At 39.2% G+C, this 72,089-nt stretch overlaps 1 protein-coding gene across 3 annotated transcripts; it reads right to left on the bottom strand.

Annotated features, from left to right (window-relative positions):
• Positions 1–14,431: 14,431 nt before the first annotated feature.
• LOC147634860 (E3 ubiquitin-protein ligase RGLG3-like) lies at positions 14,432–26,865 on the bottom strand. Of its 3 annotated transcripts, XM_086804056.1 has the most exons (12): positions 26,714–26,851; positions 26,277–26,498; positions 26,028–26,112; positions 25,752–25,895; positions 25,554–25,667; positions 25,350–25,447; positions 24,877–24,956; positions 24,147–24,252; positions 23,928–24,055; positions 23,635–23,818; positions 15,058–15,114; positions 14,432–14,730 (listed from the first exon to the last, which is right to left on the bottom strand). In XM_086804056.1, exons 2-12 carry the CDS (start codon positions 26,415–26,417, stop codon positions 14,650–14,652), a joined length of 1,218 nt encoding a protein of 405 aa, XP_086660182.1. In that variant the 5' UTR covers positions 26,418–26,498; positions 26,714–26,851; the 3' UTR covers positions 14,432–14,649. The 3 variants fall into 3 exon arrangements, with proteins under 3 accessions (XP_086660182.1, XP_086660181.1, XP_086660180.1); XM_086804055.1 differs by having other exon boundaries at positions 26,277–26,865; XM_086804054.1 differs by having other exon boundaries at positions 25,554–25,895; positions 26,277–26,783.
• Between the last annotated feature and the right edge of the window lie 45,224 nt (positions 26,866–72,089).

Genomic DNA, 72,089 nt, shown 5'->3' with positions numbered 1-72,089 from the left:
GAAGTTTAATTCCATGAGATGGAATTTCGTGAAGGACAATTCTGTGAAATAGAATTCCGTGAAATGTAATTCCGTGAGATTTCTGTGAAATGGAATTCCATAAAGGGCAATTCCGTGAAATGCAACTCCGTGAGATGGAATTCTGTGAAATGTAATTCCATGGAATTCCATGAAATTGAGGTTTTGACCCCTTGAAGTTGTAGGTTTTAACCTCGATGGTTTTTTATTTTGATTGATTTGATGGGTCAACTAGGGCATGACTTGCAAGCAATAGGTTCTTGGGCACTTATTCTTTACATCCAAAGGGGTGACAAGAGCATTGTTATTCTATCCTTGATGCGCTCATAAGTCTCCATTGCCAGACGTGGGTATTGATTCTTGAATTTTTTGCTCAAATGTTGTCGAGGCAATAGATAAGACTGTTGGTTGTTTGCTTGAACACACAAGCTCTTACGTTGTTGCTAAATGCACGAGAGTGGTTGAGTGATTTGCTTGTTGTTTCTTGGGCCTCCATTCTTATTGAACTTTAGGTGAAGCTATTGGGGTTGAAGTCGGTGGTGAGGCTTTCTTCACATTGTTCGATTTTGGCAACCATATGATGGGATTACTATCATAGTATCCTTGTTGTTGAGGCACATGCACATGCACCCATCTTTGATGAACATTATAAATAGGTGGTGGATATGCTTGGTGCTGAGGCTTCCTTCTTTGTGCAACCTTAGAGGACTTTGTGATGCGCTTGGGGATCCAAGCTTTGGTATTTTGGTAGTACCCTTGTGCTTGTAGTAATATTTTTGGTACCCGTACTTGTTGACTTGGTGGATTTCTTTGAGGAACTCGCATAGGCTTTTGTGGACGGTGTTGTGGAGTTATTTTCTTTTTCTTTAGCCTCTGAGTACTGCGTTGAGAAAGAGGCTTTGACTGTCAAGGCACCCAAATTTGATTAGCATTTTCGTAGTAGCCTTGGGCTACAAGTAGTTGCTTTTCCACCTACATTTTGATACCATTAAGATACCTTGATCTTGGTTGTCTTGGTGGAGTTTTCTTTTGGGTTGATGTGGAAGGTTTGGGGCCCTCCTGGACTTTGGTTGGCGCTGAGGCTGCAGGTTTGAGACTCATGGGCATTGTTGATGATGATGAGGCTAGAGTCTCTTGTGGAGTGGCTATCGATGATGAGGCCTTTGAGCATGTAGTTGTCTCCTTTGGTGAGGTTTGTCAATGAAGATGCATAGACTCTGGGGCTTTTCCTTTGAATTCCTTGTTAGAGATAGATGGTTGAGCGTTGGGAACTTCTTCATGAATAGCTATTAATTGCAAGGTTTTGGCATCGAACTTCATAGATGAGGATGGGGTTGAAGGAGTAGATACTCTAACAGAGTCGGTTGTTAACGTAGATGGCAAGTCATTGTGTAGAGGGGCTTCTATGGAAGAGGCTTGTAACTTTTTGCGTTCAGCATCATAGAAATCCATTAAAGTTGGATCCTCTTCCTTGCAGTACGGTATTGTCAACTTTTTGTCATTAACCATCATGATGACTCTATCGCTAGCAAAGCACAGTGGTGCTTGGGCAGCAATAGTCCATTTATGCCCCAAGATCAAATCTACTTCCAACACATACTTAACCACCAAAAACTTGCAAATTAAGGGGGTTAGTTTTAGTATACATTGTATGTTCAAATTACCCCAAACATGGCATGTTTAAATCTTGTGTAAAGGAAATTCTCTCAGGATGTGTCGTGAGTGTTGGTTGACCTAACAAATCCCATAGCTCGAGGGTTATGAGATTGTGTTCTTGTGTTGAATAAATCTATGCTTGAGCTGTGGTGATTTTATTTGAAATTTTCAATCCAACCAGAATCTTAGGGATCTTTTCAGTAAGATATGTTGGGAATTCCAGCTCCTCTATGGTCTCATTCTCTCGTAAAAGTAATTGTACAATGTCTGCAGAGTATTTAAGGTGACTGTTTGCATGGATTCATCTATTGAATACAACAATTCACCTATCCAAGTTCCACCAAGGACTACATCATACTCAGGGGAATCTAGGGTAACATGGAATGTAAATTCCATATCGCCACACCGATTGTTTGAGTAGTGTAGCTAAAGTAAATTGGAACTTCAATGTTTTGTCCATTGGCTCCTCTTGCAAGACTATTGTCTATAGGGATGATTTTAGGTTGTCCCAATGACACCCAAGTGTCTATTGTCATGATGTTATGACTAGCGCGAGGGTTAATTAATGCACGTTTGCACTTAATATCATTGCATGTAGGGAAATCCAACCATACAATGATAGAATCTTCCAAAGGAACCGTGGATGTTTCAGTTTTTGTTTCAGCCTTCAAATCTTGTTTCTATTTCATATTCCCATTCACTTTCGTCCTCTGTTTGGCTCTCAGCTTTTTCAAGAGTAGCCAATGAGTACACTGGCACACTTGGCCCTCTGACAATTCTTAAATGAGATCTGTTTGGAAACTTGTGAATCCTCACAGTCCTATTTTATGAAGTTCTTTAGGTCTTGGTATAACTCATGTTGAGCCTTTAAAGGTGCAAGTGTTGATGTTAAGCTGGCTTCATCTGAGAGAAGAGCATTCCTACACGAGGTTTTGAGAGACTGTTTTTATCAAATTCCTATCGTGCTTTTTGAAGCATATAGTTCATGCAATCTGTCTCAAATGACTCTTCTATAGAGAGTATGTCTTCCTCTTAAAAGGGAAAGCAGTACTCCTTTGGGCGTTGTATTTTGGTTACTTTTTTAGGATTGGCATTATGAGGCTCAATCACAACCAATGACCCTGTAAGACACTCAACCAAGCTAAGCATACTCTCCTAACGTTGCTTTTTGCACTCCGTCATGTGATCATTATTATCCATTTGGGGTGGTTGGGTGGTTTCTAGTTTCTTGATTGGTCTATGTGGTGCACTGAGTGAAGAGCCAGAACTTGTTTCATCCTCACTGACGTACTAGAACTTGTTTCATTTTTTGACTTCCTTTGGATCGTCGGTTTTTCATTATGTTTTCCCATGCGATGAGATCGAATTTTCTTTTCAGCTTTTGTACCATGTGTCGCACATATGGGTTTTGAGGTTTGTGTGGTGGTCTTTGAGGTGGATGCTTCTACATCATGTATCGCTTTTGGCTCTCTTGGGTTTATGTCCTCTACATGCTCCTTTTCCCTGTCTTTTAATTCAACCTTGGTTTCGATAGTTTGTAGTCCCTTGTCTTTCTTGGGTTTAGAAGGTTTCATTTTCTATTTTGGGTTCTGCTTTGAAGCATGTTCTTCCACCTATGTTGAGGTATTGTCTTTTGCATTAAAGCAGAACATGCTTTAAAGCATGTTCTTCCACCTATGTTGAGGTATTGTCTTTTGCATTCTTTTTTACTATTTCTCGTGCCTTGGCTTGTAAGCGTGTAAGAACATTCAAGGTTACTGTGGACAATTGCCCATTTTGTACACTTAAGATGTTAAGAGTTGTATTTTGTGAGACAAGTTGCATTGAAGCAACTCGTCTTGGGCAATCTTGGAACATGTGATCAATGCCACATCGTACACACATGGGTCACAAGGTGTCAGTTGACTATGGACATGGAAGTATTCCAAATTGTACAGTCTACCACCTTGTGAGGTGCACACAACAATAGAAACACTGAAGTGTTCGATTAACTGATTCTTGAGCAGTTTCTACCCTTTGGACTGTTTCCATTTGGTGCACGAGATATGGAGGTTTTGAGTCAATTGTGGATGAAGTGGGACACTTTTTAGTATCATGGTCAAAGGTTTCATAATATATGTAGTATATAAAAACAGGTGCCTTGTATGCATAATGGGGATTGGGATGGTCGTAGTGATTGCACTCAACACACAGGCATTTTGTTCCTCACTTTTAGAGACATTTTGTTCCTCACTTGTAGAGACATTAAGAATGTCTAGTTTTGAAGGAGTTCATCCTCTCTTAGAGATGTCGATTGGAAGGTTTTAAGCAAGGCTGCATAGAATTCAAGGAATATCAATTCCGAGATCAACCTTTCTTTTGCCATTACTTCACTTGGTTTAGATGAGGAACACCTCGTAGCATGATCATCTTCTAGCATGTTGTCATCTAAACGTATTGCTTCTTTGCAACATTGATCGAATGTTTCTAGATTGGATACAATGATCAAGTTGTGTAAGCTATTATTTTTCAATCCCATCTCATGAAACATATCTTCAATTGAATATCATTTAAGCTAGATTGGATACAATGATCAAGTTGTGTAAGCTATTATTTTTCAATCCCATCTCATGAAACATATCTTCAATTGAATATCATTTAATTTTTCCCATGACTCACATCGTGAGTCCAAGAGTTTTATCCGAAGGATAAAGCCTCTAATGCATTCATTTGGTTGACACTTAATTGAATAGAGTTTTGTTGCTACACTCCACCGATCACCTTGTCTAGAAAAGCCGTGTATAAGGGCTGATTTCAAGGTTTTGAAGTTGGTCTTAATTGTAGGCATCAATGTGATGAACCATCGACTAGCTTTTTCCTCTAAGCATAGGTTAAACGCATGTACCTTGGTAAGACAGTGGGGGTTTCCAAAAGCTTCACATCTCTGTTCAAATAGTTGTATGAATTGAACAGGATCTGTTGTTTCGTTGTATTTACCCATAATTTTGGAAATTTGTACGGTCGTATTTCTATATGTCATTGAGGCCGTATGTGAGTGCTCTCGTTGGGAGAGACTCACTGAGTCCTTGGGCTACCCCCCTTCCTAGACTAGTCAGTATGTCCAAGGTGTGGGCATCCAAGAAAGGGTTGGTACCTATAGGATTTGTGAGAATGTTAGGTAAGGGACCAAACCCCGGTGGATCGAAGTGATAGGGGGTGTAAAACCCGATGACACGCTTGTTATAGGCATGGCCAATGGTATTGGGAGGTGCATTTGCAGCATAGATCTAAATGGCTCGAAGATGGCAGCCATTGGGTTTAGTCCTTGTGTGATCCCTCGCGATCCCTCTATCATTGGGTTTAGTCCTTGTGCGATCCCTCTATCATTGCCATGTCTGATTGTGTAAATGCTCCTTATTAATGAGAAACCACAGTTTTTTTTTCTTTTGCTTTTTATATTCTCTCACAGTCCATTACAACCTCAAGAGGCCTGGCGTTCTCTTTGCTAGGTCAAACGGGTGTCTGTTCACCCTAATTAGCTTAGGCGCTATACGCACGCGAATGATCTGAGATAATTTTCTGGAAAAAGTGTATGCTCATAACTTCCCGGATGGAAGAGGGGGTCCTAAAACCTATTTTCCATCACTGTATAAAGAAGAAAATTTTTTTGAGAATTTTTTTCCTATTTTGCAACACGTTTTTTAGGGTGTTTCAAAAGGAAATTTGAAAAACTCTGTATGAGAGCTTTGTAGTATTTTTGGAGTACTACAACTTTGTCTCCCTGAGTCGTCCCCATGATTTTATTGTTTAGACCCTCAAAAGTAGCCCGAATATGGCTCATCATCGTTTTCGCACTGTTTTTTGTGATTTTTTATGGTTTTGGGCCTTTTTTTGCCTCGATTTTCGGGTTGAATTTTGCGGCTGTTGGTCGGAGGCCAAAATGATCGATTTTGACTTCGAACGGCCATGTCCAAAGTCGAAGAGCTCAATGTCATCTTTTTGATGAGCCCTAGAGAATCTTCATGGGATATACGGATTAAGAGATATGGGCCTCCAAATAGGAGTGTTTTTTCTACCGACAAACCCCCTTTCATGTCGTGAACTAGCCGGGTGCAGTTCACGCCGTGAAGCGGACTTCATGGATTTTATAAATTTTGATTTTTTTTGGGTCGTGTAAACGAAGGGTCTCACGCCATGAACCGGACTTCACGGAAAACTTAAATTCGTTTTTTTTGGGTCGCGTGAATGAAGGGTCTCATGTCGTGGTTCACGTTGTGAACGGACTTCACAAAAAAGTTAAATTCGATTTTTTTTTTGTCCCATGAATGAAGGGTCTCACACTGCGAACCAGACTTCACGAAAAAATTAAATTCAATTTTTTTTTTCGACGTGGGCTCCTAGGGCGTGAACCCTTAAGCCGTGAATTTGCAAAAATGGTTCACGGCATGAATCATTTTTTGATTTTTTTTTTTAAGTGGGCTCCTAGGACGTGAACTCTTAAGCCATGAAGTTGGAGAAATGGTTCACAGTATCAACCATTTTTTTAATTTTTTTATATTCTTTTTTAGAGTCTAGTGGGAAATACAAAGTTTTCTTTTTTGGAGGGGATATTTTTTGAATTTAAAATTAAAAGAGATATGGACATTTTTCCAAAAAGGTAAGTGGAAATAAAAAAAGTCAACCTTTTTATGACACCCCTTACCCTTACACCCTTCATAAATGACTCCCAAAATGGACAATTTGACAACTCATGAGTATCTACTCACTGAATGCTCATTAGCCGTAATGAGTTATATAAAATAGTGATTAAAATTAATCTAAGATTAATTCTTTCACTAATCTTTTCCTATTTTACACTAATCAAGGACTCTAATTTATCACTAATCCTTAATTAATTCACACAATTGAGCACATCATTGGATAGGGAATGCTAATCTTTGTGCAATCAACAAATGTGTAAATTAATCTAAAATAGGAGATTAATTAGACTTATTAATCTAAAATAGGAGATTAATTAGACTCTTAATTGTGGTGTCCTCTTTTAAGAAAAAATTAAGCAAAGAGAGTCAAATTTCTCCAATTAATGAAAAAATTGATGTAGTATTTTGATGCATCTAGTGCTCTCAAAACACTCAAAAACACCAATTTTGACTACTCATATAATCAATTTAGATCCCAATTAACACATTTTCTAAAATTTTTACCTCTTAATAAACAAGATTAATCACCCTTAATGACAAAAACCAATCCATTAAGAGAAATTTTTTACCTCTTAAATAAGATTAATCACCCTTAATGACAAAAACTAATCTATTAAGAGAAATTAGTCAAATTCAAGGATTTTTTTATGGTGTTAAGAAAGTTTTTAAAATATTAAGCTACTCCTAATGCTTACTAACACTCTAATACAAAAAAATTCAACAATAAACACACAGTTAAGCTAAAATTAATTATTTTAGTGCTATGTTTAACACTAAAGAGAGCTAACATTCACTAAAACATTGCATTCTATTGCATTGTTTGATGCAATGGATGCAAACTAAGCCTAATACAAACTATGTGCAATTCCTAAGAACATGAAAAACCATAATAACAACAACAAAAACAACAATTTAATCTAAAAATTAAGCAAAAGGCAATCTTGTTAAAAACAAAAAAGAGAGCTATTTTACACCAAATTACACACAACACCACATCAAATCCACATATTTTTCATGGGAAACCATTAATCAATAAACTGGGCAATGGGCAATGCGTAGATTAGAGGAAAAATGATGGAAAAAGCCAAGGGATGGCTCCCCGGCATCGGCGTCAAAAATGTTAAGGCTCACCCTAACCCTCCTTGAAACACATTCAAAAAGAGATTACCTGGTGAACCGCAATTGTCGTGAGGATCTTTCCAATGGCCAAGCTCATAACCCTTGAGGTCTCTAAGCTCTACAACTCCTTGAGAAGCAATTCCACCATGCCTTCCCTGCGAGCGTTGTCACACCGCCATGTTGCACTACGAGTACTCATCCCTCCTCTCACCTCACTTCACTCACACACACTTACTAGTATGTATTAGGAGAGAGAGATTAGCAAGAGCAAGACTCAAGTGCACAATGGGAGAGTATGTTGTATTATGAGACAAATTCACTTATATACATGGCCATAAGTATTCACACTCACTTAAACTGTGGGGTTGGCTGAGCACTTTAAGATCATAAGAGGCCTAATGCTATTACAATGACTACTCTCATAATATATCCATGAATTACATCACTTAAGACTTCATCCTAACTTGCTACCACATGCTCTTGAAGCGGGAATCACCATAAATACTCCGTCGCACCATTACGAGCGCCCATCCAAGTTATAGCTTTGGACACTATTGTTTCATATCTTAAATGTATGACCCTTTGGTGTATCTATCGTGAATTCTTGATGTAAGATAATGGCAGTAGATCTTGTTAACCCTACAATTAGGTTAATAGGAAGATCTAAAATTTCAAGTTGAAGAAGAGGAGGCTGTTGGAAAGAGTGAATTTTTAAAAGTGATAGAACGTCTTGAGGCAACTATTGCCAGATGTCATGAGACGAGAGGGAGTCTATAAAGATAGATATTTTGAATTTGCAAAAAGCTCTTTTGGCGGCACCTCTTACTCTTACACGAAAGCGGTTACTCCGTCATTTACACCAAAAGTGTATACTGAGGTGAGCATCCCCTATCAACATAAAACCGTGCTCTATCATCCTGAGCACTCATGATAGAATCTTGAGCTTGGGTCAGCATTTCTTGCATATCTCGCAAGAAATCCCTCGATGCATCAAGCTCAATGTCCTTAAGACCGACATCAATAGGTGCCTCGGGTTGATACATATACATAAGCATGAATGGACTATAACTAGTAGCCGAATGCTTATAACTATTATAGGAAAATTCCATCATTGGAAGATATTTTCCCAAATCGATGGTTTTCCAGAGATATGCACGAAGCATGTCCTCAAAAATCTGATTCACACGCTCTGTTTGCCCATCAGCGGGGGTGATCAGAGGAACTCATACTCAAAGTAGTTTCCAATTTCTTGAAAACTTTTTGCCAAAAATGAGCCATGAACTTAGAGTCCCAATCGCTCACAATATCAGAAGGTAGACCATACAGTCTAAAAAGTTGCTTGATAAATTGGTAAGCCAATTAGCTATTGTCTTTGTGGTGGGTAAAAATCTAGCCATCTTTTTCAATCTATCCACGACTACCCAAATAGCATCGTGACCCCTGCTGGTACGTGGAAGTCCCGTAATGAAACCCAGGGAAATACTTTCCCACTTTTGAGAGAGAGACGGAATATCCAAAGGATGTAATAACCCAACAGATTTAAGGTGCTCTGCCTTATTAATCTGACATTGATGACATTTGACCACATAATTCTGAACAAAATCCTTTATTTTTTGCCAATAAAAAGTCCTTCTATTCAAAGCCAAGGTACGTTGTATCCCCAGATGTCCTGCCGATGGTGAATCATGACACTCAAATAGGATCCTCAATTTAATTTTCGGCACATCCGGTATGAAAACCTTATCATTTCGGAATAAAAGACCATTCCAAATGAAAAATTGGTTGTCTTTTCCTTGATTCACTAGGTTTTGATCTACCTCAGAGTTGGACCCTAATTTTGCCAAATTCTAATATTTTCCAAAGAAAATATATGTACTACATTTTTCCTTGAGTGCATCGTACAAGTTAGAAGTAATTTCTGTGAAGCTAATTTCATTAACTGCACCAATTCGACCCAATGCATCAGCAATGTTATTCAAGCTACCTTTTCTATATTTAATCATGAAACCAAAGTACTACATCAATTCAGCCCATCAAATGAACTCTAAAGATCGATGATTTGTCAAGACCATAAATTAAGACCCATGGAGATACTGTCTCCATGCCTTTAAAGTATAAATAATTGCATACAACTCTTTCTCCTAAACTAGGTATCTATTCTGTGCATCATTGAGTTTCTTACTCTCAAAGGCCACAGAATTCTCATCCTGGAACAAAGTTGCACCTATCACAAAATCACTAGCATCAGTCTCTACAATGTAAGGCCTACTAGGATCAGTCTCTACAATGTAAGGCCTACTAGGATCTGCTAAGGCTAACACAGGAGAATCTCAAACTTTATATTTCAAAGTATCAAAAGTTTCCTATAACTTCTCATTTCACTCAATCAGAGAATTAGACTTCTTATTTTACCCTTAAGAAGGTTGGTACAAGGCACTATCAACTTCGAATAATCCTTGATAGATTTTTGAAGAAATACCATGAAACCTAAGAAAGATCTTAACTGCTTGACCATACGCGCGGAACTGGCCATTCTAAAACCTTTTGGATGCGATCCAAATCTATACTTAAGCCATCTCGAGATATCTTATGACCCAAGTATAACAATTCCTTTTTAAATAAATCACACTTAGATAATTTACAATACAGTTTCTCCTTCTTGAGCCTTCCTAGAACCTCTTTAAGATGATTCTCATGCTCAGCTAAAGTTTTTTTGTATATCAAAATATCATCTAAGAAAGCCACCACACATTTTCCTAACAGATCCCAAAATATATCATTCATCATCTGTTGGAAAGTTGCTGGCGCATTAGTGAGACCAAAGGGTAACACTAAAAATTCATAATGGCCATAACGTTTCCTAAAAGCAGTTCTAGGAACACTTCCTCTGCAATACGGATTTGATGATAACCGGTTCACAAATCAAGCTTTGTGAAATACTTAGCTCCTTGCAACCTATCAATAAGATCATCTGATCTAGGTAATGGGTATTTGTTTTTAATTGTAACTTTGTTAAGACGTTTGTAAATTAATACACATCTACCAGGTACCTTGATCTTTTTTCTTAATTAGGAGAACTAGAACATCTTCAATAGGAATACTCAAAACCAAGCTTGGACCCATTAGACAAGAGCTTTGATGCTATTATCTCCAATGTTATGGGGAACCACTTGAGGGCTACTACATATCCCATACACCATTGCAGGCCCATATAGCTACAGAAGTGAAAGAATCCAAGCTCCATCGGACATTGTTGGTCTCTCTACCTTTCTCGCATCTCATGTCCAAATCCCCTTTAGCTCCTTTCTTCAAGGTAGCCAAAGCTTATAGAAAGACTTCAAGCATTTGATGGATGAAAGACTATGTGTGGGCATCGAAGAGAAACCACCTCAAGACTCCTTAGATGAGTCCAAGGATGAAGAACCTTTTGGGGAGGTAAGAAAATCCTACACCCACCCCAAAGTGTCAGTAGATAAACTTGGTCACTAATTTGAAAGTGACGACATGAATGCAACATTGCCCAATGAAGTATAAGAGCTCACAAGTCATAGAAATCTTGGATGGATGCACTAGGGTCAGCATGCTCACCAAGCAATGCTAGACCAAACTAGTCTAATGGTGAAGCTAGTTTTAATGGAGCCAGCACAATGGGCCTTTTCCGATGTTAAAATGAAAACTTTTGCTTGAGCTTCCTTCACTCATTTGTGGTATTGAAAAACTTTTAGGGACATTAAATTCTCATGATTGGGACAGTGACCTACATTTGAAATAGGGACTAAATTCTTAAATTCAATCTACACACATGGAAAATCCATCCCATGAGAAAAGGCCCTTCCACCGATAACTCACTCATCACTACAAGAACCATAGAATTGAACATGTGCCTCACATGTCACATGATGTTGGATAAAGAATGTTAGAGCTTGGAGCTTGCTCCACTTCTAGAGCCTAAGGACTTTGAGAATTGGATGCATATCCTCGCAACCATGGACATTATTCCTACAGGGACATACATGTGTTATTGCACTTCAATTGGTACATGATCAGTGCAACAACATGAACCCGAGTTCAAAGGGAGCACTTAGGATCAAGATGTGGCACCATGGGAATAGAAACACAATTTAATATGATGACTCGTATCTCTTCATCAAGAGAAGGAAAAAGGAACATTGGCTTCATTACATTGAAGCTATTGATTCCCATATAGATTTCTATCATCAATGGCAAAGAGAGCTCAACAGTAGCCACATTCTGATCAAATTAGTGGCCACTAAAGGGAAGAGAGCTCAACCTTACCCACATTCCAGTTAAATTAGTAAGCACTGAAAGACACAAGTAGAAAGACAAGCCAAGCATGTTATGATAGAAAGTATAAAGATAGAAGATTGATAGGTACCAAAGAAAACATAATGAAGCTCAATAAGAAGACAAAAGTAGAAAGAGAAGCCAAGTGATTGTGGTAAAACGTATAAAGATAAAAGATATTTGATAGATACCATAGCATTTCAAAGCGTATGATGTGGGACCACCATGTGCACTTTGAAAAAGCTAAAAGAACCCTTAAGATGGTGAGGTAGAACATCTGTTATGATGGGTCATCATCGGTAAAGGTTAAACTCATTGGGCTGGGTTAAGATCCTACGCATGTATACATAGGTATTTGTATACATAGGGAAGGACTTCACTCTGGAGGAAGAGAAATATCTTATCAACCATTGCCAACATGAAAGGTGTGGTGATCAAGCACAGTATTCCCATCATAAGCATGTATACCTAAGCATATATATATATATATAGGGATTTTATACATAGGAAACGACTTGACTCCAGAGGAAGAGACCATTGCCAAACATGACAAGCATGCCTCCCGAAGTGGTCAAGCACGCTATCCCCATTGTAGAAGACTAAGCCTTCAAGACACAATTCTTACCAAAGGAATCCTAAGTACTCCCGGATGATCAAGGAGAAAATCGACGAGCTCATTGATGTCAGCAAATTCATTTACAAGATCAAACGTAAGAATGGGACATCGCCTCCATATAGTGCCCAAGAAAAATGGGAAGATCAGACTTTATGGTAACCTCAAAAAGGTTAATGTGGCCACTGCCAAGAATTGCTATTCCTTACCATTCACAAAGGATGTCCTTCAAATGGGTTCTCAAGCCATAACCAAGTGGAAATAGACCCTAAGGACTACCACAAAATAGCCTTTACAATTGAATGGGACACTTACGCATATAGAGTTATGCAAACCTACAACATAGATATAGAAATTAAGTATGAAGAAATAAGGTTTCTTATGAAATATTAGACTATTCTAATTACCCCAACTACAAATGAGGAGAGACTCCACGAACCCTTGATTTGGAACCCCCTGTTCAAGCTGCCTAGTGGCGACCCCCTAGGCGCTCAATCTCACATTGATGGGTCTAGCTTTGGGAGAGTGGGCTAGCATAAGGAGGCTCCCTAGCAGAGGCACACAACAAATGCCTCACGAAGATCACCAAGTTACCCTCGACTTCAATTCATCCATCCCCCTAGGATTGGCACAGCTCCCTTCAGAATCTTACCCCGCTCTATGGCTTGGAGCCTTCACTCACCATGATACCCCCCTAGCAATCCTTTGTTCATATGGGGGTCAACGCTTATCTTTTCAATTGGTCCTCCTCGCAAAGAATTTCAATTGTGGCTCATTTCAACAGGTGAGGATTCTTGGTTTTCACACTCATCAATAGCACATCGACCCGGATCTAGCCAAGGTGGACTGCGGCGACTTTGGCCTTGGGAAAGTCAACCATTGACACGTGTTCAATGGGACCCAAGTGGGTAGGAGTGGCAAGATCCTTTCAACCCAAAGAAGCTGACCACCCCTTTCTTCTATTACACAACAAGGATAGGGTATAGGATCCAGATGCAAGGAGATTGACAACACCTCAACAACAACAAACCATTGGGCATCCCAAGGCATTTCATCCTGCTTCCTACAAGATTTTTGGAAGCAAATGTGGCATAACTTTTGGCCAAGGAAGATCACACTCTTTCTCTCTTGCAATTAGCCCACTGCAGCCTCGTTGTCAACATATGGTTAGCTATTGATGGTAGGCCAGCACATTGTGTGCAACCACCACCCCCTAGGGTCACTTGCGGCACTGCCTTTGGGATTGCCTCAAAGCACAAGTATGGTAACAGGATTATTTGCCTCTACTATACGACTAGGATATCCTTCACTGAGTATCATTACATGGGGAGTTGTTGCCTAGGTGACTGTGACAAGTCCCGCCCTCCACCATGAGCAGGCAATAGGCAAGGAAGCTCTCCAACTTTCGCACTGTAAGACTGACACAATTCCCACTCCCGACATATCATCTAAGGCTTGGTCACAAGTGGCAGCAACATTGCTACATAGCATATATGGCAGGCCCAATGCAACAAGGCCATCCAAGGCATCTTTACCCCCCATCCAAGTCCATCGACACTATATAGATTGATATCATTCACACCCTCCGCAGTCAATGGGGAAGCTCCAAGGAGGTTCGAATCACATGTGCAAGCGGTGAGAGGCTTTCTTCCACACATGGCACCAGTGACTTTCTTAGGAGTTTGTGTAGCAAAGATGCAGCTCTTGGATTCTCACATACAGAGAGCAAAATGGGGGTTTTTTGACATGGGAGATGGGTGAAATCCTCTTCAAATGAAGAGAGTAAATGCATAAACGCTTAGGTTTTGTTAAATATGATGTTCGCAACTACAAAGGGACTACAGTTTGGCCAGCACTGTTATAATGTGCATAAGAAGGCTCTACCATTTGGTTCTTAGACTTCACAATTTGGTTTGCCAGATGGTTTTCTTTTTCCCCAACTAGCGTTTGCATTCTTTTTTACACCAAAATGTTCAAAGTTTGTCTGAATGAATGTGTGCGCTAAAAGACTTAATGGGCATCATACAATCAATCAACATGATTCAACCAAACAACATACTAAATGATCTCCTGTTTACATGCTTGCCAGTGCAAAGTTGTTTTATAACAGTCAAAATCAAGTACGTGAAAGATTGGGTTGATTACCCTCAAACTAAACACCTCTGTACATAGTGTACAAATATGAATGAAGCATCGATGGAGACTATCCATTATTAATACAGCCTTAACCTTGATTTTATCGATGGAGCCCATCCATTATTAATATAGCCTTAACCTTGATTTTATCTCCACCCGACAGATCGGACAAGTCGATAAATCATCCCCACAAATTTCACAAGTCTGCACACATCATTTTGAAAAGTTTTAGTATCATCTCTCAGTGTGCACATGTAATGCATGCCCCTACGATGGTGTGTGTTGTGCGTGTGCCTCAATCAGTTAAGTTGTGTGTGTGTGTGTGTGTGTGTGTGTGTTGGAGGTGTATGCAGGTATGTGAGCACATGCCGATATGATTCTGTGTACTGCATGCATGTGTGTGTGTGTGTGTGTGTGTCTCAGATTGACTCTCTCTCTCTCTCTCTCTCTCTGTGCACTGTGTAAGCAAGCAAGCATGCATGTTGGATGCATGCCTCGGTCAAAAGTGTGCTAAGAGTCTCAGTATCAAACCTGATGACCGCAATTGAAAGCCATATTCTTTGGATTCACCCAGCAAACAGGGCACATCTGTGGGACATGTTATGTAAGTAGATGCAGACTATAACACAGACTCTCTCTCTCTCTCTCTCTCTCTCTCTCTCTGTCTCTCTCTCTCTGCTTACTCAACCATCGGGACACATTCCTCCCAGCTTCTCTAGGGGTGCGCAGCTTCTCCCAATCAGGAAACAGATCATTCATGTAGCAGGAATCTATATCCCTCGTTCCAAAGTCTTGATTATTCTAATTACTATCATATGTACAAGCTTATGTGTTTTTGTGTGAACCACCTCTTGAAGGGGGTATAAATAATATCTAGATATGTGTGTGTTATGACAAACATGTTGGAATTAGGGTTGCAGGAATGCACACACAACTTCAAGAAGATGAGGAAGCTTGAGCACAACACTGTAGTGTATTATGAGTGCCAAAAATGAAAGATAACCCACCCTAAAAGATAATGGGCGTATATACAATGCACGGGGGAAAAAACCTCCTAGTGAGGGAAAAAGTGCCCCGGCGGTCCTAAGTGTGTTCACACACATCACTACTATAATATGGTAACAAATCCCCCCTGGAGTGATGCGGTGAACAAGAGCTAGCACTCATGTATAGGGAAGTGTCTAGCTATGTGGACGAATCCACAAAAGGGAGTAAGCCCAAAGCTTTGCGAAAAGCTTCGAACTTTTCACGAGGCAGAGCCTTTGTGAAAAGGTCTGCAAGGTTATCCTGTGTTGGCACATAAGCCAAACTGATCTCTCCTGCAGAGAGTCTCTCCCTGACATAATGGTAGTGCACCTCAATGTGCTTCGTACGAGCATGGAACACTGGGTTCCGCGCAACTGCCAATGCGCTCTGACTGTCAGTGAAGATGGTGGTGGCAGATGGCTGCCCAACACCCAAATCAGCCATAAGGCGTCTGAGCCACACACACTCAACCGTAGCTGTGAAAGCTGCCCTGTACTCAGCTTCACAACTAGAAGTGGCCACAGTAGGCTGCTTCTTGCTCAACCATGATATGCATGAGCTTCCAAGCATGAAGCAAAAACCACTCGTGGACACGCGTGTGTCATAACAACCAGCCCAGTCAGAATCTGAAAAAACATGTAAATCTGGCGGCAATGATCCCCCCTTGGGATAAAACAACCCAAGATGCCGAGTACCACTCAAATAGCGAAAGATACGCTTCACTGCCTGCCAATGCTTAATGCCTGGGCTATGCATAAATCTGCTCACCTGTGAGACTGCAAACTGAATGTCTGGCCTCGTAATGCATACATAAATGAGGCAACCAACACCTGTCTGATAGAGTGTGATATCAAAGTGATCTCCAGCATCATGAAGACTCAACTTCAAACCTGTCTCCATTGGAGTAGCAATAGGCTTGCAGTCTTCAAGGCCAAATCTCCGCAACAATGTTTCAATATACTTTGTCTGACACAAAGCAATACCTCCATCACACTGCTTAAATTGTATCCCCAAATAATGATGCAAATGCCCCAAATCTGACATCTCAAAAGAGGCATTCAAATCAGCCTTAAAATCAGCAATATGACTCTCATTTGGTCCTGTGAGCAGCATGTCATCGACATAGAGAGCAATGATTAGATGTACACCATCCACACGTTTAACATACAAAGTGCTTTCTGTTGGACTATTCTGAAACCCATGTGCAGTCAAATATGCATGTATTTTTTCATACCAAGCTCGTGGAGCTTGCTTTAAACCATATAAAGCCTTTTTTAACCTGCACACTTTGTTTTCCTGCCCTCTTTGAACAAAACCACGAGGCTGCGATACATACACCTCCTCATGCAAATCTCCATTTAAGAACGCAGTCTTTATGTCCAGCTGATGTACATTCCAACCATTATGAGCTGCTAATGCACAGATGCTACGAACAGTGGTCATACGACATGTGGGAGCAAAAGTCTCATCAAAATCAATGCCCTTCTCTTGAGCATAACCTTTTGCAACAAGCCTAGCCTTATGGCGATCCACTGTGCCATCAGGCTTACGCTTCAATTTGTATACCCACTTAGTGCCAATGGCCTTCTTGCCAGGGGGCAAGTCACATAAAGACCATGTACCATTCTTCATAATAGCATCGTATTCTGCTTGCATAGCAGCCATCCAATTTTCTGAACTTTGTGCCTCATCAAATGAAACAGGCTCACTTTCATCGCACATACTAGAAACAGCCAATGCATAACAATCTGACGCATAAGAGGCACCATGAGAGCCAGAACGAGTGCGACTAGACAAAGGGGCATCCAACTTGCTGTCACGCAAAGTCTGCACCAGCCATCTAGGCATATTCCTAGAGCCCTCAATCTCTTGTCTCTCATCCTCAAGTGCATCATGCACATCTGCATCAGATATAGGCTGATCTGTGCCATCATTTAAAACCTGCATAGGCTGAAAAACTGCCTCATGAGGTATTGCACTTGACTGTGCACCACTGAAAAGAGGCAACAATGTATCATAGACATCACGTGAGCTGATATCTGTCTCCTTAGTACATGAAACCAAGGGCTGAACTGCATCTTCCACAAATACAACATCACGGCTAACCAAAATGCGCTTTGTCTGTGGATGATACAAACGATAGCCTTTGCTCTCAGCACTATATCCAACAAAAATACATTTGACAGCTTTGTCATCCAATTTTCTGCGATGTTGCACAGGCACTAATGCATATGCCAGGCAACCAAAAACACGTAAATGGCCAACAGATGGCTTGCGGCTATGCCAAGCCTCATATGGAGTGACAACCTGTAATGCTTTGGTGGGACACCTGTTTAGTACATAAGTGGCACACATGACAGCCTCAAGCCAAAAACCATGTGGTAGACTTTGACTCTTAACCATACATCTTGCCATTTCCATGAGAGACCTGTTTTTTCTCTCAGCCACACCATTTTGCTGTGGTGTATACGGCACTGTACATTGGTGTTTTATCCCACGCTCAGCCAGAAATGCATTAAATTCTGAAGACATATACTCCCCCCCTCGATCTGAATGGAGGGTGCCCATCTTACTTTCTGACACATTTTCAGCCATAACCAAAAACTGTTTGAAGCACAAAAACACTTCGGATTTTGCCTTCAAAGGATATACCCATGCATGCCTGGTAAAATCATCAATGAAAGTCACGAAGTAAAGGTAGTTTCCAAATGATGGAGTTTGCATGGGACCACAAACATCACTGTGAACAAGCTGCAATCTGCGTTCAGCTCTCACTGATCCATCTTTGGGAAAGGAAGCACGCTGCATTTTACCCAATATGCAGCCCTCACAAACATGCTTGACAGGTGCCTCAAGCTTAGGCAAAGAAGACACCATTTCAGATTTCTGCAGGCGCAGCAAACTTGCAAAATTCAGATGACCAAAACGTGCATGCCACAGTTTTGCATCTGAAATAGCCTGCGTATCCATAATAGCACATGCTGAATCCTCTACACATTTGCCATCCATATTGAGCTTATACAGCCCTCGACATAGTGAACCAGATGCTACAATGATGTCACCACAAGAGAGATCATGAACAGTACATCTGTCATCCACAAATTTTACAACCAAACCTGTTTTGGCAAATGCGGAGACTGACAGCAGATTCTTTTTGATCCCTGGCACATACAATGCATCAAAAAGTGTAAAGGTGTTGCCATTTGCAACATTCAGCACAATCTGTCCAACTCCTTCAACGGGATAAGAGGAGTATTCCCTGTGGGAGCAGACTCAAGGAAAGTGAATAAACTGCGCTGCGAGGTGATATGCTTAGTGGCACCACTGTCAAAGTACCATACATCTGAATCTACTGCAGACATACATGTGTCATGCAAAGATGGGTCATAACTACACTGCGCATTGAATGCCCATTCTGTATCTAGCACAACATTAGCAGATTCATTGTTAGAAGGAGAGGCATCTGCAACAGCCATACCAGCCTCTTTCTTCTTAGCCTCTTTCGCAGCCAGCTTAGGACACGCTTTGATGACATGATCATTTCCCTTACAGTACTTGCAAAATGTCTTCTGTTTGTCACCCTTCTTCTCATCTTTGTCTTCCTTCTTTGGTTGCGCAGCATTTGCAGATTTCTGCTTACTAGAAGAAAAGCTAGCTTTACCTTTCCCGCTTCTCTGACTAGCAACGAAAGCTTGATCTGCGACACGCATAATATTCCTGTTTTGCCTTGACTGGTCTTCTTGCAGCAAAACAGAAACTAACTCCTCAAATGATAAGGCATTGGGATTGCCTTTCATCATCAAGCGAAGAGTGGAAGCAAAACCCTGATAAGAATCTGGTAGACCATTCAAAACAGTCTGCACAAGTGAACTGTCTGACAGGATTTCATCTGCAGAAATGAGCTGCTCTTTGAAATCCTTGATCTTTGTCAAAAAGCTATCCATAGAATCACCTTCGTTCATATGCTCACTCTCCAACTGTTTTCGGAGATAAGCAACACGAGCCTCATTTCTTGCCTGATACAATGTGGCAAGTACATCCCAAGCATCCTTAGAAGTCCTGCAGGAGCGAATATGTGGGATAATGGTACGTTTGACAGACAGCGCAATCAAGGCATGAGCCTGCGCATCTCTACCATCCCAACGAATCTGCTCTGCTGAAAGTGGTGGTTCTCGAACAGCTGCTACAGCACTTGTGCCTGCACCATCATCAACAGTACCTGTTTCTGATGTGTTTGCAGCATTCCCAGCCACAATAGGACGTGCATCAATACCCTGCACAATGTTCCATAACCCCTTTGCTACCAATACATGTCGCATCATATATGCCCACAATGGATAGTTGGTGCCATCCAACTTATCCTCAGCAGCCAACATGCGGAATACATCATTGTTGTCAGCCATGGCCAATGACTGTACTACTAGATGTAAATGCTGTCTGTAAGAGGTAAACCTGTATAAAATCGACCTGTGCTATGTAGCACAGCCCAAAACAGACGAATGGGCACCTGTCCTGCAGATTTTAATCTTGACAGAAAATCTGCACAGTAGGACGATTTTGCCTGCGCAGTACTTGGAATGCAAAAACGGAGGGCGAAATGACTTCAGATCAAAATTCTGAAACGAACAAGCCCTACAGGCTCTCCCACGGCATATACTAACCTGCAGACGCTCGTGAAACCTCGTTGCAATCGGAGGAGATGAAGCGACAGGTGCCGGTGATGCTGCCCGGGAGGAGGAAGCCTGCTCTGATACCAATTGTTGGAATTAGGGTTGCAGGAATGCACACACAACTTCAAGAAGATGAGGAAGCTTGAGCACAACACTGTAGTGTATTATGAGTGCCAAAAATGAAAGATAACCCACCCTAAAAGATAATGGGCGTATATACAATGCACGGGGGAAAAAACCTCCTAGTGAGGGAAAAAGTGCCCCGGCGGTCCTAAGTGTGTTCACACACATCACTACTATAATATGGTAACAAAGCAATGATGTCGGAAGAGAACCTTTGTCCATAAAGGTACATGTACTTCCTTGAATTGAGATATCCACATGGTAGATAGGAGGGCTACCATGGGCATGCAAGACCTCATGGCCATGGAGTTGCAAGGTGAGTCCAAAGGACTCTACCGTTGGGTGGTGAGTCACTAGCTACAATCTATTGCAATTATGCGATGCGTACGACGTCGGGTCTATATAATGTGAGTTATTAGCCACAATCTATCGTGGTCATGCAATGCGTACAATGTCGGGTCTATGAAACCTCGTTAGGGTTTGGGTTCTAGGTCAAATAATCCTTGGGCGTGGTCAAGAGAGACCTTATGTTAAGAGAGCATGGATCTGACAAGTGCTAGAACCCGAGACATGGAGGATGTACAAGATCATGTAATTCCACCGGTTGGTGTGGAAAGTTTGGTTGAACACAATGCTAATCAATACATTTAAATACACTAAGATTTAATGGACAACCAGCACAATACAAAATGTAATTTGTTGAATTGACAAGAGACGCACAATGAGCCAGAATGGCCTGCCCTTTACCCTCCTACGAGGGCCAAATCTTGCAGGACCTTAGCATGGATGTATAAAGGTCACAAAAAGGGAGAAAAGCACCTACTACGGTGCAAACTGTTTACGTCTCTGTTGTAATCACGAGACAAGGTATCCATCGGCTTGTTGTAGTCATGAGACAAGGTACCCATGGCTTGTCTGAGCAGAGAACAGCCAGGTGATGGGAGGTCTTGTGTGCAACAAAGGGACATCCGTGGCGCCCATTAAGAGGCGAAAGAGGGGGCAAATCGGGTGGCCTATAGGTGACAAGCAAAAGGTGGCCAAGAGCAATCATGATAAAGCAGGCGGGGTGTCATGATAAAGTTGCCATGAGAGGGGCTAGGGTTAGGACCTGGGGCCAACCCCCTTGAAGGGCGGCCAGAAGGCCTAAGCATAGACCAGCCATGAGTGGCTTGAATAACCAAGGCAAGGGCAGCCATGGGGGGCCTACCCAAAGTGGCCAGCCTAGCCCAGCCAGGACCGACCAGCAAAGCATAGCCAAAGGGGTACTCAAGCCCATAAGACAAGAACACCTGCCAATGCCCATGGGCGGCCAAAATCTAGCATACAGGGCACCTAGGCACTCCATGCAGGGGCTTGGGCGGGGCGCACAGGGAGCCCGTTGGGACTAGAGTCGGGCAGGTGATCTGGACAGCAAGCAGAGAATTAGAAACAGAATAAACCCATCTTTCATCTTATACACCATAAATCATGTCCAGCCTTCACAGTATGGCACATGTATAGGCCAGTATCCATATGGGCACTGCCCATAAATTCATGACGCTCTCAAAAGAGTCACCATTCTCAGTAAGTCTCATCATGTCATGTCCTTAGACTCCATATGGGCATATGCCCAAGACAAAGTCTCAAGGACACTGTCCCTAAAAACTCAATCCAAGATAAATATGTACAAACATATGTTATCAATTAAGAGATTTGTGACAAGTAACTGACTACTTGATCCATTTCTGGGAAGTTGTTGCTCATGCTCCTCGGGAGACCATCCCCGGGGTTCAAAGCAAGTTGAATGTTTTGTGGATGGTTTGAAATCACCCTTCCACGTGCATGTCGTTCACGTCAGCATCATGATCTCTCGCAGGCAGTTCATCTTGCAGAGTTCCAAGTCACCCAGCAGAAAATCCAGTAATGGAAGGACAAGGAGATTCCTAAATTCGGAGCTCTTAAGTCCATGGAGGATAACAATTCTAGTGGGGAAGTCTCATGGACACAACTCTCTCGGGAGGAGTTCTGAGCCATGTGACTCGATCGGTCAATGTTTCAAGTGAGACTCCAACGAACACATCGCAAAGGATTGTCCAAGAGCAATCTGAGGAGGAGGCTTCTTCAGAACCAGAGGACGGTGGTGGAGGAAGCGTGTGTGCAAGTGCCTCGGCTCTTTTCATTTCTCAAGTTCATTGCACACCAAGAGGAGGTTTCCAGCCCAATATCTCAAGGAATCTTCACAATTGCCGATTGCATGGGATGGAGAATCTTTGACTTCAGTGGTGGTTGCTTCAGTTTCTGGCCTAGTCTCCTCAGCTCCCAATTGCATTGACACCTGATCAACTAGATCCTTACATGGTGTACTTTCTGGAGTATGTTCCCCATGGAGATGATGGTCTGAGCGTACCGGAGCCCAAAGGTACTGGGGGAAATGCAACAGTTCTGAGGAGCCGTGTGTTTCCATTTGAGTTATTCCTCAGCAGGCCTATGTGGAGCTTTGGGAAGATGGTGGTCCACATACAGAGATACATAGACTGTTCTCAGCAGGGACCGTTCTGCTAGATCTTGTACAAGAGTATGCTCTACAAGAGTCCGCACTCCGACACCAAGTGTTGGTTCAAGATGGTGCAATGCTCGATTCACAACTGCATGGTCACAGGAGTAGTTCGCAATTTTCTTTGCACGCTTTTGTGCGGACAAGGTAAGGACGGAATGTTAGCGTCAGAAGTAGAGGCAAAGCAGTTGCACAATACTCAAGTCAGCTAGCATCTTGGATGAGACAGGATTGGGTTTTTCCTTTATTGGGAGGACGCTTTGTATGGACAGCCGAGGAGAGTTGTAGTTCAAGTGATCCAGGCAGCAGCATATAGGTGCCAGACAAGCAGCCAAAAAGCACCACGGAGTGACACATGGTAGTTGGGCTAGCCACGTGGCAGTTGGCCTTGACGAGCAATCTGGGCATTTTCAATAGGTCGACAACCTACAGGGCTGGCCAACTGGGTCTTCTGGACATTATATAAGCATGACTTGGATATTCAGTTTCCCTTGGGGGTGATCGAGGGTGATCCACGGTAATGATTGGGCTGAGATCAGAGATCTACATTTTTATTATTATTTTGTACTCCAAGTGTATTGTCATATTTCATTTTCTTGTACATAAATATAAAATACTTTAGGTAGTTGTGTGTTGTGCATCTGTATCTCTCTATTCTGCCATTTTCGATTCTCTATTAGACACAAGTCTACTACTACTCTCTCTCTCTCTCTCTCTCTCTCTCTCTCTCTCTCTCTCTCTCTCTCGCCCACCCACCTGCATATCTCCATTATTTTGAGAGGCTGCAGGTTCATAACCTCCGGATGTTGATCTCTGGTCATAATAACTGGGCTGATTGAAGCTGCTCGAGTGTGGATACCTCGCATTTGCACTATTACGACGCACCACTTCAGTGGGAGTTGGTAAAGGATGCACCATGGCCACTCTCTCCGTTCGACGACTAACAAATAAACCAAACAAGGGTCATCAAAGTTGCAAGGAAAGCTCTTAATTTAAAAAAATCATTATTAAGTATACTTGACTAATTACAGTTACACGCCTCAGCTTACTTCAAGAGATTTAATGTGAGAGCAGCTTTGAACTGGCTTGGTATCTCCATCAAAGCCGCCAGAGCAAAGGCGGCCTCCTTTTGATCGGGAGATATGTTTTTTGACATAATTTCTGTAAAATTAACAAACTGCAATATACCATAATGCCAGATGAGCGCTCATCACCATCATTATTGAAATATTCTCGCGTGCTGACCTCTAAAGGTCGAAAATGCTGACCTGGAAGTTGTCAAACTCGCGTTCTGGAATGTTGTCATCAAACTGCTTCATCATGTCCCACGGGCCATCACCAACTCCCACTAGTACAATTGAAAGTGGATACTCACTGCATTTTGCATTTACAGCTATATGTCAGGCACCAAAAGCATCCGACCACCATGCTAGATGAAGTATGAAATGGCCATGAGGAGCCTTTTCGGGGAAGCAAAGTTCCAAGACCTGCCGGAAGCTGCGAGGTACATTGAGTTGGAACCTCCCACCCGAGGAGGCTTCACATAGCCATTCCCACCATCACGGTCACTGAGAGTGGAGTTTAGCATTTTTAACATTCTAGTGTTGCTGATGTATCAGGTGTATAATTTTTAACATTCCACTGTTACTGATGTGTCAACTGTATATTAAAAACTGAATTTGTTTTTAGTTCAAAAATTGCTTGCGTCTCGATTGTATATTCAACATTGGTTTCAAGATTCCAGACCCGCAAGTGCAGAGCACCCGATGGCTGAACAATGGTTCCATTGCAGGGACATGTTTGCAAGGAGACGTCTTCATCAAAGATGGAATCATCTTCAACAAGCTTCATGGAAAAGAACATTTGTGGCCAAGATTTGTGTGTAAGTGGTGTTTTGTTGCATTTTATTATGACATGCTTTTGAAGGGGTGCAAGGAAGCAAGAAGAAAGATGATTTTTGACCAGTAACCATGACAGACCCTGATGCGGAACATGTACCTTGCAGTAACTATTGCGTCGATTGTACTTTGCTCTTGTGGGCTCAACCGGCCCGATTCTGTGTCAATACTTCTTGTCACCTGTCGAAGAAACAAGAGAAGGGTTTTAATAGGCCTGCCTTCAAATTCAAAAGATGTTACTTTAAAATTAAGAAACATAAATGAATACTAATAACTAAATAATTTTTATGATAAAATTATTTATGCCAAATCATTTAAAATATGTTTCTTTATTGCTCTAATTAATAGGTAATATAGACTACAGTTAACACAATTTTCTTATATTAAATTTGATTAATTGTATTAATAAAGAAAGAAATCATTTACATACACATTATGCTAATGAGTAATAGTATTAAATGTTAAATACCCAAAAATAAAAATAAAAATTTTGACTAAATGTTTAAAGTAAATTTTTCTTCTTCTTCTCTCCTTTTTGCTTCTGTGATGATAGTTCATATACCAGAGGCATACCTGCCCGTCTGCTATTATAAGTAACACATGATATTGGCAATCACTCTGCACAACAATGTCAATCGCTGCTTCTATAATCGGAGCAAAGGATGTCGGCCCTACAATTGTTGGGAAGTAACATTCAGATATAAAACAAACATACTTCTTCTAAAATCCCAAACTTACTCACAAACTCACTAATTAAGCATGACTAATGATACTCACCAGCCAATCTTAGATGAGGCACAATTGCCTTGTACCTTGAGAGAGCCTCTTCAAAGCCATTACAAGGTTGGTGATCCGGGAAAAAGCTAAACACGTTTCGATCATGTGTGGTTACTGTAAAAATCAGAACAAAGGCAAGGGTTAACTGTTTGCAGAACGCAAAAATTTGTCTGCTTATCAATCCAAAGGAGTCCTTACCATCCCCAAATCCAAAGCACGGTATCAGGTTGTCCTCATCAAAAGGTGAAAGGGTCCTGCCGACAATTGAGATGGCCTGCTCGTAAGGATTTGGAGTGTTTGTGCTTACCGCGTGTAGGCTTTTTCCATTGAAAGACTTCTTTCCTGCACAACCATCATTGAGATCCTGAATAACTTTTGAACCAGCCGCAGGTATGATACAGGGGCAGCAAATGCCCGTCCATGGCATTGTGTGGAAAAAAAATCGTGACCCACTGGCAATAAACAGGAACAAACCTGTCCACTCATTACTTTTGGTGAAATCAATTCCTACAATCAAATTTGATGATTCAAGGCCAGCTTTTCTCAAGGCAGTTGTCACCTGCTCACAAAACATAGATTAATGGACCATGCATCAAATATGGATTCATAGGTCCAAACCCAGCACGCTAGAGATGGGATAAATAGATGGACCACAGCCATTAAAAGACGAGCATATAAAGGTGATCCAATCCCTTAATGAAGAAAGGGTTAGCACACTGGCACCTGATCTAGTGTGTTGTAATTGTCACTAATACAAGAGAATTCTCTTGTCAACACCGGTCTCCCAGACGGTCTCCTGGACTCAGGACGCCTTATATCACTAGCGTAAGGTGGATCAAACAGTCGTGAGAGTCTGCCCCCCATAATATTTTGTCTCCAGTGAGTGATTTGTATATACTCCCAAAGAACCTCCTGTTATAAGAGAAGGTGTATAGTATCTGCACCCTGTAATGCACAATTGTAATATCAAGGGTTCACTGCCATGCATGTTTGTAGGGGAATTAATGCCCTGCTCTATTCCCATTCATTTGGCTATTGATAAACAATGTCAAAACAACTAATAATGATATTTTTCAAATATGTTGTTGAGCTAAAGTCAATCGATCTCTATGTTTCCAACTTCCTAGCAAAGATGCATAGTCCTGACTCCTTGGTCTTACTTGGGAGAATCCCTAGGATTGTGTGTAGCACACAACAATGCCACCAAAACTTGTGATTCAACAGGACAACAGACGGAAAGGGGAGACCAAACCCTAGGAAAAAGGAAAATCTGGAAGGTCTGAACCCACTAAAAGTTGCAAGTCCAACAAGCAAAGCCTGGCCAGAGGTTGCCTCTTCCACAAATCAAAACCAGTCAGATTCCCTGTCTCATCATGCAATAGATTGTTAACCTCATGTAATAGATTGTTAACCATGTAGAGGTTGTGTAGTGGATGTAGATCATGGATCTTTCTTGAATGGTTAGGTCAGGCGTTGAAAATTTTACTTGAAACTTTGCTTAGATGAAAAGTAGATCCCATGTTGAAGATATCAACAATCAAAAGAAGAAGTTGGACCTAGTCTCATATTCTTTAATGATTTAAAAGTGGATCTCTCTAGAGCCCTCACCCCACACACCAAAAAAAAACCAAGAAAAAAAACGGCACACTTTATGTATGTAGAAAAAGAGTATCTGGTTCCAACAGCTCAAATCAATTTTTCTGAAAAAAAAAAAAACAAAACAAAACAAAAAACTCAAGCAATAGTACACATACAAAAATCTCAATCGCCCAACAGTAACGATACAAAAACCTCAATCGCCCAATAATTTGTTTGCAAAAATCTCAAGCGCCCAATAATTTGTTTGCAAAAATCTCAATCGCCCAAAAACCTATGCATATAATTCTCCTCCAAAGAAGCGCCCAAAAGAAAAAAAAAAATCAAGGATGGGTGTATTTATTCAAGAAGGGAGGAGGGGGAGGCGGAGGCGGAGGCGGAGGGGACGTCAATCTCAATCAGAAAAGGAGAAAGAAGAAAAAACCCACCTCGAATTCAAGAAGCGCTTGTTGCTGATTAGTTTCGGACGTCGCCTTCACGAAGCGGGGGCGTGTGCGCCACTCTACCATGGAGTCACATCATCATCATCATCATCATTTATGCATGACTTCGCCGCCTGTGCTGCCAGTGCAATTTCCTCCCTGCTTCGCGGGGTCTAGTCAAGCCCATTTTCCAAATTGACTTTCACACCTTTCCGACCAACACTGACTAGTCTTGTAAAATTGTGAGGCCGCCCGCCCGGGGCCGTCTCGTATGATGGAACGTAGAAATGGTCTATGGGAGGTCGGGGCACTTGTGGGGCATCTCTGGTAGTTATGCTCATTATTACATTTGTGGTATAGCTAGAGTGAGCCTTCCACAGCTAGAATGCAAACTTCAAAAGGAAGCTTTAAGTTCACACTCAGATATGTTGATGGGCAGAGAAACAGAAAGATGGGTCGATGAAATACTTTGGTGGGGGCGAGGAAAAAGAAAGATGGGTGGGTGAAACTCCCCTTTTAATCAAAAAGAAAAGATGGGTGTGTTAAGTCAGTAAGACCACTTTTCCACTTGCAATTAGAATCTCTTATTTGCACACATTCACTACACACACATATTAATTAATTAATCAAACCTTGACGGGCCTGATTAATTTTAATTAATCAGCACATTAGCTAAACGCTAACCTTAACATACGCAAACAACCACCGTGGCGAGATGACACGATTTCAACTGTCCTCTCTCTCTCTCTCTCTCTCATGCAGATTCGTCATCTCTCACATACTCAATCGCACACCATATTTTTATTAAGAAAACTCTCGTTCATGTCTGGCGGATTCGGCATCTCTCACATACTCAATCGCACACCACATTTTTAAAAAAACTCTCGTTCATGTCTCGCATACTCACGCAACATCCAGCTTTCCATCTCTCGCATTCTCATCTCTACTCACAATGTTTGTGAATTGTCTCTCTCTCTCTCTACTAGCGAGGCAAAAAGCCTCATCAAATCGAGCGACATTATCCTTTTTATAGACCTCTGAGACAGTGAGAACAATCTGGAACCCTCACGATGTCACTTACACGCCTAAGGTTTGAAACCCTTACGTTAAGTCTAAGGTCCCTTTTACCTCAACTAATTAATTAATGCGATTTAAAATTTGGGACCCATAGTCACACAAATGATCTGGCTAATCTTTCAAGACAAAATTCGAACAATGGCACTTTCGTTGACACATTTAGAAAGCTCATGGCCAAGTTTCATTCAATGGTTTTGGACAAGTTAGCTCATGGCCAAGTTGCATTATTTTATGGTTTTGGACAAGTTAACATCCTTTAAAGCTGTGGTCGTATCTAGACCTTCGTGGTGGTTAAGGCTTCCTTCCTCCCAACACGTGCATGATATAAGAAAAACACCTTGATTTTAGTTTTTTTCCGTGAGATTCTTAGATTTTTCATGTTGGAAATTCCCCAGTTTTTCAAATGCAAGTCAAGTGTGCACTAAGTGGGGACCCTTGTTGCCATATATTGATTGTGATGAGATTCTATGACTATTCATTAAGCTAATACTTCATGCAAACATATCTTTATCTAAAAATGTGACTCATCTTTTAAAACATACGAGAAAGACTTCATTTCTTGTGGCCCCACGTGTTCCGTAGTTGACATTGAGAATTGAATATCATTAGGTGTGTGGTGAGAAGCTTAAGAGGGAGTGGGGAGAACCAAATCCAATTTGGCATCTTGATCAAGAAGAGGATGTGTTGAAGTTCCATATGAGCCTATGGTGTTTTTAATGGAATCTATCACTTTCAAAGGTTTAAACATTCAAGCACTACATAAGAAAACATTGCTTACCTTAACTTGATTATTCGTTTTGATATTCCAAAGCTTTTCTACACTGCATGTGAAAGCCTTGTGATCAAGGAGTTTTTTTTTCCAAAATTTTGCATTGTGAAACACAAATTAGAACCTCATTGATAAATATAAACAAATAGTGCATTGCCCATGCTATAATAGTAGATAAAGCATGCAAAACATTTATGAGCATTGCATATAAGGTACAATCTTTTGTGGGGGAAAAACACTTTTGGAGAACTCTAAAATACTAAAAGCATTGCATACAACATGGCAATATTACCATTATGTCATACATTGGAATTTAATTGTAGCATGCAACGTTTTTAAAAATTTATCATCATGGTTGAATTATTGAAGAGTATTTACCAAAGAAAAAGGTGCGACCTTTAAATGGGACACCAAAATGGGTTAGGGTTTTGATTAATATGTTTAAGAAGCACTTAAATATGGTCAAATTCTAGACCTAGTCAAGTTTCATAAAGAAGTACACTTTAGAAGCACTACCCTATTACTTCAACATTTTTTAAGAAGCCAACTAAGTCTCAAGAAAAGAAAATATATAAAATTTAATTTAGTATGGAGATAACCATTGTGGTGTTCTAGATACTCACTGTGTTTAAAGATATGAAAAACACAAAGATCTTTCCTAAATATGCTCTGCTATACGACTCTTAATACATTTTTAAGAGTTCAAAGAAAAAGCAAACAAAACTATAAAAGAGTTGCATGCTCAGTGGAGTTCCATAAAAGAAAAGGCAAACTTTTAAGAGTTCAAAGCAAAAGTAAACAAAACTATAAAAGAGTTGCATGCATAGTGGAGTTCCATAAAAGAAAAGGCAGGAAACATAGCACGCAAAATGCACTCTCCCGAAAAAAAAGTCAAACTTTTAAAACTCCTTATGATTATGTGAAAGAAATATACATTATGACATTGACAGTATAATGGATAGAGCTTATAGTTTTTAAGGTATGTCATGACTAGTTCTCTTTACTTGGGGATTCTTCTATAATTCAAAAAGAGAACTCATGTGTGTCCTTTGCTATTGACTTGTATTATTACAATTAAAAAAGGCATGAATGACTTTAGGTTCACAAGTTTTTTCTTAGTGTAAAGAAAATAAGAATGTGGAAAGAAAAGGGTATGAACTTTAATTTTTTCTATTTTCATGAAAAAATTCAAAGATATAATACTTTATTGCAAATCTAAAGAAGAAGGCACTAACTAAAGTTGAAACATCTTACATGTGTGCTCTATCACTAGAAAGCATTGAGTTTCCACACCTAGATTCATTTTTTGGTAAGGTTTGCTTACCATGTATGGCTTTAGAGGTTGACCCAAGGATGTAATCTCTCTCTCTCTCTCTCTCTCTCTCTCTCTCTCTCTCTCTCTCTCTCACACACACACACACACACACACACACACACACACACACACACATTGTGAAACTAGTCTATATATAAGTGTCTAGGGTTAGTCATATCATAGGTCTGCTAATGCTAGCCACCCTATGATTGGTCCAAATGGAACAAACCGACTAGATAACCCAACTTGAAACCATATTAGAGTATAACAAAAAACTCTAGTCTTTGTGCAGGCTTACAGACCCATCTGAGCTCGTCTTTGGGTGCCAATAGGGCCCTACAACCCAAGGATAAGGTGTCCCTTTTCTACCCAAGAGTGTGGCTATTGGCCCGCACTAAGATGCTTGTATGGTGCAAATTCTACATAAGCCATCTCCTAACCATCCGGCCACACATGCTCTACACATGGCCAACATCCAGTGTCTAAATTGGGGGGATTGGTGGTCACTTGGGTTCTCAACATAATGGCTACTCCTCATACATGGGGCCTTACAAAATTGAGCAGCCCATCATCGGCATAGTGATAATGACAAGTAATACAAGTTATTTAATGACTCACAAGGCTTCTCTATCTTGTTAATCTAATGTGGCATGATGGTTTGATCTCTTTCCCCTCAACAAAGATCAAGTGGATCAAGTTTGAAAAGTGACACTTAGGCAAAGATCTACGGATCGAGCCGATAAATGAAGTAAATTTCTTGAGGACACGTGATAGCAACATACACGGAGGCATGAGGATACATGCCACCACTTGCAAGCAATGAGTGTGGTATCTACTACTCTAAGATGTTGAAGAGCAGGTCCATGGGCCAAGACAAGTTGGATAGGAGCTTAGGGGTGTGCATGCATAGGAGACCAAAGAGATACAAGAAAGAGAGTGCGTGTCAAAGTTGGGTTATACATGGGCTAGGTTAAACTTGGGTGCCAAAAATTTATAAGTGTATATAGGAGGGATGGATCGTTTTCGTTGTGCTATGATAGTGCCATTTTCCTTCTCTTTCACATTTTTTAGAGTTGGAAACACGTTTTTTGGAATTGGAAACACGTCATTACCTCCTTTCTCATTCCTAACTTTGTAAATGGCTCAAGTTTTTACTTTCATAGCTAATGATTACACTCTCCAACTAATGGCATGGATCCAAAAAAAAAATTATTTGGCTAAATTTAGAAGAAAAAAAGGCCATCAAAAAATTTAGAGAGAATATTGTTGAGAATTTTGTCTAAGATTCCTACTCTTATCACACATGGTAAGTGATCAATAAGGGGGATTAGGTGGTGGTGCCAAAAGTATGACCTTTTAAAGGGAATATATATGTATTTAAGATTAAAAAACAAGAAATAAACCCTATAAAAGAGAATAGAGGAGAAGGGGCTTGAAAAGGGGGGAGTTTCTCAATCTTTGGCTATGGCTACAGATTTCAAGAGGGGTCCTCCCAAAAAACACACTGGCGTCAAACTTATCCTAGATAGATTATTTATGTTAGGATCATGAGAATTCCCAATAATATACAAGATATGCAAAGGTAATTAAAGAGCTAGGAGATAGCTCGTTTGCATGCTAGTTATCTACCCTCAATATGTGTTCCACATCATTCACTAAAAGAGCTAGGAGATAGCTCGTTTGCATGCTAGTTATCTACCCTCAATATGTGTTCCACATCATTCACTAAAAGTCCCTTTAGTGCCTTTACCTAAAGAAAAGAAGGTAATTGGATGTAAGTGGGTGTATAAGGTCAAGCATAACTCAGATGGATCATGTATAAGGTAAGATTGGTATTGCTAAGGTTTATGCACAGACCTAAGGCGCATTGACTATGAGGAGACATTCAATGAGAATGAAAACCATGCCGTGAGAGCTGTCATTGCTATGGTTTGGATAATGGAAGGCTTATCCTAGATATGTAATCAATTTGTTAGAATTAAACTTTTCATATTGTTTCTCTTTAAAAAGTGGAATTTGATTAGTTTAGAATGCTTTAAACCATTTGGGATAATTTCTAAGTAACTTGAGAATGAAAAAAATAAAAAAATGGTCAGCCATACAAAGGAGGTTATGGAAAAATTTTCTTAAATTTTATGAAATAAGTTTTATCTCCATGTTATTCAAAAAGAGTAATCCCCTCCGTTTGTGTATTCTAATTTAAGTGTTATTTTCATTCTATGCATAAAAAGATGCATATTGGAAATATTTTTATTATAAAAGTGTGATTTTCATTAGAATTAATTTCTATGCATAGAAAGATGCATAAAGAAATCCATTTTTATTTCAAAAGAGTTACTCTCATTAATTTTGATTTTATGCATAGAAAGATGCATAAAGGAATCCATTTTTATTTCAAAAGAGTTATTCTCATTAATTTTGATTTTATGCATAGAAAGATGCATAAAGGAATCCATTTTTATTTCAAAAGAGTTATTCTCATTAATTTTGATTTTATGCATAGAAAGATGCATAAAGGAATTTATTTTTATTTCGAAAGTGTTATTTTCCTTAAAATTGAATTTATGCATAAATAGATGTATAAAAGGATTTTTATAAAAGAGTTATTTCCACTGAAGTTGATTTTTATAAAAGAATGAATGGATGGATAGATGTGATGTGAATCAGATAAATGTGAATGAATGGATGGATAGATGTGATGTGAATCAGATAAATATGTATGTGAAAGGATGGATGTGGATGTATGTGAAGAATAGAAGTGGATGTATGTGAAAGAATAGATGTGGATGTATGTATGTGAAAGGATGGATGTGGATGTATGTGAAGAATAGAAGGGGATGTATGTGAAAGAATGGATGTGGATGTATGTGAAAGGATAGATGTGGATGTGTATGTGATAAGTATGGATGTGGATATATGTGGAAGAATATATGTGGAAGAATATATGTGGATGTGAATGTGATGGATATGAACGAGAATTGAGGCGATGAGATGTGATGTAAATTGGATAGATATGAATGATAAGGAATGTGAATGAATGATAAGGGATGTGAATGAATGCGATGGCATGTGAATCGGGATGAGAATGAATGGTATGGGATGTGAATGGATGTGATGTGATGTGAATCGGATTGTGAATGAATGAGATGTGATGTGAAATGGATGTGATAAGATGCGATGTAAACTGGATAGATGTTAATGAATGTGAAGTGATGAGATGTATGGGTAAATGTGAGTGGATGAGATCTGATGAGGTTAATTGAGCAAAGAAGTGGATGAGATCTGAATGTGAGTGGATGAGATCTGATGAGGTTGGATGAGATCTGATGAGGTTAATTGAGCAAAGAAGTGTTGAGATGGAAAATGATGTGATTGGATGAGAATGGGAATGCTTATGAAATGAATGTGGATTAAGTAATGTAGATTGATGTGGAAAGACGAGAGTTCGTTATAGAAATTGTATTTATGACCTGTTTTTAAATGATTGTTTTGTGTCAAGAATGCTGGGGAAGCATTTTGACCGTCTTGTGTGAATGAGGTCGTGGAGACCTAGCTGATAAAGTTATAACAGCTGACGGAGAGTCAACGGAGGACGTCTTGCATAGCAAGGTCGGCCAAGGTCTTGACCAGCCTTGGTTCGATTTAAATGGTGAGCTTCCGGTATGGTGGATGAGGGACCAAGGAAGTGGCCTATGATTGAAGCACTAGGTGAACTACGAAGGATTCTAGAGGGTGCTGACCATACGGTGCTCGGGCTTTGGGTCGCCGAAGATACCCACAAGTATGTCGGGGAAGATACTGGAATAAGGAGTAAGAGTTGTTTTTCGAATTCGGGCATGGATCTAGTTGATTGACCTTGCTGGTCCTCAACGGATGAGTCCATGGCTCTTTTATATGGATCCGTTGGTTGATCTTGCTGATCTTCAATAGAGATTCCATTTTGATATGTGAATATATTACCGGTTACTATGAGCTAAGAACTATTGAAAAGGCCCCTAAGTGGACAGGTGGCGAGCGTTCGGGTTACCAATGATGCCATAGGTACACCGATGAAGGAATGATTGGAAATAAGGATTCAACCGGAGATTTTGAGGATTATGATCAATGACACAATGGTTTCATTAAAAGATTATTTTTAGAAGATGTTGATTCTGTGAAAAAGGCAATTTCATATTGGGTGTGTAAGTGGTGTGACTAGTTTTAAGTTTGCATGAATATCCGGCTAGGGAACCTGGGAACTCTTTTCCCTGGTACCCGGGACAAAACCTAACCAAATTCCTAATTGGATCCCATCACTACAGTAGTTGGGCGGTTGGCTAATGGATTCCTGAATTGAGACTCAATTCTGTTATGGTACGATAGATGAAGTAAATCCCGGACAAAAATTGTTCTATGGAAAAGAATCAACGGTTGTGCCTCTCAAAAAAAGCATTGGTCTCTATGATCCAAGTGCAATCTTTTCCCTGATCTGACTATGGGACTTATGGGTTCGGTCAGATCAGTTCAATTAGTTAAGGCTTTTGACTACGTTAGAGAAAAGTTATCCTGGAGGAATCGCCCGTGCTTTCTGGGCAAGGGAAGTTTTTTCCGGGTTTGGTTTTGGAAGAACTGATGGATTAGTCTCTTGTCTGGATATCCGTGGCGAGGCCCCCAGTGTGGGACCCTGCCCCACGCAAGAACTGCTACTTCCGCGGCTAGCACCCCTGAATTTGTTGCGCAGTGGGGACAGGGATCTCACTTTATGAGAGTGATGCACACCCAAATTTTATGTGCAGGTTACGTAAAGCCTTGTATGGCTTAAAGTAGGTCAAACAAGAATGGGGAGTATCGTGTTACCATTGGATTGGATTTCAAATATTCAATGTAGTTTTTTAACTTCATATGAAATATACAGATAGAGGGATCATGCTATTAGTCATTTATATGTGGATTACTTGATTATCACTTGATACTTTTGAAGCAAAAGTTTGAGATGAAGTATTTGGGTGAACTACAATATTTCTTGGGTATAGAGGTGGTGAGATCACCTCATGGCATTTTGTTCTTATAGAGGCAGTATGGCAGTATGGCTTGGACATGTTGTCTAAGAATTGTATGATAGGCTATAAGCCTATTTCAGTGCCATTGAAGTATAACACAAAGCTTTCAATAGATACAGGTGAGGTTTTTAGAGTATCCCACTATATGTACATGTGTTAACCTACATGACCATTACTAGGCTAGACTTGAGCTATGATGTTAGACTTATAAGTCATAGTTTATGTAGGCCCCCAGAAAACCACACTTGGATGTGGCTAGACAAATTCTTAGGTATATAAGTCCATAATTGATCATGGACTTTTTTTATGAAGCTATCATAGAGATACTTCTACATGGGTACATAGATGCTAATTGGTCTAGTAGTGTCATAGACAAGAGATCTACCAACGCTTTATGTTTACTTTTAGGAGTACTACTATGAGTCAAAGCAACAAGAAATAGTCGATAATTGCCTTATCAAGTATAGAGGCAGAGTACATGGGTGCTACTATAGAAGCTTATGAGGTAGCTTTGTTTTAGAAGCTACTTGGTGATATGGGTGAGCCTGTGGATAGGGCTATTATCGTTTACTATGACAACATATGTAGCATACGCTTATTGTGACAACATGTGTAGCATACAGCTAGCCAATAACCTAGTATACGATGCTAGCATACAGCATGTAAGTAACCTAGTATTCCATACTAGGGTGAAGAACATTGAAGTGCACATCTTTGAGATTTGTAGGGGAGAGAATGAGAGAGGGAGAGAGACATTGTTTCCTCCTAATAAATTATTAATCAAAAATATAATAACTGTGCAATACATGTAAGCATCATAGATAGTACTTAAATAATGGAGCGTGTTTTGCATGTCCTACATACATCTATGGACTTGTATTAAACTTTACAAAAAATGAAGCATCTCATTGAGAAGTGCATAAATATCTAGATAGCTTGATTACATGAGCACAAATATTAGCTAGAACAAAATTACATAAGTATAGGGATGATTCTCCAAGATCCAAAAAAACCACCTAGTATAGAACAAAGATACTCCATTTACTCAATGGAGTAGATATTCTTCAATAGCTTCATCAATTTATGCACTGGAATACTTGTTCTATGGAGATAGGGGTTCTCATTTAGATTACCTTCTAGCTCATAGTGTATAGTAGATATGTTTGCAAGGCATACACTTCTCTTTTTTGGATACTCTAATGCAAAAGTCCTCACATGTCCATGATGGGAAGCTACTTGTATTGTGATGGCTATCATTTTCCATAGAGCTCGTTGTGGTGATTTTGCAGGTCACACCTTTTCCATTCTTGAATTTCAATTGAGTAGACATTCTGCAATAGCTTCATCAATTCATGCACTAGAATCCTTGTTCTATGGAGATAGGGGTTCACATTTAGATTGCCTTCTAGCTCATATATGAGTGTGTAATAGATATGTTTGCAAGATATATACTCTTGTAGGAAGCCCTCACATGTGCATGATGGAATGTGACTTATCACTACATTGCAATGCCTATCCTTTGCCATAGAGCTCACTGTGGTGATTGTATAGGTCACATCTTTTCCATTTTTGAATTTTTGGATCTTTTCTACCGTAACTTCCATTTACCTTACTGCTACAATTCATGATTGGTGTTTGCTACATAGCTAAATTATGTAGCCCTAGGAATCATTATAGTTCTCTTCCATTTGTGTCTTGATGTTTCCCCTTGTACATCACAAGAATCAATTCCCTTAAAGGTATATCCTGCTTTAGTTAGACCTTACACTTCTAAACCACTTGCAACATCCCATTCATCAGGAGCCAGTCGTGGAATTCCAATAAAAAGTCACATTCTTTAGTCCCCATAGGTGTGTTCCTTCGTGCCTTGAAGCTTGGAGCTACTATACACTAACTTATCCAACCCTGTACTAGAAATTAACTTATTGCCTTTTTTTTTGTTTCCTGTAAAAGAACCTCTGATTTTATATTCATGTGATCACAAATTTTTTTTTGTTAATAACATGTGTTAACATATTAACATGTAACATGTTCTCAAAAAAGCCGGTGGCAAGCGACCTGGTAACCGGGAAAAATCCCGCCGGGCTTTTGCTATACCCGGCGGGCCCGCCGGGGTAAAGCAAAGCCCGGCGGGTCCCTCGGGGTCGTCATATAGCCCGACGGGGTACAATTTTCTATATATATGGGCCCGGGGGGCCCTTTGGGATTTCATTGCTGACAGCATACACAGGTAATGAAAACTTGTGTGTGTGTGTGTATGTGGGTGTGTTCGTGCGGGCAGCCGCCCACTGTCGCAATGCACGGCAGGATGTGGGTGGTCCGCCACACGAGGGATGTGTGTGTGGGTGAGTTCGTGCGGGCAGCCGCCCATTGTCGCAATGCACGGCAGGATTTGGGTGGCCCGCCACACGACTGGTGTGTGTGTAAGGCCATTCTTCGGAATGGTGCTTACCCTGGGGCACTTAGTCGGTAATGCGGCTAGTCTGTGTCCTATGGTAAGTATGGCACGCCGTAGCGGTACTAGTCGGTAACGCGGTAAGCATAGTATCGTTATGGCGATGTCACCTTCCCTTCCCTTTCCTTTGTCAAATGCGGACATATGGTCGGTAACGCGGCCAGTGTATGTTCGTATCCTATTGGTATTCCCATAGAATCGGGCGGCATTTTGTCCTTAACGCGGCAAGTTGGTGTCGTCCGCTAGTGCATAAAATGTTTTTTGCATATTGCGGCATTTGATCGTTAACGCGGTCGAAAAAGTGTCGTGAATTTGCTTGCGTATTTCGGCATATGATCGTTAACGCGGTCGAATAAATGTCGTAAATTTGTTTGATTTGACTTGTATTGTTTTTATTGTGTTTGATCCATGCGATACTTGGTTGCTAACGCGGCATGAGTATTTCATGGATCAAAGTTTAAATCATATTGTCTAAACGTTTTATTTTATAATATCGTGATTCGTAACTCGAAAAATATGAATCTCTCTCTTCTTACCCCCCTCTCTCTCTCATGATACACTTCACAACTCTTTCTCTATCTCTCTCATGATTCACTTCACAACATGATAGATGTGTAGATAATGATTTTTTTTTATTTCTCTTAAAATATACATAATTCTTAATAATTTCTTTTTTCTCCCTCTATTTACTTAAAAATTAAAACAATACATTATTTTTCTCTTTAGAAACTCACAAAAACATTAAAAATGTCATCTAATGTTTCTTCTCTCTATCTGTCACAACTCTCTCTTCCTCTCCTCTCTCTCTCTCTCATGATACACTTCACAATTCTCTCTCTCTCTCTCGCAATGATACACTTCACAACTCTCTCTCTCTCTCTCTCATGATACACTTCACATCTCTCTCTCTATCACGATAGGTATGTAGATGAGGAGTGCTTTAGGATTATAAAACATTATTTTTCTCTCTTTAGGAACTTACAAAACTATAAAAAATGTCATTTAATTTTTCCTCTCTCTATCTGTCACACCTCTCTCTCTTCCTCCCCCCCCTCTCTCTCTCATTCGATAATGTATACACTTCGTAAGTAATAATGCGCTTGTTGCGGTTGTCTCACGTTCGATAATGTATTGCATAATGTTGAGTTCAGTAATATTGTTTGATATATTCTGTTTTTGTTTGATCATTGATAAGTAATGATACACTTATTACTGTTCTCTCACGTTTGATGATGTATTGGATGATGTTGAGTTCATTAAAATTATTTGATATTCCGTTTTTGTATGAACATTGACGATATTGATATACTTGTTGCTGTTCTCTCACTTTTGCTTGATGTTTATTTCAGTAATGTTTGATATTCTGTTTTTTTGTGTTTAGTGATATTTGCTAGATTTACGAAGACGATCAACATGCTTTCCCCCGAAGAGCGCAAAATCATTCTGCGAGCAATTCGCATTGAAGCGGTCATCACAGTGTCACAATGTACTGATGATGTCGTCAAAAAGATCAATGAGTCTGAGATACTCATGCGAGATCTCATAGACCAAATATGGGAAAATGCACAGCGTTGGCTTCGAAGCGGAGGCAACGCTGAGTTGCTTGATAGACAGAAGATAGCAGATTTCAACCATCAACACATTACATGAACCATTTTGGGGAGCATGCGTGTAGCATGCAGTGATCTTAGAGATGCTGCCCCGCCTGAAGCCAATATGCAACGTCTACAGTTATGGGACGTTGTATGGAGCGAGCAAAGAGCCAAGAGCAAGCGCATGAAGGCGTTGGATGCAGAGTCCCTCCCCAAAAGAGTGCGCATTGCCCAGGACGTCGCTGCAACGTCCAGTCAGGCAGATGCAAGTGGTACAGGTGTCATTAATCGTACCATCTACAATTCTATGTGCACACATCTTATTGGCATCTCGCACGAGGCTCTGTTCGAAGGGCGAACAATAGGCTCCGGTGTTTTTGGAACAGTAAAAGAGTATACAATTAAAGGCATATCATTTTTACCGGAGCACATCACTTTTTGCGGAAAGCACTACAAAGGAGAAGGCAGCGCGAAGTTCGAGAGCTTCCAGGCAGAGCAAGGTATGCAAGTGCTGCATCCATCGATTGTCCGGTGCATTGCCTTTACAAAAGAGGCTCCTTGGATCACAATTTTTCCGTACTATAATGGCGGCGCTCTTGGTGATACTCTTCTGAAGGTTCCCTTCAGATTCAGTGAGTTCACCAGAGCAATTTTTCGTTTGGATCGAGGATGGAGACAACCCCCGCCTGATAATATCCCTTTAAGTCATCTAGAACTTTCAAAAATAAAACAAATAGTAATAAGCATGCCACATATTATGCATGCCCTGGTGGAAGGCCTAGCGGCAGCACATATGGCAGGTATTGTACATACCGACCTACATCCATTTAATGTAGTGTTGGATTATACAAAAGAGCTAAAGCCACGCATAGGTATTATCGATTGGGGGTTGCTGTTGAGAGCGCCCAAAAAACGGGTGTCTCTCAATTTTGTATTTGAAGCAGACAAGAACCCTGAGAAGGTGGCACAGGCAGTCTCCTACGCAGACAGAGAGCGAAATAAATGGCCGTGGATAGCCCCAGAGCTTTATGATCCATTTTTGGCAGATGCATACACTCCTGCATCTGATGTTTTTGCCTTGGGATATTTATTACAAACTTTATATGACTTTTGGCAGAAAGTGCAAGAGTTGTGGATGGATAATAGTTCCCATGACAAAGTTACCATGGATACTATTATTCATAGAGTCAAAAATTGGATGTTTCTGCCTAATCGCGATGAGCAAAAATCAATTTTGCAAGTAGTTGAATTTTTTAGATCACTAAATACTGACCCTACGAGGGCACAACGTCCTCTTGTAGAGCTATCGGTGGCATTCACCCCAACTTTGTAATGATACAGTATCAAGAGATTAAGTTTCAGGAATGGCATTTTGTTTCTCTCTTCAAAATTTGATGTGTCCAATGTTTCAAAATTTTGTTTCTCTCTTCATTGAGTCTTTGCAATATCTCTCTCCTCTTGTGGTGTTTAAGTTTATGTTTTCTCTTCAAAATTTGATGTGCGAGCATTGTTTGAAGTGTTTTTGGAGTCAAGTGGATATTTCTCATCGAGTCTTTGCAATACATATCTCCTCTCGTGGTGTTTGACTTCAAGATTTTGAGAGTAATGGTCAATTTATCTTACGTTGATCTTTACAGTTCATTAAAATCCTAAAGTCATTTACGCTCATGCAGATATGGAGCAGGCGCAAGCGAACGAGCATCAGGAGTTAGCCAAGAAGGCATACGAGCGAATGAAGGCCCTTGCACATGGCCTGATAGCCCGCGAAGCTACAAGAACAGCATGCAGGCTATCGAAATGGACAAATGGAAAGACATAAACAAACGCGTAACCACAGAGATGATAAAGGAAATATGGCCATGTCCAGATGGCGAGATTAAGAAGGGAAGATGGAAGATTTCTCGTTGCACTCACAATGATATAAAAACTAATGCCGAGCGCATTTTCTTGGAGGTGTACGGTCGTCCTCTCCATAACGCCGACGCTCCACTCTATTTTGCTAAAATGCTATATGCTCAATTTATCCTAGAAACTCCAGTAGACTTCGCCTCTAGAGAGGCCACTGTCAACACCCACGACATACGTGAAGAGACAGTGACATTCACCAGAGAAGAACTTGCTCTCATGGTGGAGGGCGCTGGACTGGAGTTAAACTAGGTCAAAGAAAGCTTAGGGGCACAGCTAGCAGAGAAGGAGAAAGAAGCTGACCGATTAACTCAAGCGTCAACTCCTCCCCCGGCCAATAGAGGGATTCAAGAGCAGCTAACAAAGATCAGCCAAGATGTGCAGAGCATCTCTTCACGTATTGCTCCTGTGCGCCAAGGAAACCACATCTCTCATTTTTTGATACATCCTGATCTTGTGGGAGTTTCTGCTGAGGCTACAAGTTCCTCCACCCCCCAATGTCCTGTATGTTACAAAGTATTCGATGGGTGGAGCGGCTAGTATATACTACCATGTGGACACTACTACCACTTAATATGTTTAGTGAGACAAATGCAAACTACTTCCACATGTGCATTGTGCAATGTCCCAATAAAATCAAGGTATTTATACAGTGTTCGGCATGGCTAGCGAATATAAACCACCAGGACCTTTAGATGCAACTCCTAGTGCAATTCGTAATTTATTTCAAGATGAGAGCTAAGAAAAACAAATCCTACTTTTGTATTGATAATTTCTCCAAATATGATCATTTGTACAAGTACTTTTTATTAAATTAATGAAGTGACTTCTTCCTCTATGTCAGTATCTTGCTCTAAAATTCTTTCACCGTTTACTCTCTCGTCTGCTAAATTAAGCTCATCTAAGTCAATGTCTAAATTGTCTTCTATCTCAAGGGTGGTGCACAACGTACGTCCAACATCAAAGTTCTCGTCTACTACATCATCACAATTGTACATCCATCTGGGCATATCTTCTTCATACTCTTCGCTTTCAATGTCTCGCAGGATCTTTTCATTGCAGTACATGTAAACAAGTTTATCTGCTCGATCTGCAAGAAGTCGATTGCGAATAGTACTATGAATATATTTATACATGCTCCAGTTTCTTTCTGAGCCTGAGTTTGAAGAGCACTGACTTAGAACCTTCATCGTAAGGTTGCGCAATAAAGCATAATGCTCACCACCATTCATCATCCACCACTTCCATGCAGGTTGGTCTTTAGCCATTTGTTGAACAAGGGAGTTGGAAAATAAACCCTCTTTCAACCGAAATGAGGTCATCTCCTTTATGCACTGTACACGATCATCATCATTATTATAGAAAGTGTTTACCACTTTATAAAAATCTTGCACCACCTCAACGTTGGACATCAAATCCATATTCCAATATTCAGGATCTAACATGTAAGCAGCACTGTGCAGTGGTGAATGCGCTCCAATCCATCTAGCATGAAAGTACTTCAACAGAACTTTTCTTTGTCTACTGGAGAATGGTACACGCCATTGCTTTTCCACCACTGAATGCTCTAATTTCTCAGGACACTCCAAACTCCGCTGGACAGTCCACCATTGCATCCCTGCTTTTCCGAGATTAGGCGCTCTTTGATCAAGACTTCGTACAGCATACATAACAGGCATCATTACATGGTATGCATCCATCACACTGTTCCACCAACTTCTTCTCGTAAGCGCTCCCTTCAAGACTTTGATTTTCTCTTTCACTTTTTCAAGTTGTGTTCTCCCAGTCATGAAATGCCATGCATGTAAATGTTTCACAAACTGCATCTTTATTTCTAAGAATAGACTCAAAAGTGTAAAAGTGAGTGCAAAACCTAGTCTCCGCTGGAAGCTTTAACATAACTGACATGCGAGGTCGAAACATATCTAAAACTCTCTGTCTCTTGAGCATGAATTTCACAAGCTGGCGAGCAGTGTCGACGATTGAGGCAAACCATTTGGTATCATTAGATTTATACCAATCTTTTAATACAAGATTCAAACTATGAGTATTACAGCCTACCGAAAAAATATGTGGATATTGTCGCTGTAGGATTCTGGATGCATTTTTACAATTTTTTGCATTGTCCATGACGACTTGGACTACATTTTTGGCACCCACTTCCTCTATCACAGAGCTAATGACTTGAGCAATGTAAGCCCCAGTTTTGATTGAACCAGCTGAATCCACGGCACGGATGAAAGTCTCACCTCTAGGTGAAATAACCATTACATTAATTAATGGTTTTCTTTGCACATTAGACCATCCATCACTTACTATACTACATCCAGAAAGCTCTATATTGCTAAGAATTATTCTTTGTACACGTTCTTTTACCTGCGCATAACATTTCTCTAATAGATCATTTCGCATAGCATGGTACGTAGGCAGTGAAAACCCTGGTCCAAACTCACCAATTTTCTTCCATGCTCTCTTCCAATGCTCACTGTCCACCATCATCATAGCACTCCCAGAAAAGTAAATCGCTTCAGCAAGGACAAGTTGTGCATCATCGAGTCGACCTTGACGTAGGCTTTCTTGCAATGAAGTTTGACGCATGGGTATATTTCCTACGTCAAAGTTTCGCTTGCAAGAAGATGCACTGGGTAGATTACTTTCTGGTTGCACATTGCCGTTCGGGGTACAAGTAGGCGATGTAGCGGGAGTTTGATGATTAGAACAACAGTGTTCTTGCTGCCTTGATACATTAACGGTAGGAGTGTCATGTTTTCTTGAATCTTTCTTTTGAATTTCTTCTCTTATGCGTTTGGCCACTATAGGTGCAGAGGGGTGGGTACATGACTTTTTCTTCGGTCTGCCTAAAAAGTGTTCTCTTAGTCGAGGCGCCCCACCTGATTTTACTGCATGGCATAGCTTACACTCCCAATCTATGAATCGATCACCAACGTTAATTGCATATTGCCACTCTATCCCAGGTGCCTTTTTTTTCCTGCTATTTGAAATTTGGACTCTATTGGAGGTATCACTGGATCCAACATTGTCCTCCATCTCAACAAATAACCTATTCAACCAAGCATATAACAATGAATACACAAATGAAAAAACAACATATCACTCACGTATAACAAAACATACATTTGCAGACAAAGTACTTCGAAACTATCTTGACAAATACAAAAGATCATCACATAACACAAAACTACTTCAAACTATCTTGCAAGGTCTTACTACAAAACTACTTCGAAACTATCATGCACATTGAAGGATGCCTTTTGTACCCAATTAAGGATACTTTACACAGTCAAAGATCTATGCTTGCCCAATACTCTAGTATAGGACAATAGACCTTCTCTAACATTCACAAAAAAAATCAAAGATCTATGCTTGCCCAATACTCTAGTATAGGACAATAGACCCTTGTCTACTCTAAACTATATCAAGTATCAAGAACCAATACAAGCCCCTAAGCAGGACTCTTGGCTCCATCAAACCATTCATAAAGCAGAATGAGGTAGATTACGTACGTGGCTCAAATGCAAAGCTGAATGACTCCAAATTTGTCCCTAAATCTCCGCAAGTATTAGCTACGAACCACACCGTGCCCCCAGTTCAAAGAACTAAGGACGAGTGGCTCAATAGCCTTAGGAGTGCCTACAAGGAAAGACGACAGCCCCTAAGATAAGGACGTTCTTCCCAAGAGGACACTTCTAGCAACTCGAGAGCTCTACAAGTACTTTGAGGAGAGATATCACGCCCCCAAAACAAGGACTATCTTCCCAAAAGTTGTACGATGGGTGTCGGGCAGTGTTTATATACAGAATAATACCCCGTCGGTCCTCCTTGTTTTCCCCGGCGGGCCCGCCAGGCTTTTATCTTTCCCGGCGGGTCCGCCAGGAAAATTATATATCCCGGCGGGCCCGCCGAGAAAGGTAAAAGCCTGGAGGTGTTACTGGACTAGTGGGTTCCGGCAGGTCATTTCTCAGGTCATGTGAATATACATTGTGATCACAAGTTTTAATATGTTAACACTAGGTTTTGTTAACGTGATCACGAAGTTGTGAAGACGTTAATGAAATCCCTGAAAAGAACCCATTACACTTGACCTTGCTATTTTCCCTTGTCCTTCAAATCATCCAATGAACATCACTAATGTCCATCTCATGGACTGTAACTCTTCTTTGTCTCAGGTTTAATGGTCACCTTTGCCAGCCCTACATGTCACATACAAATATTCTGGACGATGTTTATCATCATCCCCAACCAAGACCCCCATTTCTCTTACAACAAGATTTGCCTCAGGTGTAAAACATCTCTAGGTTTAGTAGGTTCTTCATGTGGACTCTTCTTCTAAGATCTTTAAGCCATCGTGGGCCTTGACCTATATATTTCCATATAAGGAGTGAATTATAGCGAGATGATTGTAAAACCTCAGTAGCCATATCAATGACACATGTAACATATAGCCCATTTTTCTTCTTTTGATTCTCTGTAACTAGCTAGTTACCATGAATACTCTACAAACTTGGTTGTGGGGATTGCATATAAATCATCCACTTCCTATAAGAAAAAATGATATTTATTCCACTTTTAAATATATTTATTGTAAGCTGAAGAAAATAAAATTACATAATTCAAATGTACACCTATAAATTTTATTTATTGTAGGATCAAGAAAATAAAGGCACACAATTCAACTACAACATACCTTCCTCACAAATTCTCCCAAATGTGAAATTCTTTCCACTAAGAAACAAGCCATGTTTGTAGCCTTGGAATCAATTGCATAACTAGACTACCAACTTTCAAGCCTTTAGACTACCAACTTTCAAGCCTTTTGAATTCCTTTATTGTTGCTCCTCATGATTGTAAATTTTTCCAGTGTCGACACTTCCTCTTATGCTCCTCCGGAAAGAAGGGTTTTATGCATGAATGAGTGTGTTGTATGATGCTTTGTTCCCAGTGAAATATGCATGACCTTTCATTTTTTGGATTCGCAATCTTTGGACTTCCATTAAACACTCTCCTCATGGCCAACCAATTCATGTGCCTCATTTGTGCTGCCATGAATCCTCTAAAGGTTGGCTTTTTATATCCTTTCTTCTCCATTACAACCACCATCAACATTTCCTAAAAAGAAATTTAAGCAACATTATCCTCAACTTTGAAATCATAAACTGCTATAGTAAGTGGACATAAAATTTGTATACATGAGCCATAGCCATTGTTGTGTGCCCAAAACAACTCGAATTGATAGTAATGGTCCAAACACAACTTAAATTTTTCCAAGTCCCCCCTTGGTTGCCCCCTGGTTGCATTCTATTCACTAGATCAGCTCTAGAGCCTAGATCCATTGTTGACATTTTAAAAATATGACACTAAGCTTTATTGTTGTCATCTAATATGCTAGGGAAAAGAGCACTATGAATATACTCATACATTAATCTTCTTTTAAGCTCTAGAATGCTTGAGTAATCAGCACTTCCAAGCCTTTATGTGGCATGTTCTTCTTCTATCCAACGTCCACTCCTATAATAAACCGTAATAAATTATGAATGTAGAGATAACAAACTACACAAAATATATACGTCAGAGGATATACATCATGCCTAACATGCCTTTTCTTGTTGTGTATATCAAAAGATATCAAAAAAGGTACAATAGTCCTAGGGTTGATGCTTTTTATAGTCCCCAAGGCCCCATATGCCCAATTCCCAAATACTAAATGTGGCCTAAGCCTAGATGTGCCTAGGCCCATGTCCCATGTGCATATGCATCATAAAATCACTTTGTTACACCTATACCTTGGGTAGAACCTTGATTGGACATTGTGAATATTTAGATTAGGTAGAAGATTGTGATAGCAAGAAATCAACTTTGGGCAATTATTTTTCACTTTTGTGTAGAGTTACCTCCTGGTAGAGTACGACATTACCTATACCTTGTGCTGCAGGACCTTGATTGGACATTATGACTTAGATTGGGTAGGAGATTATGATAATAATAAATTAACTTTTGGCTATTTCTTTTCACTTTAGTTTGGAGTTACCTCACCTATAGCTCGAACATGACCTTGATTGGACATTTTTTGTCACTTTAGTCTAGAGTTACCTCCTGGGGTGGAGTACAACAATACCTATACCTTGGACATGACCGTGATTGGACATTGTGACTCATATTGGGTAGGAGATTGTGGTAGTAGGAAATCAGCTTTTGGCTATTGTTTTTCACTTTGGTCCAAAGTTACCTTCTCGATCAATAAGAAGTAGCCCTTTCTTTTATAGAGCTTGAGTACAAGATAACTTTCTTTGCTTCATGTGAAGCAAAGAAAGTTGGTCCAAAGTTACCTTCTCGATCAATAAGAAGTAGCCCTTTCTTTTATAGAGCTTGAGTACAAGATAACTTTCTTTGCTTCATGTGAAGCAATCTCATTGATGAGAATTTTGGTGGGCATGGGAGTTGTGTTAGAAAATAAGTAATAAAGGGTACTTGGAAATGAGGGGGAGTATGCACCTTAGAGATAGAAGTGTTGCTAAGGTTATGAGAAATCACACTGGTAAATGTTAGAAAGTAATACAAACCTACAAAGGTGTTCACCCAAGCTTGGGAGATCCCCAAGAAGAAGGTGTCTACTTTAAATGGGCATGTGAGGAGCATAAAAGTCTCCAATCAACATTAAATGGGTCTCAAATCAAGTGGAGGTGGACGTAAAATCAAGGGAGATGATTAGGACATGTTTAGGTAAGGATTAAGCTTATCCATGGGCTAATGATGATATACCTCAGCCTATTTACAAGCCCCTCATCTAATGGAAAGCGTGTGTGATAAATTAACTGCCTAATTATCTTATCATTAGTACTAAATTAACTCCCTAATTATTTGATCATTAGTGCTAATTACTTTTCCTCTACTTAGATTATGCCAATATTTAAAGGCCACTCATCTAATTGAAATTGTGTGTGTTAGATAAACTCCCTAGCATTGTCGTTATCTTAGCATTAGTGCTAATTATTTTCCTCTGCTTAGATTATGCCAATGTGTTAAGCCTAATCCATTACTATCCGCCCTAATCACTCCCAATTTGCTTATTTCAAGCCTACCACTATCCCTTAGCCATTTATGCACTCTAGGATGCCTAACTAGTATATATTATTAAGCATTACTCACTTTGCTAATCCAATTTTTCCTCTTCTACCCATTCACTCAAATAAGGTCAAATCAAGTGATTAGAGGGCGTTTACTGAAGATTTGCTAAATGTATATAGGTCTACATGATGCTATCCCTAGTCCTCCTAATCCTCCCCTAATCAAGAATAATAAATAACATAAGATTACATGATGCCCTTTTAGACCAAGGCTAATCAAAGATTAAACAAATTAAAATACTACTTGATTGAAGTTCTAACCCTTGAGAAAGCCCTAATTCATAGCTAATCAAAGATTAAACAAGTTAAAATACTACTTGATTGAAGCCCTAACCCATGAAAAAGCCCTAGTTCATAGCTGATCAAGATTAAACAAGGTAAAATACTACTTGATTGAAGCCTTAACCCATGAGAAAGCCCTAATTCATAGCTAATAAAAGATTAAACAAGTTAAAACACTACTTGATTGAAGCCTTAACCCATGAAAAAGCAATAATTTATAGCTACTCAAGCATGATAATCAAGTTTAAACAAGATAAAAATGTAATCAATACTAAGCATGAAAGTAAAATCCAAAGATGTTTTTCCATTCCCATAATCCCTTTTTATACAAAAACCTAGGGCTAGGGCTTGTCCTAACACTAATCCACCAAGGCCCACACTTGGGCACCATCCATTACCCCCTTTTGTCCACAAGGCTACACTAAAGGACCAAAGGAGCCTTTGACCCTTCCTAGCCATGGCCCCCTTTTGTCCACCACAAGGCTACACTAAAGGCCCAAAGAAACTTTGAGCCTTTCTAGCCTACCCCAGGACTTAATGTATTTCACTATCCCCGGTGAGAAAAGACACAAAGGCACATGTTTCAATGAGCATTATAATAACATTTTGATGGTGTCATGATTGCTATTCGATGAGGAAAAGACACAAAAGCACATGCTTCAATGAACATTATAATAATATTTGATGGTGTCGTGATTATCATCCGATAAAAGCATAATAAAACTATGCAAGTATGCCTGCTTGCTGATGACGAGTATGCCTATAATAAAAATAAGCAAGTATGCCTATGATGACGAATATCCTAAATAAATGGTCCCTCACAATGGTGCACGTGGTCATGTGGCATACCCCTATGTACCAAGATCTCATCTCATCTAGATGATCCACTTAGTTCCTATGACTAAACTCCACCCATCATCATAAACATCCCAAGCTTGAGTTTTACACACCAACCGGTGGGAATCATAAACAACAAATAAAATGGATTACAAAATCATTGAGCCAATGTTCAATCACACAATTCTCCACCCCAAAAATCATGAGCTCACAGAGAGGCTTAGAAAGATAGTTTTTAAACAAATGATACTTTTTAAAATTTTGTGGAGAGAGAGAGAGAGAGAGAGAGAGAGAGAGAGAGAGAGAGAGAGAGAGAGAGAGAGAGAGAGAGAGAGAGAGAGAGAGAGCAAAAAAAGGGGGGAGGGCAGAAGGGGGTGTTTTAATTTTCAAAAACAAAACTGGGAAAAAGGGGGGGAGGTTTAAATTTTTCAAAACTAGGAAAAACAAAGGGGGCACTAGGGTTATAAACTTTTTATTTTTCCTTTTTATTTATTTATTTATTTTTCTTCCTCTCTCTGCACGCAATGGAGGAAAGAACAACGGAAGGCTCATTTTTTCTGTTTTTTCTTCTTCCTCTCTCTACACTCAATGGAGGAGGAAAATCTAGTGCATGATTGATTGTGTGGTATGCAAATAATTCATGATTGTAAGCAACCTTGATACATCTATGGCTAGTATTGGTGATATCCCCATTACTTCTTTTGCTTTGGAAGAGGTGGAGTATATTGATACATGGGGATGAGCAATGGATTGGCGAGTGGTCTTATTTAGGGCATGCATGTTTGACTTGTTGTAGGGTTTAGGGTTGATTACTATTGATAAAGGTCATGCCAATTTACGCAAAGGCTAGGGATACGTTGATGTCAAAACTTTCCCAATGTAGTAATAAAGAGGATGAGAAGCCATGTCTCTTCATTGACGATAAAGGTAGAGGAGTAGGAAGGAAGTATGCCTTTTGTTTTTTTTCATTTTGGACAAAGTTCCTACGTTGATCCACTTATATATAGACATGATATATGTTTAATTTTGAAGTAAAGTTTAGATGCTCATATCTATGATGTGGGAGTACTTTGTTAAACATATATACATGCTTACTTATTATGTGCTCAATTGTCAAATACCTTGTGCCAAATACCTCTTGGAAATATGGCATTACCTTGTATTTTGGCCAAAACATATATATATATATATATAATAGATCATCTATTCCTTATAATAAAATGGCCTTGTGAATGTTCACTCTCAACCTGGCCCACCTGTTAGAACACCATAAAGGGCTCTTTAAGAATCACAGATTAATTGATTGTTGCAGACAAGAAGGTAGTATAATTCTGATGTTTTTTGTCTCTTAAATGTGTGGTTCATCTTGTGTGGTTACTTTCCTTTAGCTCTTTTTCTTCATATGTTAGCAGAGCTTTTGGCTCTTTCTCATGGAAGGTCATCACGTCAATGGCTATTGTGGGATTAATACTTGTTCTTACCATTGGGGTTGGCCGTAGTAGTGAGGATGGTAGATCCTCCCATTCTTCTTATTCTCCCTCTGCTTCTGGGATCAATTCTTGTGCTTATCATTGGGGTTAGCCATAGTAGTGAGGTCAGTAGATCCTCCCATTCTTCTTCTTCTTCCTTTGCTTTTGGCTGATTTTAGTGGCATACCTTTTGGATCAAAGTGGGTTGGGCTTCTTTTAGTTTTCTTCATGCACCTTTTTTTTGCCTTTTCCTGCACTATCTATGCTAGAAGTTCTTTTTTTTTCTATGATCGTCACACTAGTCTCCTCCATGGTAGCCCTTGATGCCTTCTCATCAAATGTTTTGGGGTTGGCATCTACTTGTGTTGGGAGAGGTGTCCCTGTAATATGCTTTAAGACTTTTGTGAATAGGTAGGGGTTCACTATGGTACTCCTGTGGGCTTGAAGGTATGTATTCACCTCCTTATGGATGTAATATGCCCAATCATCTATCAATTTCAAGTGTACCTTTTACAGTTTATGGAGGTTAATGCGATCATAACTGTCTTTGGCCTTTACTTGCATAATCATCTATCAATTTCAAGTGTATCTTTTACAGTTTATGGAGGTTAATGCGATCATAGCTGTCTTTGGCCTTTACTTGCATAATCAACCAAAGGATGTACCTTTTATAGTTTATGGAGGTTAATGTGGTCATAGTTGTCTTTGGCCTTTACTTGCATAATCAACCAAAGGATGTACACAACTACATATTACCTCCATGTACACAACTACATATTACCTCCATGTAAAGAGCAAATAGACGCTTGCCATTTCCGCCCGGCTTAGAACCTCTACCAAATGTGATCAATATAGAATGGCTTTATAAGAAAATATAGATGGTATCAAAAAATGGAGAGATGATCACAAGAGAAGAGCATGAGTATGCACGAGGATGTGACCCTTAAGTAACTATATTCTTCATCTTTGTCTCATGCTTTAATTGTTATATGCCTTGTTTAATGCACTATACTAAATGCAATGCTTTTGTTTAATGTTAGTACAAACTATATAATGCAATATGGTCAAAGAGAAGGCACTTTCGCTCGGAGCATGTGGATTCTAAAAGAAACACATTTGATTGTGGTGTGATGCCAATTGAGCATGAGGAACATCAATCCGAAGAAGATAACGATAGTGATATTGATATGAAACCCCATCTTTTCATTGAGTTTCCATTAGATATAGACATTGATGAAGCAACACAAATGGATCGATTACAAATAGATTCATAATTTTTGTAATTGTTTCCCTTAAAAAGTTTTCAACTATCTTTATTTTTTTTTCAAACATGGCTTTAAGGATTCTAATGGATGTTTTTTTAAAACTATTATCATTTTCTGTATATATGTCACATGTATAATCTAATTTCAATCTTCAACAACTCTGTGGAATTTTAAATCTCAGTATAGTAGCAAAATTTTACTGCTGTGCTGCTCAACAGTGAAATTATAGTATAGCAGCAAAATTTCGCTGCTATTATCATTGCTGGGCATCAAAATTTTAATGCCCACTAGCACTATTTTTTTGGTGAGCAGCAATAAAATGCCACAACATCCCAAAATCTTAAATGTTGCTATGCCCTCGACACGTTGTATTGCTTATGCCTCTTGTTCACAGCTCTGTTGTGTACAATAAGGTGATGAAGCTCTTTTTTAAAATTTAATTTTGTTGGTGAATGTCCAGCGTCGCCGCTCAACGAGCTTCTTATTTAGCTTTACTATAATAAGGATATTTTAACAATGATGGTTTTTGTGTAATAAGTGATGGTTTTCTTATAATACGTTCTACTCTGGATCCTCCTCTTATTGCAATCTTTGCAAGAGCAAATCTCCACAGCTTTTTCTCTTTATGCAATACTTCGCACAAAACTCGTAGAATTATTTGGCATGCTAGCTGAACTCCATCTTCTTGAGCTACTTCCTCAAGTTGGCACTGTAAATGGTGCCATATTTTCCAATGATTCCGACCTTCTTTGTTCTCTTTGTCATTGATCTACTATCGATAGAGCTCACCAATGCATCACCTCTCACATGCAATAAGAGCTCACAAAACACTGTAGTAGCTTCTCATAGTTGTGCATGTCAGAGTTGCGCATGTTTCAAGGCTAGAATGCATGTTGCTTGCCATGGGCTAGAGCTATAGGTGTTCAATAAAAGTGAAAATGCATTGCTCTTGCAGCTGATGCATTGGTGACCATAATAGCAGACACCATAAAAGAAGCGTCATTTTAAATCCTCCCCATCAACTATGCTAAGGCCCATTACGCATCGCCATACCCCTGCCTGCCCATGCTGATGTGGTGGGGGTATCCACCGCCCATAATTCATGGGCAGGCAATCTCCCCTGCCCAATCCCCCGCCCATACATGGGTTGTGGGGTATGTGTAATGGGCCTAACATTGCCATGGTTATCTGTCAGGAGGCTGAGAACTGTGACTATCTTCTCAAGGTTTTCAAGTGTGCCACCTTATCAAATATGCTTTTGTATAATTAAACTCTTTTGGGATTAAAAATCAAATCCATTCTCAAGGAGTGTGGCTTTGTAATCATAAACTTACAAGAAACAAGTCTCAATCTATTGAGATTAGCCTTAATAGAAACTCCAAACTTAAAGAAGCAAGTCTCAATGGTGCTTAATGACCTTCAATCAATCTGTTATAGTTGTCAACTCCTTAATCAACTATAACTCCTTAATCTATTATGTAGCTTAATCAACTCCTTAATCTGTTATGTACTTCTATTATCTGTAGTTAGGGTTTTTATCTTGAAACCTTATTCACTTTTCTTGAAACTCTCCACACCAAACTTGTCATCATCGCTCTAACTTATCTTGATGATCTCTGAAAACCCTTAATCAACTCCTTAATTTGTTATGAACTTCTATTATTTGTAGTTAAGGTTTTTTTCTTGAAACCTTCTTCACTCTTCTTACAACTCTCCACACCAAACTTGTCACATATGCAAGATCTTCACTCGAACTTGTCTTGATGATCTCTAAAAACCCTAATCTTTTTCTTATCCTCACTACACAAAAGCTTCATGGCTATGTGTTGATGTTAGTATTCTACATAACCTATTTCATGGTATTAATTTGTAATAGTTGGCAAGTATTACAATGCTTTAATCTCTTATTGATCTCTTCTAATTCACCACCATTAGAAAGTAATTAGGTCAGTTTGTGAGTTAGCTTTCTTTCATACTTTGTCCTTTTCTTCTCCAAACTATTATTGGCTCTTGTATGCAAGTATAGGACCCCAAGCACCGGTTGTACACTAGTTCTTACACTAGAAGGGTTGGGTTCAACACCCCAATGGAGTTATACAAGCATAACTCATGTTGTTACAAAGTTGTCAAATCATAATCCTTCATTAATTGTGTTAATCCATTTGTTGTAGCCTTTGTATAAGTCAAGATGTCACCACTGTTACTAATCTATACCAAGATTTATCAAAAATTACTCTAGACCTTGATTAAGCTTCAAGCATGCTTAATTTCTATGTATAAGTCCTCAGCATTACTCTTCTTCTTAATGTTAATCACTTTCTTGATCAAGAACTTCTTAGATAGTAATTAATCACCTAATGATGCAAAATGTGTCACAAATAATTGTGTGAACTTGATAAATCTTACATCACTTCGACAAGATTCACTAATATTGATTTTCTTGTATCAATTTCAACAAGACTCCAATAGTTGTGCTATTCTTGCTTGAGTTTTCAACAATATTCATTGTTTCTTGAAGTTTATAGCAATTTTTTTTAAGAAATGCCATTGCTTTGCAGAAGAAATGATTAAGAAAGATTTGATCAAGAATCACTCATCGTCGATAATAGTAAGTCTGCTTAAGATTTGATTTTTGCACTTAATCTTTACGAACTTTACGAATTTACACCAAGATTCCTCTAAAGTCCACTTTGCCACACAACAAACTCTATCTAAATCTGCAACATAATTGTAAACTGCACATAAATCTGCTCAAATTTGTAATAAAATTATAATCTACACATAAATCTACTCAAATCAGTAACAAAGTTACAATCTATACACTTTCTTAGTAAACTCTACAACAAGATTTACACAGCCACCAATATCTCCCAAACTGCCACAAGAATTTAAAGAAACTAAGCAAATATTGAAGAAAACTAGGGTTTATGAAAAGATTTGATGAAAGAAATCACTAATCAAGGAAATTGTGCACTAAACTTAGAGAATATGATTTTTAAAAATAGTGATTAATATATATTAAAAAATGGTTAACACTAATCTCAGTACTAATCCACACAAATCAAGATAAACGTAATATTGTATAAAATAAAATCTAAAATGATTAAGTCTTAATCAGTATCAAGATCAAAGCCAAATGCTACCAAGATCAAAGCAAAGCTCTAATACCAATGCAAGAAAGGGGGTTGCACTCAATAGGGATGGAGTACACATATCCTAGCACTCATCACATGGAATGCACTAGGCTAGACAAACCACCATGGATCCTTAAGTCTAATATGCTTTCTTCTTTGTTTGTATATGAAAAAAATAGTGATTACATGATAATTTCCTTCGTGACACTTTGTTACAGAGATTGTGGACCTCCTAATGATGGGTCTTGATGGACCTTTGATGGGCCTTATCAATTACTATTCTTTTGATCTCTCCTAATTGTTACATAGGTTGGGGAAGTTCTCAATGGATGGTCATGAGTCCCTACGTTGATAACACAACATGTGAATACTTTGCTTTCAATCTTTGGGATATTGTAGTCAATATTTGCATAACATGCATTAATCTTGCTTGTAATCCCTTTGCAAATGAATGCACACCACGCACTTCTTCTCAACTTGCCTCTCCCACGCAAATCTCCCAACCACCACCACTGATTGTTATTCCTCTCTCCACTGCATATAAAGTAAGGAAATTGATGATTTGAGCATTGAAAATGTCCAAGGAAATTGATGATTTGAGCATTGAAAATGTCCAAGGAAATTAGTTTTCCTAGAAAAATTGTATGTGTGGTGATTCCTTCTATCATATTATTGCCTCCATCAATGGGAGGCAACTTAAAGTGTATATCACCATCATACACTTGAGGAAGAACATCCATTATGCTACATCCCTAGACCTTGTCAAAGCATCCTCTCAATTTAGATTTCAATGGCAAGTCATTGAAATTCAATAGCAAAGTTTGAGCTCCATATATTTTGGCTAGAAATTCAATAACAAAGTTTGAGCTCCATATATTTTGGCTATTATCTAAAATGATTACTGATTTCTCTACCATTTCTTGGTGTCCCACAATACTTGTGGCTCTATGATGCTTACCAATCACATGGCCAAGATCAAATGAAGAGCCACTAAAATATATCCAAAATAATACTAATTCATTCACCTCCTTTCTCCTCAAGAATATCTTTAAAGATAATGAGCCATCCTTAAATCCCAGACGTTCATAGAGTGCTTTCTCTTTTTTACAAATGTGAGTCATCCCTCTAGTTTCATGAAAATATTAAAGTGTGAGTCCTCTCTCTATTTTAAATACAATGAGCCATCCTTAAATTCCAAATGTTCATAGAATTCTTTCCCATTTACAGATGTGTCCTCCCCTCTAGTTTCATGACAATATTACTACCATGTGCTTTCTCAATCGTAATTTGATGGTTTGAAATGCTTTGAGATGCCATGTCTAAAACTATGGAAAAGTTCGTTAAATTGTTTCTATTCCTAGAGGCCATCCAATGAGAGTGGGGATATCAAAGCTTGATGTCAAGATTTATGGAATAACAACAAAAATTTTTTTTCATAATAAGTACCATTTATGGAAATGGATGGCTCCACTCTTAAGAGCCTATAATCCTACACACTTTATTTGTCTTAGTGTTGACTTTGACATGGAGTAATATGAAATTGTGTACATCCTTTGAATATGGACGACTCCAATCTTAAGAGCCTACAATCCTATGCACCGTATTTGTCTTAGTGCTGACCATTTATGGATATGGACGGCTCTAGTCTTAAGAGTCTGCAATCCTATGCACCATATTTGTCTTAGTGTTGACTTTCTATTGATTGCATCCTTGTATCTTCCAATCCACTTCTCCACGATGGGACTATTTAGAATGCAGAATGTATTCACCTTTTGATGTAATGCTTCATCCAGCCTTCGTTGCCTTCCTTTTATTTGTGGCACATTAGTGATTAGTCGGTCATCCTCCTCATTGCTCCATAATTGTGGCATGGAAGGATCATGCAAGAGAGGTGTTTTGAAATATACACAAGAGACTCTTGCATCAACCATCCCTCTGCCATGCTTGCTTTTGGCCTTGCTCTTTGTCTCACAAAGTTCTTTAAGGTTTTCATGAACCTTTCAAGAAAAAACATCCATTGAACATGAACAACACAACAAAGTGCCACTTCATCAACCAAATGCACCACAAGATGTAATTGGCCAATTGAGAATTATTCTAGAAAAGTTTTCCTCAATCATACACACTGCCTCAATAGCATTGAGATGAGACATCTCAATGGATGTAGGATCTATCTCCTTTAAGGATATGTCCTACATACATAGCAATCATGTGTACTATTTATTATACATAACTTGTGATTGCATGAGAATACTAAGTATTAAATATAACTTAGATAGTGAATTCAAGAGAAGATTCATACCTCACCAAGCTTCCCATATTTTAAATAGCCTCTTTCACCTTGTCTCCACAACAAACTATATCTATTGGAAGAATAAACTATGCACAAAAAAAAGGAAGTTAGTATATGAGCCTACAAATTATGTACCATAAAGAGAAAATGAATAAAAGAATATTTGAATACATGTAATATCTTATGCCAATCATGTGTTTTGAGGCCATATAATTGTATCTCTCATTTCTTTTTGGTCTTTGTGAAGGCACCCTTCAATGAATGCATTACTCTTGTTGGTGTAAAAAAAGAGGCAATCACAATTTTCACCTTATTGTTCTCCTTCTTGGTTAATACCCATGGTGCCTTTGGTAGGACCATGGTATCACTCTCACCTACAATTGGCCATGCACTTTGAAGGCATCCAATGTTTTGTAAGTTATCCCTTGCACCCTTGGTATCTCTTTTACCAATTAAATGGTCCCAAACATTTGTTGCCACATTCTTGAAGATATGCATGGGGTCTAAGAGATGTTTGATCTTCAACTCACACCAATATGGAAGTAGAAAGAAGATTGGGTGTCTTGACATCCCATCGGGTGGTGGATTTGGGGTGTTTCTCCATTCCTCAAACCAATCTTGGGATGTGAAGGAGGGAGAAATCGATGATGTTTATCATACAGCACCTTCTCTAGTGTAGAGGGTCTTTCCAAAATAAGTGATGGTCCACAATCGAACATGCATGATGTTTGGAGGTTGCCAAACCTATTTTAAAATTGAGATGATTGAGAGGTAGAGTAGCACAAGTTTAAAGTTATAAAGTTTAAGTATGTACCTGAGCACTCTAAGAACTTGGGATAGTCATGCATCGTCCAAAGAAAAATTCCTTTTATCTTTATATCACGCATATTTATTGGACTTGAGACATCATGCACTTTGATATCTTCCATAGTGTCTCAAGCTCCTCAATCAAACAGGGGGAAGAATCTTCTTAAGAAGCCTACAACATAATATAAGAAATCATATGTCAAAATTTCTACAAGGAGAGTATATAAAACAAGAGATATTTTCTATTTAAGAGAATATATTGATTGTATCTAACCTATGAAGACTTGTGACATTTTCATCACTCCATCCATAAGTTGTTTGCATGTTTACTAGCTCCAAGTTTGCTCGGAGTTTAGAGTACAAACATCCCTTATACAAAGGAGTGTTTGCCTCTTTACGCAAGGTTTTCTCCTCTTGTGACATTGGAGCTTGCTCTCTATCATTGACCTCCCATTCAAAGAAATCAGTCACCATGTCTTCCATGATGAGATCCTCTTCCTCCTCATGTGGCAATGGTGGAGGCTTCTCATTCATTGGTTGGCAAAGATGATTCTTAACCATGATTTCCCTATGAAGCATTACCACCTTTTGCAATCTACCCGATGTCATTGAATGGTGTGGCATATTGTGTAACACTCTCTTATGGTTCTCCTCAAAGTCATCATCCGCACTTGGTCATGACAATGTCTCATGAAGCCAATATGTATGGACATGCTCAATTGTTATACGACATTATTGTATATATTGGCCCTTACACCCGATCACACACACAACATATCTTCTCTCTCAACTATGCTTCAGAACCAACATGCAGCCCCTTGATCAGTGTCAAACATCTGAAATCATACCAAAGTGAATATATATTAGCAAGCAGCAACATGTGCTATCTAGAACTACCAGGTGGAAAGTAACCCAGGGTTTTGCTGCTGTGCAATGTTTACAGCCAACAAAATTTCACTGCTGAACAGCAGTGAAATAACTCTGCCCAACAGTGAAATTTTGCTACTCAACAAAGCGACCTGCAAACTGGTACTCTTGCCTAAATCATCGCCATGCAATTCTTTCTACCTACCCTCTTTGTTACACATGGTTATGACAAGAGTGGAAATAGCTATTCCTCCCACCCAAGTGCTTTCCATCCCTTCCACCTCTCCCTCCATCAAAGATCATCCCTCTTCCAGGGTATGTGCTTCTCTCCCTCTCCTATGCTCTCAAGCTTTCATGGAAAGCTTCATTCCTTTCTTTTTTTATCTCAAGCTTTCATGGAAAACTTTAACCATGCTCTCTATGTGAGCTTTTCTTTTCCTTCCCCTCTCTTTCCTTTCTCTTTCTCCTTTTTTTTGCCTTGCCCTAATCCTAGATTCTAGATAGAAGTGCTAATAGAGAGCTTTGATGTGGAGAGCTCTCCATCAAAGCTCTCTATTAGGCATTCTATGTAGAAGCTAGGGTTAGGGTTTCATAAGCCACAAGCTTTCAATCATTTATGCATTAGGGTTAGGGTTAAAGGAACTTACCTTGTTTTTCTCCTTTTCCCATTCTCCTCTTTCACCTCTCATCTTGCTTTCTCATATGTTAAAATTAAGTATACTTTCTAACTTTTTATTTTATTTTGTTGCTATTTTATAGGCTTATTCAAGTCAACAACCCACAAAGCTAGCTTCTTGAGGTAAGATCTCACTCATTTCTATTATGCTTTTAGGGATTCTTAGGGTTTTATGATTTTAGGGTTTTGTGATTTTTTTGGGTCTCTATGCATGCATAGAGCTCCCAATGCATGCATACAGCTCTCTATGCATGTTGAGAGCTCTCATGTGAGATCCCTGTTCCCACCGAGCAACAGATTCGGGGTACTAGCAGCGGAAGTAGCACTTCTCGCGCGGGACAGGGGTCCCACATTCGGGGCCTCGTCCATGGATATCCGGACAAGAGACTAATCCATCGGTTTTTCCAAAACCGGACTCGAAAAAACTTCCCTTACCCGGAAAGCACGGGCGATTCCACCAGGATAACTTTTTACTCTAACGTAGTCAAGACTATTACTGATCAAGCTGATTCTATTGCACCTATAAAGGTACTCGTTCGGATCAAGGAAGAAACTTGCACTTGGATCATTGGAATCAACGCTTTTTTTCCCATCAAGAGGCACAGCCGTTGATTCCTATCCATAGAACAATTACTATCCGGGATTTACTTTATCTATCATAATAACAAAAATTGAGTCTCGATTTATGGATCCATCAGTCCAGCCTAACCCCATCCGATCCCATGGGTTAGCTAACCACCCAACCACTGTAGTGATGGGATCCAATTTGGAATTTGGTTAGGTTTTGTCCCGGGTACCAAGGAAAAGAGTTCCAAGGCCCCCTAGCCGGAAGTTCATGCAAACATAAAACTAGCCACACCACTTACACACCCAATATGAAATTGCCTTTTTCTTAGCATCAGCTAACTTTAAAACAATCCTTTAATGAAACCATAGTACCACTGATCACAATCTTCCAAATTATCTGGTTGATTCTTAATTTCCCATCATTCCTTCATCAGAGTATCTATGGCATCATTGGCAACTAGAACGCTCACCACCTGTCCACTCAGGGGCCTTTTTAATAGTTCCTAGCCCATAATACTCGGTAATATAAGCACTTATAAAAATCAAGATGATGGACTCTCGTTGAAGATCAGCAAGATCAACCAACAGATCCATAAAAAGAGCCATGGACTCATCCATTGAAGACCAGCAAGGTCAATCAACCAGATCCATGCCCGGTTTCAGAAAAACAACTCTTACTCCTTGTTCCAATATCTTCCTCGACGCACGCATGGGTATCCTAGGACCGTATGGTCAGCACCCTCTAGGATCCTTCGCAGGTGACCTAGCGCTTCACTCATAGGCCGCTTCCTTGGTCCCTCATCCACCGTACCGGAAGCTCACCATTTTAATCGAACCGAGGCTGGTCAAGACCTCGGCCGACTTTGCTACGCGAGACGTCCTCCATTGACTCTCCGTCAGTAGTTGCAACTTTATCAGTTAGGTCTCCACGACCTTAATCCCAAGACGGTCAAAATGCTTCCCCAGCATTCTTGACATAAAACAGCCATTTACAAATAGCATTTACAAACAGTTTACAAATACAGTTTCTATATTAACTCTCATTTTTCCACATTATCCCTCATTAATCCACATTACTTATTCCATATTCCATTTATATGTGTACTCATCCAATCACCTCATTTTTCATCTCTTCACTTCAGATTCCTTCACATCATATATCATATATTCACATCCATATCCACATCCATACATCCACATCCACATCCACATCCACATCCACATTCACATCCATACATCCACATCTACATGCTTATCTCCATTTTCACATCCTCATTTATACATCCACATCCCATATCCACATTCATACATACACATCCATATCCACATCCACATGCATACATCCATTATCACGTCCTCATTCATACATCCACATCCACATACATACATACATCCACATCCACATTCCCATTCACATCTATACATCCATATCTACATGCACATTCACATCCATACATCCACATCTATATCCTCATTCACATCCATACATCCACATTCATGCATCCACATCTACATGCATACATCCATACATACACATCCACATTTACATCCATGCATCCACATCCACATCCTCATTCACATCCATACATCCACATTCATGCATCCACATCTACATGCATACATCCATACATACCCATCCACATTCACATCCATATTCTCACCCTATCACAACCCATATACATCTTATCCCATCACATACACTTCTTACCTCATCCCATACACATCCTATCACTTCTTAACTCATCTTATCACATCCTAACTCATCTCATATGCATCTTATCATATCTTATCACTTCCCATATCTTTTATGCATACTTCTATGCATGAAATTCAATTATGCTAAAAGTAATACTTTTATAATAAAATAATCATCTCTTATGCATACCTCTATGCATAAAATTCAATTATGCTAAAAGTAACACTTTTATAATAAAATATTCATCTCTTATGCATACCTCTATGCATGAATTTCAATTATGCTAAAAGTAACACTTTTATAATAAAATATTCATCTCTTATGCATACCTCTATGCATGAAATTCAATTAAGCTAAAAGTAACACTTTTATAATAAAATATTCATATCTTATGCATACCTCTATGCATGAATTTCAATTATGCTAAAAGTAACACTTTTATAATAAAATATTCATCTCTTATGCATACCTCTATGCATGAAATTCAATTATGCTAAAAGTATCACTTTTATAATAAAATATTCATCTCTTATGCATACCTCTATGCATGAATTTCAATTAAGCTAAAAGTAACTCTTTTATAATAAAATATTCATCTCTTATGCATACCTCTATGCATGAAATTCAATTATGTATAATATAAAAATCAATTTCTCTAGGATTACAATGAATATCTTTCAATTAATCTAGGATGATAATTCCTAGAATATGGTAGGAAGTCCTCTTTTTATGCTTTGAATGAAATTATTTTATGAGTAATTTTTATAAAAATTTTACCATAGCTCCGCTGCTATGACTGATAAATCTCAATTTTTCTAAGGGATAAAGCTTATCTTTAAGGAAATAATTAGAATGATCCCTAATGGATTGAATCATCAATATTCACATGAAATACATAAACTAAAAGCATAGAAAGAAGCCATTAATTTGGCCTCAATCATAGGTTAATCTTGGATTAAGGAAAAGCTTTATGAAAAGCTTCATTTGGATTGAGAATGGGTCATGAGTATGACCATTTCTTGAGTGAGAGAGAGAAATTACATAAAAACCATTTGAATTAAGCATAAATAGAAATTTATGTAATTCTTAACTATCATTAATCAATTAACTTCAATAACATTCATCAATTTATGTAACTCTTCACTACCATTCATCAATTAACTTCAATAGCATTCAAAAACCATTCCAATTAAGCTTCTCAAGCTTGAGAGGGGTTGAGAAGAGAGAAGCATTGAGAAATTATAGAAAAGATCAAAATTCACCATTTACATTACAAATTGCTTGATTCTTTGTTCACGGTAGAGGCCCCCAACCAATCAATTGGTTTAGTATGTTGATGGAGCCACCAATGGAGATTGAAGAAAGAGGGAAGCTCCAATTTCTTACAAATTAGAGAGAATTTTAGAGAATAGTAAATATTAGCATTATTTCAGTATAGTTCTAGAATAGTAAAATTCTCCTCCTTTTTTCAAAGGACTCATGTTCTATTTATAGGAGAGGGAAGCTCTAACCAAAGCTAACTGAATTCTAGAATTTTCCAAATTCAGTTTGGTTGAATTTGGACTAGATTTGGACCTAGTTTGGTTATTTTTTGATTCGGTTTGGTTCCATTTTGATTTGGTTTGGTTCAAGAGAGAGGAGAGATAAAAATATCACATTATTTTAGAGTTTAAAACTCATTCAAGCATGTGAAATATGCACCTCCTTTAAAGAATTCCCCTTCCTTACATATGTGTCAAAATGGAATGATTATACCCAAAATATCTCATATTTTTAATATTGCTCATAGTTTTTTACTAATAAACCTTGTACATATTCAACTCTTCATCTTATGTGAGCATTTACTCATTTTTGGATACTCAATTTATCTCATTTTTTTGATATTACTCATAGTTTTTTACTAATAAACCTTGTACATATTCAACTCTTCATCTTATGTGAGCATTTACTAATTTTTGGATACTCAATTTATCTCATTTTTATGATATTACTCATAGTTTTTTACTAATAAACCTTGTACATATTCAACTCTTCATCTTATGTGAGTATTTACTCATTTTTGGGTATCTTCTTTTACAAATAGGATTTATCTCCTCCCTACACATGGATTGATGCTATTGGCCCATAGGAACCTTAATTGGACCATAATCTAATTTTTTTTAAAAATCTAGACCCTTAGGCTAAGGTCCTTCATATCCATTTTCAATTAATTCTAATTGCACATTGGAAAGTTCTTTTTGAATTTCTGTTTCAGGGGAACTTATTTTAATAAGATGAGTTATTTTTCTATTCAAAAATATTCATAATCTGAATATTCTCTCTCTAGAATATTTTCTCTCTCTATGCCAAAACAGGCAGAGACAAGATCTCTTATATTTCAGAAAAGGGAATTGTTTACAGGGGAATATGTTGGACATTTTGAGAGGCTGGGGAGGAATCTTACATTCACTCCCACTTGAAAAACGAAAGATGTCCTCATCTCGCAAACTTGGGATAATTTCGCAAGATGCACGAATATGAGACTTAGAGAAAAATTAATTAAGATTAACCACAAAAAAAAAGTCTCAAAGAGAGTAAGATTCGAGATAAGAACAAGATTTTAACTTTATTCATTCTTGAAACATATACAGTAAAGATAGAAGAACTCTTTACACTTCCATAAGCCCGTCCATCATATGATCACAAAAGCAGCACTCACAAGCTGCGCACGTATAAGGTAACTCATCTATGAGAATAATTCTGTTGGTTATTGCCGCACCTATCTCAGTGGTATGAGGTGATCTAACAAAAGGATCTCTGAGAGGCAAGCCAGAAACGGGGTAAAGGCATATCTTCTGATGAGGAAGAAAACACGCCAGTAAGAAGACTCGCTCAGAAAACCCAAGATGCCTTGATCTCATGATGTAGTAGTATCGGGGACCCAAATCCAAGGCTTCAATAACCATGGCCAAGCGGACATTGTTACGAAAGTGCTACTGACCCCAGGGTGTTACCCTAGTTATGTCTTGATAGGTCCGCCATTTGGTCTGAGCTACAGAAGTTCCCAAGTGAGGAAAAAGTGAACGCTCATACTGTTCTATAAAATCTTTCTTCACAGACTCGCTTGCGTCTCGAAGGTGAGAAATCATCATGAATAAAACTAATTCCTGTTGCCAAGCCATGAAGGAGATTAAGAAGAAGGGAGATCGATGGAAGTAAGATTATTGTGAGCGACAGGTAAAAGTTACGACTTATATAAAGGAAGGAGCTAGCGTAACTTAGAAGCCAACGGTATCTTGCCACTGAAGTTTTTCTGTCTTTCCATGATTTGGGTTTGGCACATATTTCTATGAAATACATTAAGAACTTTGAGATGAGGAGGTAAAAGAAGCTTGTAGGCTAAGTCACCTACTTTCATTGAATTCAGATATAAGGCTCACAATATCTGGGGGATAACTTCTTATACTCCCCAAGAGATAAAGAACTTCTTTTGGGCCGTACTCGAATGAAAACCAAAACCTTGGTATCCAAAACACCGATTTTCACTTCTGAACTCATTGTTCTGAATCCTTAAAATAGGCATGACTCCTGAGAAGTATTCTAGGGAAAGGGTCTTCCTTTTTTAAACAGAATCTTTCTTTTATTTTAGAGAGAGAATAATTATAAGATCAAAAAGGGATATTCTTACTCCTGTACACCTCGAAGGATGGGGAGGAATCTTACATTCTACCCCACTTAAAAAGTGTGAGATGTCCTCATCTCGCAAGGTAGAGGACAACTCTTTTTCTTAAGATCCAACTTTATTCTGGGATTCCTTATATTCTGGCCAACCCAACAGAATACTGGGATAAATATCCCTTATATAGAACTCATCATTAAATAACAATTCATTCAGATCAGATCATTCATATCTTTAACATGATAATGGTCCATTAGACCGAAAAATTTCCTTCTGAACATTCTTCCATGGGAATTTCAGTCAAGTAAGTTCTCAATTTGTCATCCCTTAACTTGATCTACCGGTCAAGTGTTAACAGTAGTAATCTGACAGCACAATCCACTAATCTCATAGTGATTTGCTGAATTCATTATCATCATTCCAGTTATGAATATCATCACAGGGACTCGTCCCATTCATCCTCATTGTGGTTTCGCTCAGGTTATTATATTTCAACTTAATTTCAGAAATCATCATTTTTCAATTCAGAATCCAAATCAACTCATCAATTCTCAAACAGAATTAAAAATCATATCAACCACATTCGAATTCATCATCTGGATAGCATTAATGCTTATAATTTCAAGTCTTAGATTTACTCGTATATACTGCCGGTAAAGAGCTGCAGTCGGTATATACGGTTAGTCATGATACTTGGAATTATAAGGTAAATACCATCATGTCTAAGTCTCAAGCAAGTCAGGGTTCCATATAATTGCAGTACTTCCATTTGAAGACCCAATTACTAATTTACGAAATTAGTTTGAATATCAATTTGTATGAAGTATATCACACAATTACAACCTTTTTGTGCTACTTGATAAATCTTTGATATATTTGGCTTCTCAGTTGATCTTTATTAGCCAATTCGCTCTGATACCAACTGTGAGATCCCTGTTCCCACCGAGCAACAGATTCGGGGTACTAGCAGCGGAAGTAGCACTTCTTGCGCGGGACAGGGGTCCCACATTCGGGGCCTCGTCCACGGATATCCGGCGGACAAGAGACTAATCCATCGGTTTTTCCAAAACCGGACTCGGAAAAACTTCCCTTACCCGGAAAGCACGGGCGATTCCACCAGGATAACTTTTTACTCTAACGTAGTCAAGACTATTACTGATCAAGCTGATCCGATTGCACCTATAAAGGTACTCGTTTGGATCAAGGAAGAAACTTGCACTTGGATCATTGGAATCAACGCTTTTTTTCCCATCAAGAGGCACAGCCGTTGATTCCTATCCATAGAACAATTACTATCCGGGATTTACTTTATCTATCGTAATAACAAAAATTGAATCTCGATTTACGGATCCATCAGTCCAGCCTAACCCCATCCGATCCCATGGGTTAGCCAACCGCCCAACCACTGTAGTGATGGGATCCAATTTGGAATTTGGTTAGGTTTTGTCCTGGGTACCAAGGAAAAGAGTTCCAAGGCCCCCTAGCCGGAAGTTCATGCAAACATAAAACTAGCCACACCACTTACACACCCAATATGAAATTGCCTTTTTCTTAGCATCAACTAACTTTAAAACAATCCTTTAATGAAACCATAGTACCACTGATCACAATCTTCCAAATTATCCGGTTGATTCTTAATTTCCCATCATTCCTTCATCAGAGTATCTATGGCATCATTGGCAACTAGAACACTCACCACCTGTCCACTCAGGGGCCTTTTCAATAGTTCCTAGCCCATAATACTCGGCAATATAATCGCTTATAAAAATCAAGATGGACTCTCGTTGAAGATCAGCAAGATCAACCAACAGATCCATAAAAAGAGCCATGGACTCATCCATTGAAGACCAGCAAGGTCAATCAACCAGATCCATGCCCGGTTTCAGAAAAACAACTCTTACTCCTTGTTCCAATATCTTCCTCGACGCACGCGTGGGTATCCTAGGCGACCCAGAGCCCAAGCACCGTATGGTCAGCACCCTCTAGGATCCTTCGCAGGTGACCTAGCGCTTCACTCATAGGCCACTTCCTTGGTCCCTCATCCACCGTACCGGAAGCTCACCATTTTAATCGAACCGAGGCTGGTCAAGACCTCGGCCGACTTTGCTACGCGAGACATCCTCCATTGACTCTCCGTCAGCAGTTGCAACTTTATCAGTTAGGTCTCCACGACCTTAATCACAAGACGGTCAAAATGCTTCCCCAGCATTCTTGACATAAAACAGCCATTTACAAACAGCATTTACAAACAGTTTACAAATACAGTTTCTATGTTAACTCTCATTTTTCCACATTATCCCTCATTAATCCACATTACTTATTCCATATTCCATTTATATGTGTACTCATCCAATCACCTCATTTTCCATCTCTTCACTTCAGATTCCTTCACATCATATATCATATATTCACATCCATATCCACATCCATACATCCACATCCACATCCACATTCACATCCATACATCCACATCTACATGCTTATCTCCATTTTCACATCCTCATTTATACATCCACATCCCATATCCACATTCATACATACACATCCATATCCACATCCACATGCATACATCCATTATCACGTTCTCATTCATACATCCACATCGACATACATACATACATCCATATCCATATTCCCATTCACATACATACATCCGCATCCACATACATACATACATCCACATCCACATACATACATCCATATCCATATTCCCATTCACATACATACATCCACATCCACATTCACATTCATACATCCACATCCACATACATACATCCATATCCATATTCCCATTCACATCTATACATCCATATCTACATACACATTCACATCCATACATCTACATCTATATCCTCATTCACATCCATACATCCACATTCATGCATGCACATCTACATGCATACATCCATACATACACATCCACATTTACATCCATGCATCTACATCCACATCCTCATTCACATCCATACATCCACATTCATGCATCCACATCTATATGCATACATCCATACATACCCATCCACATTCACATCCATACATACCCATCCACATTCACATCCATATTCTCACCCTATCACAACCCATATACATCTTATCCCATCACATACACTTCTTACCTCATCCCATACACATCCTATCACTTCTTAACTCATGGCATCTTATCATATCTTATCACTTCCCATATCTTTTATGCATACTTCTATGCATGAAATTCAATTATGCTAAAAGTAACACTTTTATAATAAAATAATCATCTCTTATGCATACCTCTATACATAAAATTCAATTATGCTAAAAGTAACACTTTTATAATAAAATATTCATCTCTTATGCATACCTCTATGCATGAATTTCAATTATGCTAAAAGTAACACTTTTATAATAAAATATTCATCTCTTATGCATACCTCTATGCATGAAATTCAATTAAGCTAAAAGTAACACTTTTATAATAGAATATTCATCTCTTATGCATACCTCTATGCATGAAATTCAATTATGCTAAAAGTAACACTTTTATAATAAAATATTCATCTCTTATGCATACCTCTATGCATGAAATTCAATTATGCTAAAAGTAACACTTTTATAATAAAATATTCATCTCTTATGCATACCTCTATGCATGAATTTCAATTATGCTAAAAGTAACACTTTTATAATAAAATATTCATCTCTTATGCATACCTCTATGCATGAATTTCAATTATGTTTAAAGTATCACTTTTATAATAAAATAATTGGATATCTGAAATCCAATGGTTAGAAGATACTCTCCGATCTTATTTGACCATGCTCTGGGTGCCTGCTTCAAGCCATACAAGGCTTTGCATAACCTACACACAAAATATGGATGTGCATCACTCTCATAACCTGGTTGCTACACCATGTAAACTTCTTCTTGTAAATCACCATGCAAGAAGGCATTCGTTACATCTATCTGATGTGTAAAGACCAACCCTTTGCAGCAGCCATAGCAATGGTAGCTCTCACGATTGCCATTCTTGCAATCGGGCTGAATGTCTCTTCATAGTCAATGTCATAAGTCTGCGCATAGACTTTGGTCCCACCAATCTTGCCTTATACTGCTCACTGAACCATCAGCATTATCCTTGACTTTATACACCCACTTACATCCAATTACCTTCTTTTCCTTAGGCAAAGGCACTAACTCCCATGTTGCATTTGAACCCAATGTTGCCATCTCCTCATTCATGGCATCTTCCCATTTTTTATTTCTAAGTGCCTGCTTAAAATAAGAGGGCTCAAACTCTTGTATTAATTTAACCATGTAGGCATAATGATGGGATGTATATCCATCATATCTCAACCTGTCAACAGTGTACCTAACCCTCATAGACCTGCGTACATCGAGTAAGTCAAAACATCGAGCGACTATGTTCAAGCGAGCCTAGAGTTCGAGCAATGCTTTTGAGAAACGTTGTGTAAAACTCTATTTATAATTAATTTTTACATATTGTCTTCACATAAACAAAAACATAGGATGATCATTGGTCCTTTCCATTCACTCATGAAAGTTTTGAATACGTATTCAATAAAGATTAATCCTTAAAATGAACAAAAGCAAGTCATTATGGGATAGACAGGGGAACAATGTTCTAGCTCAATACTTAAAACACCTCAACCATTTTCTTTACACTCGTCATCCACAATTAGACTATGAATGCATGAATGTTCCTTGCTATTTTGATCATATCACTTGTCTCTCACCATGGCTCTAGCCATTCCTTCCGCATACACAGGCAAAACATTACAAGCAACAAAATTCAAAGAAGAATAAGTTCATATTGGGAAGCGAGGAATATAATGACCAAGAATATAATGATGTTAAGTCAACCATTCTCTTATACTGCAATCATAAGGAAAACCAAACATCTGGGTTTAGGAAAAAAATATGCCATGACAAGAGCCATTTTTAATCAAACATAAATAAAGCATGTCACTAGACAATGTACATAGTACTGCAAAATGAAAGTAAAGTGTCTCACTAGTCATCAAAGGGATTAGAAGTGGGAATTGTTGAGTAATCATCCTCCCCAACTTCTTTGTCATCCCTATGAGTTCTCTTGCCAACAGATGCTTGCACTAGTGGTAACACATGCATATCCACTATGAGTGCATCCACATCAAATGAATAACAAGATCTACCACTAGCATGCTGACATGGCCTCATGAGAGGGCCTATGCTGCAACCCATCTCCAGGACTAGACCTCTCGGCACACATAGAAAACTCAAAATCATAGAAACAAAACCACATGAGGGCTCTAGTGTGCCCCTAGCACCCTGAAGTGGTGCACTCGTAGATGAGAGCCCATGAGTTCCCGGCATGTAGTGGGTCCACATGTTATTGCTCACTTACACTCGATGCATCTCAAATAGGGAAAGGCTCTCGGCCATGAATATGGGCGGCGTGGCTCCATTGTGACATGCAAACACCAACATAAAAGTACGAAGCTGCACAAGAGCAGACACTTCATGTAACACTGAAATCTATTCCAATAGAAACCATTTTTAATAATAGAGATGAAGCGGATGTACGTACCGGCATATCCTCCCCATAATGTTTAACAAAGCCATACTCGTTCTTGTCCAACACCACCACTCTTCTCACCACGTGGAGGTCTTGGACTTTGACGTACCTCTTGATCCAT

This window comes from Cibotium barometz, chromosome 10, assembly GCF_041138505.1.
Source record: "Cibotium barometz isolate CiBa-2024 chromosome 10, ASM4113850v1, whole genome shotgun sequence".
NCBI classification, from domain to species: Eukaryota; Viridiplantae; Streptophyta; class Polypodiopsida; order Cyatheales; family Cibotiaceae; genus Cibotium; species Cibotium barometz.
The sequence above is the reverse complement of the archived record's forward strand: the minus strand, read 5'-3'. Positions and strand labels throughout refer to the sequence as shown.

Bases quoted from the DNA above. Each gene is read 5' to 3' on its own strand.
- LOC147634860 (XM_086804054.1), bottom strand. From the start codon at position 26,417: ATGGGGGGCAGACTCTCACGACTGTTTGATCCACCTTACGCTAGTGAT. The intron at 25,896-26,027 runs GTTTGTTCCTGT...ATGGTTGTGCAG, and splicing joins CAAAAGTAATGAGTGGACAG to GAAAGAAGTCTTTCAATGGA. The intron at 24,056-24,146 runs GTCAGCATTTTC...GGTATATTGCAG, and splicing joins GCGAGTTTGACAACTTCCAG to TTTGTTAATTTTACAGAAAT.